Here is a 54814-nt window from a genome sequence, read left to right on the forward strand (position 1 = left end):
CCATGTTTATTGACTCCATTCCCTGGGCAATTTGCTCAGTTTACATGTAATGAATAAATGCTCTTCTTGGCTGCTGCCCAGCCCGATGGGTCTGAAAGCCAAGCTTTGTCAGCTTTCTGCCAGGGCATTATCACCAAAACTAAAGGTTGCCCCAGAGAAACCTCATGACTTGTAGACTAGGAATGTCTTTTTCCTGTCACATTTGCATTTGGATGATTTGCTGTAAACCCCTTTATCAGCATCCCCTATTTCTTCCTGTTTTCAGCTGCCAATGAACTCCACCACTCCTTGTATCTGAGTTAGATTTTGGTGCCATTTTGCCCCAGTATCAATTTTCACGTGCAGCATAGCTCCTAACTTAGCTGTGATGGTTCAGACCTGTCTCTACAACTGACTATTGTGTCTGCTTAAGGCAATCAGGAGAGGGAAATGGGTTTTGTCATGTTAGACAGTGTATCAGCTTTGTACATGGCTGCAATCTGTAGGGTTAATTTAGTTTAATTAATTTAGTTTAGGATGGGCAGCCGACTCCCCATGGGCTGAACAAGTGACTTAACCTGGTAAAGAGGCAGGACTGTTACAGCAGAATGGCTTCTGATGCTTTTGCTGGCTGACCTATAGTTGGATCATGGACCTCACAGCAATGCAGTGTGAACATAACTGCTTTCCAGATCTAGGGCTGGAAAGGATCATTCTAATCTTGAGGCTGAATGGTGCAGATGGGGTTTCTGCAGCAATCCTGAACCTAGGGAGTATTGTAAACTCTGGAGAAGAGCTATGCTGTACCTACACAGAGAAGCAGTCATGTCAGCCACTGAGGAACTGAGAGTCCAAAGTGTGGTCTGTTTGACCTGATAGCCTTCGAGTCTCAATGGGGCATGCAACCATCACTGCAAGGGAAACTTCATGAGTCATGGTAGGGCTTTAATTAGATTGCAATTTGAGTGAATATGAGTGCATTTTTTTTCAGAAAGAAATCCTCTGTTTTCCTCTGCTTTGAGCAACCTGGTCTAGTGGAAGGTGTGCCTGTCCATGGCAGGGGGTTGGAACTATATGGTCTTTAAGGTCCCTTCCAGCCATTCTGTGATTCTATGATTCAAAGACTTCTGAGTATTTGGGTTTGTGCTGTTTGGAGCTTCTATGCACAGTGATGGACCTTCCAGGACAGACACCCCCATGTTGCTTCTGTGCTGGCTTCAGTGGTTGGACACCTTCATGGCTGATGACTCAGCTCTTGTTCCTCCAGGTTTCCAGCTGAGAGAAGAAGAGCAATCAGCAGGCATAGGTGAGAGGCAATCCAGCACAGACACTATGATTAAGTGCTCACCCTCAATACACTAAGGACATAATGCATGCAGAAAAGTTTTTTCAACATGACTTCTCAGTGTACGCATAACCACCAGTTGACATATGTCAGTCCTGCATAACAGGTGATGGGGCCGGTGAGTTTGCCATAACCCATAGCCTGGCTGTCAACATCAGCTGGTACAGATGTACGCTGCTGGAGGGCCCAGGTTTAATCTCTGCCAGTTTTCAATGCAGGAGTTATCACACACAGTCGCTGTACAATAGCAACAACAATTACAGGCTGTCAGGAATGCAGCCAGTCCTCCTCGGACCTGGGGCTGTCCCTGTCTTCTGCCAATCCATCAGAGAAGTGGTATGGAGGCTTACTCAGAGGAGGCTGGATAAATCTTGGCAGCTCTCACGTTGGTCACACCATTCAGTGGACATTTATACTCTTTTTTTGCAGTCCTGGTTAAGTATTTCTTCTAAACTCTGGAAGTGGCAGTGCAGGGCCTGTGACACGCCAAAGTTCAACCCTCTCCGCCTGCTGGAAATCCTATTCCAAGGACACATGTCAGAAGAAACTGCTGCCCAGAGCCAACAGCAATACATTCCTGCTTTACTCAGGACTCTCCTAGCTATTTGGGGTTTTTTTAGTTCAGTATTTCTTTGAGTATTAAGGGTAGCCCTGACACTGCCACTCCTGGATATCTTCTTCCACACCTCAATTAGGGAAAAGCACTGGCATCACATGAAGCTGATTTTGAGTAATGATCCCTTTCAGTATCAGCTGTTACTTTTGAAGATGTTATCAGTCCTAAAAGGCCTCACTGCATTATTATTTTATGTTAGTATATTATATGATTATTCATTTATACTTCTGTAGTTCCCAGAGACCTTTCTGTGGATCAGGACCCTACTGTGGAAGGTGCAGTAGCACCTAGCCATATTTTGTAGCCTACTGTCATTGTCAGAAACCAGAGAGGAACTGCGTCCTGAAATAGGAGCTGTCTGATGGAGATATGAATAGACCTTATGTTTCTGTTCAAGATCCTGTTCTAATTCTCAAAGCTAAGGGAGGGACTCACATCGGTTTTGGCTGCTGTTGAGCTGAACATCTCCAGAACTGGTGGCATCCAGTTGCATGGTCTAGCCATTTGCCAGAGTTTATTAGGAGAGACCCAAACTAATCCCTGCAGGTATATCTAGTGCCCCTGCTGTGCAAGGCAGAGACAAAGATGTCAGGTTTGCCTGCATCCCTCCTATGCACCCACACTGATGAGCCTCGCAGAGCCTTACGGGAGCATTGCTGTCTTGTGCCCTAAAACCGTCTTGGTCTAAAAGTCAATATTAGTAGATTTTTAAAGAACAGTCTTAAGGACATCAAAGTCTTCTAGCCAGCTGCCTGATAGCTGTTACCTTCAACAGTTGAAGCAGGGATTATAACTTGAAGAAAGTGTCTACATGCATTGTGCTTGTGACTGGTTTCACTCTGAATAAGTCCACAGAGTCTGCTGGCCAGACAGTCCAGTCTGAAAAGAAAGATCCATTCCAGACTTGTTTCATACATGACAGTGTTTGCTTTTCTTTTTTAAGTGGTCTTTCTTAGCAGAGAAAGGAAGAATATATGAGTTTCTCTTGAACCCAAGCCAATAAGGCCTGACTGGCAGTGAAATGACTCTTGCTATGCAGACATCCAGTCTGTGGCTATAAGGAAAGTGCATTTAAGATCACCAGAAACCTCTGCCCCAAATCTCATGTTTGCATTTGAATAAGTTTATTTCTTTGTCTAAAAGCTCTGATTTTTCAGCCTGCACCGTATGGATGTTGAAGCAGTTCATCACTGTTGCCATGAAAGTTCAAAGCCATTTATCTTCAATAAGGTTATTTGATGCAATTTCTAGCAGCAAGAACCCCTCAGTCTTGGGGCTCTTTACAAGATTAAGTGATGTATTCAGATAGGCAATGTCTCAGGAGAATTTTCAGTACCTGAAAGATAGAAAGCTCGTTCTAGTCGAAGGGCAGCAGGCTTTGTAATTGGTGTTTCTGATTTGCCTCCCACTAAGGTTTGTTAGGCTTTTTTTTTTTGAGCCTGGGATTCCTTTGTGAAAGTACTGCAAGAACAGCCATCTTTGCAACGAATGTTAGTCCTCATCCTTCTCTTGAAGATGATGACTGCCTGCTAATCCTTCACATGCATGTTCTGGAGGGGCAGAGCCCAAAGAGGGATAAAAAAAGCTATGAATTAGTCTATTGCCTTTATGGAAAGAGAAAAAATGAGTGATCATGGTCCTAACCAAGGATAAGAGGTATAGGTTTAGTTTGATGTTCTGCCAAAGATTTTTTTGGTGGTTTTCAGCAAATACTTTCCTACTTTGGTGGGAGCTATGCAGGCGAATGACAACAAAACTGTTAGGTGCCTGGGCTAGCAGCTGCAGGTAGCTGGGTACCCACAAAAAGCAGAGAAGCTGTGGGACAGGACTGGGACTGGGTGTCAGCGCTAACTATGCAGCATCAGAGCCATCTGCATGCAGACCCACAGCGCCAAGGGCTGATCCTCTCATCTGTACTGCTTTAAAGACAAGGGTACCAGCAGGCCAGAGACCTTTTTGCTGGGTGGAAGGTGCTGATACGAAGAGACACGTCTCTGCATGGACCTTCTGCTCTCCGCTGGTTTGCTAGTCTCAGGATGTCCCAATCATTTTCCTGACAGCCCGTGCTGTGACCTTATTTTGAGTGGTTGCTGTTGAGTAATGATTCTCTCTGGAGGTTTTGCTCTGCCCTCAGTTGTATGTGTTTGCCTCCAGAGCCTGGGGGCACTGTCCTGTGCTACCCTGCTGCCCTTGTTTTCTGCAGGCTCATCTCTGCAGAAGATGAATCACCTTTTTGTGTGAATGGTTCTGGTGATGATGTGGCAAACTTTATTTTTCACCCTCCACTCAGATGGTGTAGGGGTGCAGAGTTATTTGGATTTTTTTAATGAAAAAAGGATTAAAAACTATGCTTGCATCTGAACAGTTCAGAAGCTGTAGCTCCTCCATGTGAAAACATTTTTTCTGTAGGATTGTGTCTCTGGGTCTGTTCTGACAGACTCTTCTCTGATTGAAGTGCTTTTCAGGTGTGTTATGAGCTAGAAAAGCAAGATAAATCACTTATACTACAGTACTGTCAACTGGGTTTCATTCCTCTGATGCCCAAAAGAGAGAGCCATTCAGCAGTATCTAGCAATTTATTGTAAACATTCATTTTGTTATAACCATTTCATTGTCCAGAATTTACCATCCCTCCTTTCTTCAGTAGCTTACTGGATTGTATTCACAGAGGATAGTATGAAAAGTATGTGATATCAGAGTCCAGTGGGAAGAGGACTACTGCCCTACTTCTCAGCAAGCCCTTCAGCCAGCACTGCCACAGCAAGATCCTTTGTCATCTTCAAGATGAGGCTCAGGATGCTTCAGCTGATTTATAACGAGTCATGGATATATGATGTGAGCTTAATTCATAATGGGATTGAGCTGAAAGCACTAATGCTGTTTTACTGCAGATCTGACATTAACATTCACACTGTGTCTGATGGATAGTGCAGAAGAACCAAAGTAGGTTTTCTAGTGGGTCTGGTAGCAATCCATCTGGCTCAGCCTGATGAAAATAGTGTTGCACTTTGCTAATCTAGGCACAAGAAAATCCATCCATGAACACAGATATGTGAAAACTCTAAAAAAAACCCCCAAAACCAAAAACATCCCACAACAGAAAGCCCCCTATGATTTTGTCTATGTAAAATAAATAAATAAATAAATAAACGAACGAACCAAAATAAAGAAGGAACACTGCGCTTAGGAAGGCAGGAAAATAGAATTCTACAACAGCTGCATAGCAATTTTGCAAGACATTTTCTCTTGCACCAAATGAAGGGTACTTGCTTACTTCAGAGATGTAAGGCTGCGTTCACAGGAAGGAAGGAATTTGGAGTGACTGGGTATAATACATTCTAAAGATGCAAAATATTAGAGTACAAAATGAATTCTAGAAGCCCCAATTTCAGCCCAAATTTTGGAAACCAAGCTACAACTGCCTTTCAGCCATGAGTACAGAGCTGTAAGAAGTGCTATATTATAGGCACTGAAAGACTGCACGTAAACTGAATTTCATTGTTGCTCCTACCTGCCAGCATTTTAGGATTTATGTCCCACCATGTAGAATATTTGCTTCGCCTTTGCTTTATGGCAGTGAAGAGTTGCTCATAGGCTTTAAATTATGACAGAATTAGAATGTCTTCCATGGTATTAAGTCCTTAAATATACCCTTAAACATTTGAGTTTTATACTGAGATGCTTACAAAGGCTGGATTTAGGCACCCATATCTCCTTTCTCCCCAAAATGTGTCCTTGCTTTCTGTACTGGGAGTCTTACTGAGCAGATTTTCATCAGTACTCCAACATAGCTGAATTTCTGAAATCCCTGCCACAGCTGGGGCTTTGCAGCTGTGGAGAAAGCCAAGCAAGAAGGTTACTCGAAGTAAAGCGAGTAGTTGGCTGCAAAGAGCAGCAAGAACAATTTAAACAATGGCACTCAAGAGGCAAAAGCCGGAGAAGGCAAGAAATGCCATGGGCTGTGCAAGCCGAAGGATGAAACGCAGGCTGAGAGCTTGAGAATATGCTGAGTGGCCACCAGATGGGAGGGAGGACTGGAGAGGAAATAGAAGGGCCAAACCGTTGGTGTGGTCATGAGAAAGCTCTGGGAGAAGGACATGGAGGATGTGAGGAGGTCTGTGTTAGGGAGGTCACTTTTCCACTGTGCCTCCTCCCCCATCAAAACCAGGATGCTAGTAACAGGTGGAGATGCCCATCCCAGAAAAATGTTGCTGTCACATTCTGTCAGAAATAAACTGGTCCTTTGGCAAGGAGCATACCCCAAAATACCAATCAGTGCATTCTTCATTTCAGTAGATATTTCAAGAACAAAAGGAGCCACCTAGTAAGAAGTAAATAGTCTGGAACAACCCAAGGAATATCCTTCTCCCTATAAATGGTTGTGATCAGGCAATGAAAGCAGCATTACATTAGGTCTCTACCACAGTGTTCAAAGAGCTCAGGAAGTGTAAGCCAGAAGAACTGTTTTTGTTGGGGTTTTATTGCTTTTGCTTTGTTTTAGTTCAGCAGCAGAATATTTGCCAGAGGAGCTGGAGAAGCCAGTTTCAGTCCACAAAAGTGCCAAAGATTGATTTATGGCCATCATTTAGGGAAAGGGCAGCAATTGCTGGTTCTGAATATTTAACATTGCAAGGAAAAGACAAGCCACTCTGAAGCCTGCATGTTCCAGTAAAGCACTGCACACCAGCATGCCCTCCTGGCCCCTAAATACAGATCTGGGAGAGCAGAGAAGGTATGCCTCAGCATACTCTTACAGGGACTGAGGCTTCTGTTTCAGACCTCAGCTTGCATGGTCATGATCAGCAAGACACCCTAGCTCCTCTCTGAGTATGAAAGCCCAGGTAAGGAGGCAAGGCACATCTGCAACTCGGAAGGCATTACCTGCATAGCATTCATCTCAGGAAAATTGCAATTGGTTCTGCTTCACGCATCAGTTATCATAATTCCCAGGAGAGCAGCAGGTGGGAGATTAGTATCAGTGGCTTTGCCTACCCAAAGCTAGCTACAGCAAGATGCCTTTTGAAAGGACTGAAGGACTGTTCTCAGCTTGCTTCCCCTCACTTACTTGGTTCATCAAGGGACTTACTTAGGTGATGACCCTCAGTCTCTCTAGCTACTAACTGACCCAATCCTCCAGATGTTTATTGAAAAAGCTTTCAGGAGCAGGCAGACCACAGCCACACACAGACAGAAGGGAAAACAGGAAAAGACAATTTCCCATGTTTCTCATGTGTCACACTCCCTGTAGAGCCCCATCCTTCAACACATCACTGTGGTGGGATTTCACTGTGGTTGTTGGCTGTGGGGGAAACACGCTTGACTGCAGATGGGACCAAGTGTCAGGAGATGGCCAACACCTCCCTTGGACTCCTCCCCAAGGAACCAGCCAAGGAAGAAATTCTTAGAGAAACCCATGTTTCTTCTTGTGACCATCACCATGTGTGAAACATCCTTAGTAGAAGAAAAGGGCCTAAATGTGTGGGAGAAAAGAAAAAAAAATAGTTGTCGTGTTTTGTTTTGTTTTGTTTTGTTTTGTTTTGTTTTGTTTTGTTTTTAAAAAAGAGAACATTTCAAATTTCATAGACAACTTACAGATACTTCAGCTGCATTATTTTAAGCCAATATTTAGCAGCACACACTGTGGGTCTAAAGGGCACAGCATTCGATAGCATGATCAGTACACAACTTAGAACTGTCCTGATACTGTATTTTATGAAATCTCTTTTAAATGCTAAGGAAACAGCAGCTAAAAAAGTGAAAGCCCCCGTGGTTGGCTATGGCTATATACATCCTGGAGCCAGACCATGCAGCAAGCCTCTCACTGCCCATTATGATACAAAAGTGAGATTTAACCATGCTTACAGGTTTTTTTCTTTTTCTTTTTATTTTTATTTTGAAGTTTTCATTGTTTGTGTGGTGAAGGTTGTTTTCTCAGACACTGAAGGGAGCTCTGAAACTGCAAGCTCCCTGGGACTTGGTTGTGACCACAATGTAAGAGTTAAATCACTATTGCTAGTATGGAAACCTGAGTCCTCTTAGTGGAATTCTTTAGTTCATTTCCTTAGTGGAATACTTTACCTTTTGCCAAGCACAGGGGCCTCTTTAATACCAGGCAATTAGGCAGACAATGAAGGAAACACATTTGCATAGAATGCTCAGACCAAAGTTTTCTATGAGTCACCCTGGGTGCACTTTCCAGGAGAAAGTGTTGTTTTCAGTGTTGTTGGAGGGCAGCAATAAATTGATTAGCCTCTTTAAAATTTCTCATAAAATTGTATTAACAAAATGGTAAATACATTACACGGAGACTGTAACCACAGGATGTTTAAATAATGCCCACTGTGGACAAGTACTGAATACCATAAAAGACCTGAGACCCCCCCGAAAAGTCTGCAAGTTGTGGCTCTTCCAAGGCAGCTAGAGCACCATTGTTACTCCTCCTCTTCTTCTTCCTCTTCCCTCTCACATTTCAGCTTCGGCGTTGTGAACTTTGCTGGTGGTTATTGCAATCCCTATCGCTAGGCTTCCGTTATCGGAAAAGAGTTGAGCCAGGGAAGTGTTCAGCACAAGACAATCCCCATCCGAAATGACAGAGTCAACACACTCCAGTACCGACCTGGGGGTTGCCTCCCACTTGAGGCGCCTCTGGTTCCTGTTGAGCTCAAGCCGGTAGGTGAAGTTGTCGGCTTGGGTCGGCGTGCCGATCAGCATCATCGTGGCAAAGAACTGGGGGTGGCCTTCATACTTCTCCTGCTTCCTGAGAACCAGCAAAAACTGGTGGCCAAGGCAAGAGTGCATGATGATCCAGTCTGTAGGTGCAGGCAGGTGCATGTCCGTGGCCAGGAAGACAATCTCTGCCCCATGAAGGATGTTGATATGATGGGTCTGCCTCAGGTGGGACACCACCACCTCCAGGTGCCCTTCCCATGGGCAGGAAAAGAGCGGGCATGTGCAGGGAACCAGCTGGGGGTCATGCACTGCTTCGTGGTGATGGCAGGCAGGAAGGATGCCTTGCTCTGTGGACGACTGTGCAGCTGCACAGCGAGTAGGTGCATACTACAAGAGAAGAGAAATTACATGTGATAGCAGGTGACCAGGAACCAGTGCAGATATGCAAGGGGCAGACACTGCAGACATCTGCCACCTCATACCCCTCAGAAAACAGCACTGGTGGGAATGCCAGGAACTCAAGCTCTCTGGAGATCAGGGCAATCCAGGCCCAGATCTGCACAGCAAGTGTGTTGGCAGTTGCCTTTTCTCCAGAAGAAGAGAGAAACTGTTTCAGCCATGATAGGTCACTGCATATGAAAGTGATATATGTGTTTAAAGAGAGATTTCATTAGTTTGGGGAGGGAAATCTGATTAAAAGGAAAAAAAGCCCAACAAAGCAAGGACAGCATGGTGCATTTTATATAGTTAAGGCTCTTGCAGCTCAGAACAAGGAAATGAAATATGTATGGCTTTATTATTCTTTAATGAAACACACTGGCAAGTACAGGCATTTCTCCTGAAACAATATGCTTTATAATACCCATAATTGGGGAAATAAAAGTCAGTTTTTATTGTATAAGATGCCTTTTTTTTTTTTTTTTTTTTTTGATCTATGTGTTTGGGCTTAATTGATGCGCTTACCTCCATAAATCTTAAATGGCTCTCAAAGGTGTATGGGTGGCAAATTTAGGGCATTTTTATACTGAAGTAAATTTAGATTAAGGTAGGACAGCTAGCTAAAAAGGCAGCAGCTCTTGCAGAAGGATTCCACATGAGAACTAGGAAGCAAACTGGTCTGCCTCTGTCAAGTGGATATTATTGAAGAGAAATGAGTAAGACTTACTCCACCAAAAGTGTATCCACATGTAATGCTATTCAGGAAGAGTAATGGCTTTCCACAATAACTTTGTGCATAGACAAACCCTAAGACACAGGCATGCCAGTCATGATTCATTGTACCCAATTTTAAGCATTTACTTCAGCCACGGAAGACAAAAACCTGGTTAGCTTGGACTGCCTCCGCTGTCAATAGAGGGATGCAGACATTCCTAGTGGTGGATTCAGATCTCAGCTGGAGAAATCCACCCCCTAAAGGAAGCACCGGCTGCCACCAGCATGACCGAGATCCGATCTGTCCAGTTGTACTTAAATTTTAGATGATTAAACATAGAAGGACATTGTTTCTTCCTGAACTCCTTTGGAGAGGTTTATAAGGGGTATAAGCATTAAGAGTACATACATATATAGGTACATTTTGCTTTTGCATATGTTTTAGGAATATTAATGTAATTCCCCGAATGCTGCCTCACATTTGCACATTTTAACATATATACTCAAAATTACAGGAACAATAGTGTGGTTCTAATATCTAACAGTTGTTCTCCTCCATGCCACATCCATGTCATAGCAGATTTGGACTTTTTTCTTCAGCTCTTTTTGAGAAGAGATTTATCTTAACCAGGAGCAAACATAATCCCATATAACAGGTGTCATATACATTGCAAATGGTGTGTTGTCTCATCTCTCTATGGATACTGTGATGCCCTTCATTAAGCCTTGACATGAGAGTAAACACTTTTACTGTATGCAGTTCTTCCCACCAGAATTTGCACTCTCACCTTCCAGGATGCTTTGGAAGGCAATCTCTTGGGTCAACTGTCCTAATTCTCAAATGACTAGGGCTTCCTTGCCTACCAGGATGACAAAGTCCTGGATCTTCATTTTCATTTTGTCATTAGCTGCCAAGGGATGTGATGGGCAGAGCAGGGTTGTGATTGCTGCTGCTGTGAAATTCATGGTTCTTCCCAAGGCACTGAGTGTCCAAGGGAGTTGTTTCTTCTTCCTCTGACATTTGATATAAAGAATAATTGCCTATTTAAGATCTGTTCTTGAACCTTGCAGCTTTTTCTTTAGAGAATTATTACTTCGATAGTACTGTTCTACTTTTCCCTTCCTCATATTTTATTTGTTTTGTTGTATAAAATTCAGAAATATAAACTTTCCAAGAAGATAATGAATTGAGGACAGATAAATTAGTATCATTGTCTGTGAAATAAAACAGGTCATTATAAACTAATCGAGGTTTGTGGCTTTAGCTGCCCGCTTATCACGGTGGGATTGCTGGTTCACACTTAATTCTACATTAATTTTTGCATCTCATTAGGATGAAAGTTACGGCTAATTTAAACTCTTTTTGGTGAAGGAGGTGACTGCAATAGCTGATCGTAAAAGCATTTTAAAAAAATCCCTGAAATGCTAATTGCCTCATAAAATGAATACTTATCTCCCAATCTAATACAGTGGGTGTGAGCAATTACTTTCTCTCACCAAACTGTTAGTGCAACATTAGTGATTATACTAATTAAAACTAATGAACTCATACTCACATGCTGATAAACCTCTCAACCACTCGACAAGTTCCAACCTTCTATCAGTTTTATTTAACTCCTCCTTAGGAAGATGAATCGTAAATTAACCTCCTGAATAACATTCAAAATTAGGTTTTTGAAATGTGAAGCTTTATAGACTGTGTATAATTCTTCTCCAAAGATTACCAGAGTCAGAGAAAATGTTTCCACTGAGGATATAATTGAATTTAAAAATGCATTCTCCTAATCTGATAAGCATGGAGAGCAATGGTAGCTCATCCATCCATATCCAAGGTAAGAAAATGCAAATATCTCCAAAAAACACTTTATGACAAGCACGTTTCTATGGCTTAGGAACTAGGAAAATAAATTACAATGAGCAATTTATTCAATGTATCTTTCTTCTTTCCTTAATTTTTGATTATTTTTTGCATGTATGTGTGTGCAAATAATTGAGAATTCCCTTTCACATCTCACATTTTTGAAAAATTTCCATGAATCACTTCAGCAAAAGATTTTTGGTCTGACTTTGGTCAGTTCAGGTTTATTGAAAATTCAGGAAATCCAGCAGAAACCACATGATCCATTTTTATTCTCTGACTTGGTAAGAATCATCTTCAAAATCTGTTTTCTGAATTATTCAACATTCCTATTTCTAAAATACAGATTTTGTAATACTCTAAAAAAAAAGTTTCCAAAATCCTGATCTCTGTGAAAAAAGTCTCACAAAAACCTATTATTTTACTTTCAAGGTATGAGTGTAACTATTGGGGTTCCTGTGCCCTTGTTGGTGTTTCATATGGCTGTGAATTGAGCCTCTAAAATTTAAACACAAAAAGGGCATAAAATGGTCACCTTGAGTGCATTTAAAAGCTTGAATAAATATTTATGAACATTTTTTCCCATGTTTAATTTGCTCCAGTATTTACTTTCCATCATTTATTACCCAAATACCTAATAAAATTAGGTTTATTACATTGTGCTAGTCCAGTATTATTCTCAATTATCTTTTAGCCAATTTCAGTCAATTTTAACTGTGTGATAGAAGTCTCAAAGGCTTTAATTGTAAACCGATTCTGTGAGAAGAGGCTGCAGGGTAGAGAAATATGACCCCTTTGTGTCTCCAGGAAGGAACAGCTTGCCACATGGGCAATATTGCATTTCCAGATAGGAGAGAACCTAAACAACAGCAGTTTTATCCCAAAAGTATTATAGACACCTGAGAACCTATGTGAGACAGTGTCTTTACGAACAGGAGAAAAGGCTTCAGCCACAATGCTCCTCATTAGGCACGAGATAACCCCACCACGAGACTCCGAACCGCAGGAAACCAGGCTCTGCCACTCACAGAAAAATGTCTTTTTAATGATGCATCTTATTACAGTGTAATTCTTTTTAAGAACAAGTCATTTGGCAAAGAGCAATTTATAAACACAGGGTGCTTTTCTTATTAAAAAAATAAAGGTTATATTTGAACTGGGACACAGGGCTTCTGGGTCCTGCCCCAGCCTTTCTACAGGCTTTCTGCTAAAAATGCATCAAACTGCTCTAGGTGTGACTCCTCTGTTCAAACTTTGGTGCCTGAGGCTAACTCTGTAGCTAACTCTGAAGCACACCAGTTCATTTTACAGCCCATGCATGGCACCAGAGTGTAATTCATCCCAAGAGATGCCAAAGGAACATCCCCCTGGACACTGCTCTCTACATGCAGCCAGGACTAAACCCATCCTTTGGGCAGACCCACAGATGTTTTACTGGTTTCTAGACAAGGAGCGGAAAGGCACCCCTATTTTGGTCAGGAGACAGTTGTACGACTGTGGGCTTCTCCTGCTGCACTAGAGACAACACAGTCCATGGAGAAAGAAATGGATGCCTGTTCACATGGGGCTCCCCTTACACCTCCAGTCACAGTAAGTTGATAGACAACTCAGGGGAAGGTCAAAGTGTAGATCCAAGAGGTGGAGAGCTCAAAGATCACCAAGAGGTAGAGAAGATGTATCTGAATCAGCAGCTGCAAAGCCGAGACACCCACCCAGGAGAGAGGAATTTGGTATTGTTCCTCATGCTTAGAGAGACCTTTTGTATTCTAACTTGCAAACTTTAGGTCAGTTATGGTAAAAAAAGTGGAAACAGAGGCAGCAACCCACACTACAGCCCTGCTAGCTGAGCTCCCAGCCCCGTGGAGTGCAAGCACTGGCTACACTATGACCCCTTAAGCTCTGATTCTCTGTGCACCTTGGCACAGCTTCAAATGTGAGAGCAAAGGTGGCTGCTGCCCAAGCAGCCAAATGCCTCGCATTGGCTTACATTCCCCATTTGCAAGTCAGCAATTTGCTTGCTGCAAATGGGGTATTTTCTCACTGCAAACCCCTCAGGATGAGGGAGGGTTGAACCCAGTTCTCCCACCCCAAGGGAGAGGACCCAGGCCCCGATGACCTGGAGTATAAGGAGGGAGAGTAGCACTGCTGCATTGTGGAAGAATAAATGCTGTGCAGGTCTTCAGAGCGAAGGTTAAATGTCACTTTCTGTGCTTTCCAGTGTTTCCTAGTGTTATACTGGGAGTCTGGATACCTCATTCATACTTTTACTTACAGTAACACACATAATGTGCAAAAAATCAGCCTTTTACATGCCTGTGAACAGTGCCAGTGCATGCCAAGAGCATCCCAAGGAGTGAGGACAAGGTCTGGTTCACTGCCCAGTAAATGAGGGTTTCTGACAGCAAAGCAGGAGCTGAGAATAGTCACCCTTTTCCAGACACTTCACACCTATGCAATTGCATTTTATCCAGTGATTAAGCACAACTTTGCAAACACTCATTAATTCACCCATGGGCTAGGCTATTTGCTCGGGGAAGTCAATCGTGTAGTCTGAAGGCCAAGGCCAGGCTGGATGGGGCTTTGAGCAACCAGGTCTAGCAGAAGGTGTCCTTGCCCATGGCAGTGGGGTTGGAACTAGATGATCTTAAGGTCCTATCTAATCCTAACCATTTTATGATTCTATGATGGGGCTTCTGAACAGGGTCATGCAAAAAATAGGAGAGATGAAAATAAAGCCATTGGGCATGCCAGCCAACCCAAACCAGCAGACAGTGCTCCTCCTCCACCCAGGTCCAGCTTTAGCACACCATGAGACATTGCAACTTTATCCTTCTGTGGAGAGGGAACCCATATCTTCTCCCTCTGTGGATCCAAAGTCTTCTTATCCTCAGCCACAGCTTTTTTGGCTGGATTACAGGGGAGTTGGTGGGAGCCGTTTACATTCACAGCAGCTGTGATCTTTGGTGGGAGCCAGGGGTTGAAAAGGGCTGTGCTCATCCCCGCTGTTACCAACCCACCACCTGTGCTAACACTGCCCTGTGCTAACTACTGCTACTGCTGACCCCACTCTGAGATCCAGTTTCCTATTGTGCACAACTTTGTAAAGCTTACACTGTTTGTGATAACACCTGACTTTAAAATACATATTAAACTATAGATACACTTGTGTAAACACACATACATGTGTTTATGTATAGACTCGTGACATTTACAGGTCTGCTTTAAATGTTTCTGGGAATAATGAAGATGAGAAACTCACTGTTTTTTCCAGATTAAATCATTCTGGCACCTTTTGTATTTAAAAAATAGTGGGACCTTGGGGGATGGAGGCCCATGCATTTTGATGATGAGCTTATTTTAGCTGTCCTTGGGAAAATAGTCCCAAATTTGAGACTGTGTATTTTTTCCCAAACTGCCTCTGAGTTCATTTAGATATTTTTTCTTTTATGAGTCTCATTGCTGTGGCTGTCTGTGCATCACAGGCATCTGTCAGCTAATACATATGATGTTGAGCTAAAGTACAATGGCAGTATTATTTCTCTATTTAGGGTCAAGGAATCTAGGCACAAAGAGATTAAATATCTAAGCGTATTGGCCGTATTTTGTTGTCCAGCTTATATCACACAGTCCTGGGTTTTTCACGGTAGAATTGCCTCCTAGAGCACTTGATATTTTCAAAATACAACCTCTATTAACCTCAGTTGCAGCTACAAGTGATTAAACTATCCACAAATCAGGCCTAAGACTTCAGGTTGAACAACTCGGGAGCAGAGATCAGCTGACTGAAGCCATCCGTGAACAGCTTGCTGTAAGTGACTCTCCAGTGCCATACAGGGCTTTCCAGGCAGAGACATGAGTGGAATCCAGCACTGCAAGGCAGCATGGTCTTCCTCTCAGCTATAGGACCTTCTTGCTAACGTGCCATCACTCATCTCATCTCCACCACCCTATGTATGACAAGGGACAGAGAGGGATGCAGTTACCCTGCAGGTAGGTGAACAACCTGGAAATGTGCCCTGAGAACCTGATGGATTTTTGGCTTTGACAGAAAGATTTCTGCAGACAAGGAGGGACCAGGCCTGCAGCTGCGGGATGCTTAGAGTGAGAGCTCCATGGCAACTTTCATGGTTTCTGTTGAAACAAATTGGCATTTTCTTTGCTAGTGAAATGTGCCATTTATTCAGTTTTCTTACTGTCTTCCTCTCTTCCTTGGCTTCTCAGGGTCTGATTACTTCTCATCTGTATGGAAACTACTTCCAATAATTTTCTAATTCTCAGCTTCTTTCTGCCTCATAAAAGCTTTGCCACCCACTAACATCCACCTCCATGTTACTTACACCCACCACAGGGACAGATGCTCAAAAGAACTATAAAGGTGACATGAAGAAAGTAGTGAGTCTTTTAATCCTGGTCTTCATTTCATTTCTCTCCCGTTATTTTTTAGTATGCTAATGAGATTTCGTATATCTCTCAGATGAAAGAAAAGAGAAGGAAAAAAACCCCAAACCCTCAATGTATTTTGTCAAAAGCTGTACTTCCACATCTGAAATTAAGAAGTCCAAGCCAGGGCTCATGTTGGGGATTTATTTAAAATTTTAATTATACAAAATCCTGTTCATTATGAATGCATCAGTTGAATTTCTTAAGCACTGAATATTAGTTGCAGCTTTGGCAGTGGAAAGATTTGTTTTCCCTACTATCAAATGGCAGAGAGGACAACTTCAAGCTCATTTTGCTAATCTCACTTTGCAACATAATCAGGCATGACTTGGTTACACAGCGCATGGGATGTGTTAATGGCTGTCCTCATGCTAATTACACACCTCGGAGTATGTAGAGAAAATGCTGCTTTAATACATGTCCACACTTCTCTCTATCAGAGGACCCTGAATTTTAGATGAGGCCATATATTTTTAGAAGTATTTTGGAAGAAAAATAAATTCTTTTCGTGGTAGATGTAGCAAAAATGTTGCAGCATTTTAAATACATCCCAGGTGGAAAGACATTATTCTCAAATTAAAATCCCTTGCTTTTCAAAAATCAACACAAACTGTCATTCAGACTTGAAGTGCAAGCAAAAAAAAAAATCAAGAAACTTGACATTCTTCAATATATTGAAAACTATGTAATTATAATGAAATATAAACAGGATCTATACTAAAGTGTTTCAGGCTCATAGATACTTTCGGAGAGGGACCCAGGTGTAGACACTGGCAGGCCATGCTCTTCAGCTCTCCTGCTTTAAATACAACTTTGATGGACCATTCCCATTTCCCATTCAGGACACTGAAACTTCCAGTGTTTCAGTCTGAAGGGAGGTGCACCATCTTGCTGACCCTCAGCCATAGCTGCAGATGGGTCATGGACACCCTGACAAATCTTGGTTTAGCTGCTGTGTTTGCTGGATCACTTTCTTTTCTTTCTTTGAGAAATAAAATACTATGAGTAGATACAAACAAAACCATGCACATGGGCAATTCCTGTGGAGCATCTGGCACAGTTATTTGCTAGCCAAAACAAATGAAAAGCATAGAGATGAAATGGATGAAATGGAAGCATCTGGACCTGTGGAGGTCTGGCAGGTTGACAAGTTGATATACATCGCGTGCTCTGCAGTAATTGCCTTGTGCCTGGTCCGAGGACTTAACCAAGTATGAATATCCAAGCAGCTATGGATCAGGTTAGGAAAGCTAAAGCCCTGGTAGAATTAAATCTGGCCAGGGACATCAAGGGCAACAAGAAAAGCTTCTATAGGTATGTCAGTGATAAAAGGAAAACTAGAGAAAATGTTGGCCCTTTCCATAAGGAAATCGGTGATCTGGTTACCCAGGATATGGAGAAGGTTGAGGTAGTCAATTACGTTTTTGCTTCAGTGTTCACCGGAGAGTGCTCCCGCCCCGCCACCCAAGTTGCAGAAGGCAAAGGCAAGGACTGGAAGAATGAAGAAGCACCTGCTTTAGGAGAAGATCAGGTTTGAGAGCATCTAAGTATCCTGAAGGTGCACAAGTCCATGGAACCTCATGAGGTGCGTTCATAGGTCCCAAGGTAACCGGCAGATAAAGTTGCTAAGCCACTGTCCATCATATTTGAGAAGTTGTGGCAGTCCAGTGAAGTTCCCACTGACTGAAAAAGGGGAAACACAACCCTTATTTTTAGAAAGGAGAAAAAGGAAGACCTGGGGAATTAGAGACCAGTCAGTTTCACCTTGGTGCCCTGCAAGATTATGGAGCAGATCCTCCTGGAAACCATACTCAGGCACATGGAAAATAAGGTCATTGGTGAGAGCCAACATGGTTTCACTAAGGGCAAATTGTGCCTCACAAATTCGGTGGCCTTTTATGAAAATACAGGGTACAGTGTTGGTGGACAAGGGAAGAGAGTCTGACATCTCTGGTTCAGTTCTGGGAGAGCCTGAGCCTCCTCCTGACAGACTGCCCAGCCTCACAGAAGGGCTAGAGCTGTTACAGATGTGGAATAAGCTGGGATGAAGGGTGGGACATGCTCCTGGGGCCTAATTTGCAACTTGAATTCTCTTTGCTGCATTTTGGGACTGGGCACAATACAGTGACAACAAACCATAGTGCAAAATACCTGATGTTGCATTGCAGTTGCTGACGCAGTGGGGCATGGAGTCATTTACCCTCTTCTCTTTGGCCTAGAAGAAGATTTTATACCTTGTTCTAAGCAAGGGTAATGCCTCTAAGTGCCATCCTCTTTGGCCACACAAGGCAAGTATCAGAAGCTAAGGCACATGCTTATCGGATTTTGCTCCAGAAGGGCAGGGTGTAACCACTGTTTATTACCAGGTCACTCATGAGGCAATGCTGGTTGTGGAGCTGGGTGATGTAGTGAATGGTCTGCACATGTAAAAAGAGAGAATCCAAAATGTAGTGTTATCTGAAGATTCACTGCATCTTTTATCCACTTTGTATTTTGTATAACGCCTGTTAACAAAGTGCAAAACCATTATGGGCTTTAATTAAAAACAAAGTGATAAAGTAGTTTCAAGCTGCATCTGCTCTGTCTGATAGGGAAGGCAGAGTTCACTAGAGCCCTATATCTGCCCCGTTGATTTTGTGTTTCACATTCATGTTGAAAAGGAAATTAATATGGAAAAGCATTTAAAAAAGAAAGAAGAAATGATTGCCCACTGTGCTCATAAACTTACCAGTTCAGGCTGCCTCTAATAACTCATCATCCAATATTCATTTACAAGTTACTACAGTAACAGCATGTCTCCAAGAGGAACTGATTTGCTGGTGTCATCTGAGATAATTAGACCAAATCCACCCTGAGACAATCAAAATGCTTCCTTTCCATCAGGCAACCTCCAGCTATCACAATTGTATGACATTTAAATCCACTAACTGCTCTTTCAGAAATCCACCCTGGGAGTGCCAAAGGACAGCACAAACATTACTGGTCCATTGGAAGGAGAGAAGGGATGAGATGGTGGTTGTTGAGCAAGCCTGTGACTTCTCTTGGTGTGACCAGTGTCTCCAATCCCATCCACACACACTTCCTGGCCAAGGATTTGCTCTGTGTCACATTGCTCTTGCAACTGTCACAGGGTAATGTGCAATGAAGCCTATGTCAGCTTAGTTCAGACCTGGGGCTGGGGCCAGATAGGTGGAACAGGGAGAGAGCACAGGGCATGCAATGTTCTGTGTCTTATAGGCTGTGCCTGTGCCTATATCTTAGTAGCAGTCACTGAGTAATGTATGAGCAGTAAGACACTCCTCATTTTTGGTTAAGACCTTCTCCTGAGAGCTGTGTCCATGGCAGTGTTCAAGGCCAGCCTGGACGGGGCTTTGAGAAACCTGGTCTAATAGAAGGTGTCCCTGCCCATGGCAGGGGGTTGGAATTAGATGATCCTTGAGGTCCCTTCCAACCCTTTGGGTTGGAACTTCTGTGATTCTATAATTATGATGATTCTATGAAATGCAAGACTGGCTTAAAATCACGCCTGTCTCCCTCCTGCTGAGGCATCAGTGGTACCAGCAAGCAACGGGCATCTCAAACACATCCACAATGGCCTGGTGTGGTGGAGGTCATGCTCAGGTTTCAGGAGCATTAGAAAGAGAAGAAGGGAAAATAAATTGTGCTAGGCTCAGAGTAACTCTCCTTTCCCCAACATGTCCCTGCCCCTTCTCCACTCATGACCTAGCCCTGAGCTTTCAGCTTGCCCTTGCTCTGGGTACCTGCAACGTGAGCGAGGCACTGGATGAAAACAGTCTCCCTGTTACAAGACAACCCAAAATTCATCCTTATTCCACTGCCACCTGAAAGTGTGTGCCAGTTTGTGCAGTCAGTCTTGAGAAACAGGAAAAAGTGCAAAACAATCCAGAAAACCTATGCAAACCATTAGCTTTGGGCAGGAAAAACAAACTGCAAGTCTGGGGAAATGTTCTTAGTTTGTATAATGTATGCTGATGCTTCATTGATATATTCTTTGCACTATGGAAAAGGACATTTTAGTGGGAACATTTGGCTTGTGTCACAAATACTTCTTCTAATTTTGTGCAAATCATAGCCTGTTCCTTCTTCCTCCCCCTCAAATTCTCAAAGAATAGTTCTTCTCGAAATTTTCTTCACATGGAGAGGATGCAGGTAGAAAGAAAGAACAGAAAGGGAGGCTCTGCTTGGCCAGAGAAGACAATGTTCCATATCTATTAATAGAGTGAAACTTCAAAGGGTTTTGTTGAAGAAAAAAACCCAACAACTCTCTAAGTTAACATTCATGCTTATGGAAAGTTATTGTATTGACAACCTCTGAGTTTGCAGTGCTCTGCCTGCTGTACAATACTCCATACTCTGCACATCATAAAAGTGAATAATTGTACAATTCTGATACACTTATGGGTTTTGAGGATTTGAAAGTGGGGTGGATTGTGGTTTTTTGTATTTTCAGCTTTCTATAGAATTTCTGTGTGACGTGTTATTGAACAAGATGACAGACCCTTCATTTCATCACATCAAAGGCATTTCACCTTTCTTTCCCAGGACAAACCTCTCTCCTGCTTCCCAAAGGGCTGCCAGGGCTGCAGGGAGGAAGAGTAGCAGCTCAGGGATAGGGTACTAAGGGAAGATCTGCACTCTCTATCTCACACTGCAGTGCTGCCTATGTGTTCCCAGCTGCAGGCCCTGCTCCCTGTGGGGATGTGACCCTGGGGTGAAGAGTCACGTGTGTAGTTACTGCAAGAGAGACACCACACTCCCAGGAGGAGCCACTCAAGTGTTTCTGTGACTTCACCAGCAGCTACTTGCTCAGTGAAGGCTGTTAGGCACCTTCATGCCCCTGCCAACATAGCTTCCACCTGTCTTTAAAATCCTTCATTTCCTTTCTTTCCACACCATGAACATGCAGTGATGGCTTACCCTCAATTTCCAAAGTGTCAGCAAGTCCATGCTAACCCTGAATAGCACCTTTTAGACCCACAGGGCTTGCAAAGACTTCAAGGATAAGGATAGATGAGGGTAAAGCAGTGGATGATGTCTACCTTGACTTCAGCAAAGCTTTTGACACTGTCTCCTGTAATACCCTCATAAGTAAGCTCAGGAATTGCAGGTTAGGTAAGTGGACAGTGAGGTGGATTAAGAACTGGTTGAATGGCAGATCTCAGAGGGTTGTAATCAGTGGTGCAGAGTCTAGTTGAAGGCAGGTAGCTAGTGCTGTTCCCCAGGGGTCAGTACTGTGTCTACTCTTTGTTCAAATTTTTCAACAATGACCTGGATGAAGGGACAGAGTGCACCTTCAGCAAGTTCATTGATGATACAATATTGGGGGGAGTGGATGATACACCTGAAGGTTGTGCTGCCATTCAAGAGGGACCTTGATAGGCTGGAGAATTGGGTGGAGAGGAACCTAAAAGTTCAACAAAGACAGACAAGTGTAGGGTCCTACACCTGGGGAAGAATAACCCCATGTACCAGTACAGGTCGGTGGCTGACCTGCTGGAAAGCAGCTCTGCAGAGAAGGGCCTGGGAGTCCTGGTGGACAGCAAGCTAACCATGAGCCAGCAATGTGCCCTTGTGGCCAAGAAGGCCAATGGTATCCTGGGCTGCATTAGGATGAGTGTGGCCACCAGGTCGAGTGAGATGATCCTCCCCCTCTGCACAGCCCTGGTGAGGCCACACTGGGAATACTGTGCCCAGTTCTCGGCTCCTCAGTTCAAGAAAGACAAGGAATTACTGGGCAGGGTCCAGTGGAAGGCTACAAAGCTGATTAGGGGACTGAAGTATCTCTCATGAGTAAAGACTGAGAAAGCTGGGACTGTTTAGCCAAGAGAAGACTGAGAGGGGATCTTATCAGTGCATACAAGTATCTTAAGGGTTGGGTGTCAAGAGGATGGGGCCAGACTCTTTTCATTGGTGCCCAGCAACAGGATAAGGGACAATGGGCACAAACTGAAACAGGAATTTCCATCTCATATATAAGGAAGAACTTCTTTCCTTTGAGGGTGAGAGAGCACTGGAACAGGGTGTCCAGAGAGGTTGTAGAGTCTCCTCTGGAGATACTCAAAACCTGCCTGGACACTATCCTTGCAGCCTGCTCTGGGTGAACCTGCTTTAGCAAGGAAAGAACGTCTCCACAGGTTCTTTCCGACCTCAACCATTCTGTGATAGCATTACTTAGCAGAAGAAACAACTGTGACGAACAACTGGATAAATTTTGGGTGTGATTTGTCTCACCTAAATGTATATGTCTAAAAGATAGACATGTTCAAATCTGAGCTACACACACGAAGCTCTGCTATGTGGAGCTACATCTTATCTCCGTTATTTTAATATAGTTAAAATAACTTAAGTTAAAATAACTTCGGATAGTTATTTTAATAATGGAGATAAGATGTAGCTCCACATAGCAATTCATTATCGGAGGTGGAACTAGATGATCTTAAGGTCCTTTCCAACCCTAACCATTCTATGATTCTATTTTGAACATGCCAGTCTTCAGGAAAAGATGAAATCCCTGTCCAGCACCTGCAGGAGATACTAAGTTCTCTTCTTTGACTAGAAGTGGAACTGGGGTCGCTGGCCCAGGATTAGACATTAGACTTGAAAAGTTTCACCATGTTCAGTGCAGCAGGAGAGCCACAACTTGGAGCAGCAAAAGGTGTCAGGAGACAGCCACTGTGACTATTTAATGGGTGATTATGAGCTGGTTATTTGCCTAATGCAGAAAATCCTTTGAGCTGACACATTTTCTTCCCAGCTAAGAGCTGGTCATCCTAATTTTCAGCCTCTAGATTTAGCAGTGAAATAAAACTAATTTACAGCTCTTGCCATTAGGAACAAAAATTTTCATCTTCATCCTTCGGGTGAGAAGCACTATCACAAATGAATGATCACTGACCCAGGATTCCTGTTAGAGATTGCAGCTGGGTCACCTCATTTGTTGTTGTAACACCAGAAATTAAGAACCCTAGCAGGGTTATCACAAAAATTGAATGGTTAATGAGATGAAAACTGCCTTTACCAGAGGCTCTTTCTAGATTTACATATGGTAAAAGCTCAGTGACAACAGGACCTTAAGCCATGGGCCTGAATCTCAGAGCCCAACAGGACTTTGCGCTTGCACTGGATTCCTCCCATTGCTACCTGGAAGTGCTATCTAGCTGCTGCACGTTGCACTTCATACAAAGGAGCAGTTAGCCATGTATCTGCTTGGCCCTTTTCCCTCCATCACTGCCCGCAGCCTGATTGCCTACCAAAGAGGTTTTGAATCAAAAGGGATTGAGTGAATAGGACAGTTCCCTCTCAACAGCAGCTGCCGCATCAGGCTCCTATACACTTGGCCTGAAGCTGATTGCAGACCAGTCCCTGCTGCCAGGTAACAAAGCTGGTCTTCTTCAAAAGCATCCTCAATGCTGGGAAACAAATAGCTTTCAAAGTTTTATGAGAAATACTGAAGAATGTCATGGATAACCTGACTCTGAGCTGTGTGAAGGCAGAATTAGCAGTCCTGCAGAATCTCAACCTGAAGACATACATATTTGGCTTCTTCTCAGACCCTCCTGCCCCTAGACTGTGGGGGCTATATATCATGCACGTGTAGCTCAGCACCGCAGTGCCTGTGCTGGTCTGAGCCTATGCTCTGTCTGCACCCTGGATCCTCAAATGTAATTGAGCAGCCCTGCTCCTCCCTGCAACCCACCCTGAGCCACCAGGCTTTTCCCATTGTGTGACACACTGCCCGGGCATCACGTGTATTCATGTATTGAAGGAAAGAGAATTGTAAGAATCAACTGCCACTTAATCAACTACTAGCGAGTCATTAGTTGACTAGCTGTTCCTTTTTCTGATCTAACGTAAGATGGAAAACCATCCTATTGCCCTTAGTTCATAGAGATATGTTTAGTGCATCCACAGGCAGAGAAAGTACACACAGCAGTATCCTACCCTTACTTTGTGGAGTTGGCTTATATCTTCCCTCTACACACTGGGGTTTCAGCTTAGCGTGGAAGGAAATCAGAGCTATAACTTTCCTTCAGCAGAGCTGGCTGCCCTGTTTTCATGGGCTCAAGAAAGCACAAACAGGAGGCTCTGCAAGATTGTCGTGTGAAGTGATATGTCAAGACCTGATGCAGATTTAGACTACAGCCCAGAAGTCAAATGATCAATGAAGGTCTTAATATTTTCACTGCTTTCCTCCATCCACAGCCACTTAGGCCAGTGCACTCCAGCACAGAACAGGGCTGTATGAACACAGCTCCTCCACCACTGCAAATCAGAGCAGACCCAGTACTCACCATCTTAGGATGCAGATCATTAACCTCATCCCTGCTTGAGGTCTTGTCAGCACTGATGACAGCAGCTAATTTGAGGGCCGGCAGTGGAAAACCTGTTTCCACAGAAAGTGCTGATGCAGTTACAGTTGGAAACCTACCACTCCCTTTCTATCGCTGCAGTCCCTACTCTTGCATCACAAATGTTCTTTTCCCATAGATGCTTTGTCTTTCTGGTGGACCTGAGGTTGTAAGGTCATTGCAATTTGGACCTGCAAGTCACATATCCATTTTGCTTCCCACGTGAACTTTCTCCTCATTTACTCCTGCTGCCTGTTTTACACAAAGATGTGCTTTAGTTTTTGGGTTTGCTCCAGCACCATTTGCTAAAATTATATCAAGTATTGATTGGTAACATATATATTACAGGGCAATGCTATGGAGGATACATTAAGTAAATGGAAGAGCAGGCCCATGCTGCTTTCTTTCTTTCATCCTGTTGCTGTTTATCAGAATGGCAATCAACAGCAGCAGAGATGTACAGGATCTGAATCAGCTGTGACTTAAACTAGCCAGAGATCATCCGCATTAATAGGTTATGGAGAAGACTCAGTGACTAAGATACGGTACAAGGTAAGCTGTAACTCTTTCTTACCAGTCAAATGTGAAAATGAGCATCAGTGGCAGTTCCTTGCTACTGGCCTTAGACAGCTGAATGCAGTTAAAGGAATGCAGGCTGAAAACTTAGTCTGTGCATGAAATAACATCAGGATTAAGTTAAACAATCTGAAGCTGTAGAGCAGCAGAGTTATAGTTGAATTCTCTTCCCAGTTTAGTCTGGCATTGTCCTGATTCTAGCATCGCTTGTAATTGTACCACTGCCTGTAAGGGAAGTTGAGGGCAATTAAGATGAGCTCAGATGCAGACATCTGGTTTTCACCTCCTACACTCAGGTGAGACTAATCCCACCATGCTCCTACCTTTGCTCCTGAGCTTCCTGGTCACCTTCAAGCCCTTTGATTCTGTCTCTTGATGATCCATCTGACTGGGCCTGCACTGGCTTGTCCCTGTGTTGCCTCAAACATGGTTTCATTTTTGTCTCATGTCCTTCAGGTTAGTTCTTTTATGAATTTAGGCTCTCCTAATAACATCTCTGCTCTTCCCTGAACTCTGCCTTAACTGAGCCATGAGATGGGGCTGTCAACATCCCACTCTAAACTTGGACTGCCTTCAGGGTCTCAGCTAGTCAGCTGGAGTGCCTCCATACCCTCTTTTTGCTATGTGAAATGTGTCTTGACACTGACCATCTAGCTGATAAACTATCCCACCTTGTCCCTTGTGTGAAAAACTCCATGTGACAAAGCAAGCATCCTTGTTTTCGCCATGACTTGCAGCCTTTAACGGACAATAACACAGGTATTATATGTGAGGCTTAAACGGCCAAATAAAGGAGTTCTAGGGACAGATCTTTTGTCCCAAGCCCAGGATGGCGCAACCTCGCCTACAGACACACTTTCGTTGAGGGGAGACAGGGTGGTCTGAAACTATGCCAAGGAAGAAGTAGTGCAGGTGGTAAAGGTTCAGACCTCAAACTCAAACCTCATTTCTAATTTACTAGCCTGGACTACCTTTATACAGGTTAATAAAATAGGCCGGGAGCCATTCCCTCAGAGTGATTGGCACATCTTGTGTCCATGTGGTTCAACTTGCCTCTCACATAGGGTGGCCTCCTCAATGTGCCTGATGGGAACAGCCTGGTCTCTGAGACCATCAAGGAGACTGCTTGCTGGCACAGGACAAATCCAGAGATGTGGCCATCACACAGCATGGATGATTGCAAGTTCGTGCTGTGTCCTTGTCCTGCTGTGGCTTGGTGGATATAGATGTACCAGAATTTCCCACACCCAGGGGTGGCTCAGGTTGTGTAGGCGAGAGGCAGAAATTCTTATCAGGGGAGTTCCTGTGCTGCTTCCCAAGCTCTTGAAGGTTAACGGCTGCACAGAGATTGTCAGCCTTCAGGGGCATCTTTTGGCACCTTTCCTATGCACTTGGTCATTTGGAAGGGAAAATAGTAAGCGCTTTCCCGTGGAAGGCTTTTTCTTTTGGCATCTTATGTTATGCCAAGTTACGTGTCAGGTACGTCTTTGTTTTCATAAAGCACTATGTAAAAAACATCTCTTCCTTCAAGTGCATATTGTGTCAGCAGCTCTTTTGGACGGATTTCAACCCCTCAGCTGTACTGCAGCTCTTCTATGGCTAGAAGAGGGCATTCAGGCTTTACCTTCCCTGTCATTTGAAGAGTCACATCACTTTGCAAACTGCCCTTGAAATCAATGTGGTTGCTATATTAGAAATACTTAGCACATAAATTGTAGGACATGGAGGCAGTGTGTATTACAAGGCATGATAAGCATGCAGTGAACTCGCTATACAAGCTCATTTCAAAATCTAGCACAGACTCCTTGCTCTCCTTCCTTCCTGGTTCAGAGCTTTAAGGGAGGGAGTGCTTGTGAGGGTATGTGTCTAACCCCATCCAAACTCCAATCACTCAGAAATGGGGCTGAGCTTTCTTGTATTTTATTATTTTTTTTTAATGCTGATATGCCCACACTGCAGGTTTGATGGTAAAATGAGCTTTCCCACCTAATTTGTGCACTTTCACCTGAATCTGAGTCTATTATTGGGTGGACAGTGGCTAAAGAACAATACAACAGGAATGGAAATGGCATACCCACATTTCAGAAGGTGCCTTCACAGGGCTTGATCATGCACATACTGATAAATAATTATAAACAGGCACCTTACCCTGGAGTAGTGAGACAGCAAAGGTAAGAATGGGAATTATCTGTGCAAGTTTTCAAGTGCCCGGGCATTTGACTTAGGAGACCAAGGTAAGGATACATTCAGAAAGTGTTTTTATTTCCAAGTCCACCAAGGACTGTGTAACTATCAAAGGCATATCGTATTCACAGACCTGAGCCTATAAAAAGGCAAGCTCGTTTACCACAGAAAGCCTTTCTCTGTGAAAAACCTAAAGGCTCTTTAGAGGTGCCAAATTGATTTTTTTGTCTTCAAGAACAAATACCAATTAAGTTGAGGTTATGTCCTACCTTAAAAGCAGGGTGAGATTTATGTGAACGATCAGTTTCAGTTACAGGGAATTAATTTTAAGTGTAGAGTGCGGGCACAGGAGTGCACTACTTTCCTTCTATGTCATTTGTTTCCTGGTACTGGCACTCTGGAGCAAGGGTATCTCAAGTAAATTTGGCTTCTCATTATACATCCAAATCCCATCAGCACAACTAAAGTCACCTGGTAAAGGGTCACGTTCAGTTGAACGTGCTCAGTTGTGTGCAGGTGACATCATGTTTCAATGGAGGCACCTCAAGGTTTCATAGACGTTCATAGAGGAGCCGCAGCTCCAAGGAGAAGAGCAGATGCTGAGAAGCCAGAACAAGCCTCATTTGTGCTGGAGTGGTGGATTTCTCACTTGGCTGCTTTGCTGTTGTGCCGCCCTCTTTATTTCTGCTGTTGCTATTTCTCCAGCACAGAGCATAACAAGTACTTTGAAAAAGGACTACAGCAAGGGTGAACCAATATTGACATGAATTCTTGGCTGAACAAAGCCAGCACAGCTCCACTGCATCTCTGCTATGGAGCTGCACTGCTGGGAGCAGGGAGACACAGGGATGGCAGAGGCTTTCACAGTTTGCATCCTGACATGAGACAGGATAAATTTAGGACCCAGTCCTAGTTTCCATGTGGTTTAAGCTGAACCCAGGACACCATGGATTGTGTTTTACAGGAGACAGGAGCTAAAGGAATTTAGAGAAGAAATACAATCTAATTGTATTTTAGGAGCTGGATCTTGCCCTGCGTCCCCAACAGGTCATGTTGGACAGGTCAAAAAAATACCACAATTTGCCCTGACATCATCTACCACAGAAACTTATCCATCCCTTGTATACTGGGGGACCACTGAAAAGCTTGGGTATCTCAGTCTATTACTACAGAAGAGTTACTCTGCTCTGTGTCACCACACTCAAGCTTGCACCAAATGGGTCTCATACTACTAGCTGAGAAAAAGGGGACACTTTAAATGAAGATATTGGGAAAATGCATTTAAAAGGAGGCACCAGGTGTGGGAGGGCTCTGCTCTGCCAATGGGACCTGAGCCTGGTGGTGGTTGTGGCTGCAGAATAGGGCAGGAAAAATTAAACTGAGCTCAGCGAGATTAGGGATTCAGTCTGGAATGCTTGCATGGGGTTCCCTACATGTACGCACACAATATTGGTGGCGTGCCAGGACCTATCAGTCATAATATGTTGTCGTGGTTTAAGCCCAGCCAGTAACTCAGAACCACGCAGCCGCTTGCTCACTCCCCGCCTTCTTCCTCCCCGCTCCTGGAGGGATGGGGAGGAGAATTGAAAGAATGTAACTCCCACGGGTTGAGATAAGAGCAGTCCCGCAACTAAGGTATAATACAAAACCACTACTGCTACCACCAATGATAATAACGATAAGGGAAATAACAAGGGGAGAGGATATAAAACTAAAAGGGGAAAAGGGAAAGAAAACAATAAACACAAGTGATGCACAATGCAATCACTCACCACCCGCTGACTGATACCCAGCCCGACCTGAGCAGTGAGCTGCCCTTCTGGGTAATTCCCACCAGTTTATACACTGGGCATGATGTGCTGTGGTACGGAATACCCCTTTGGCTGGTTTGAGTCAGGTGTCCTGTCTCTGATTCCTGCCGGCTTCTTGTGCCTCTCCTCACTGGCAGAGCATGAGGCTGAAATTCCTTGATCGGGGTAAGTGCTACTTAACAACAACTAAAAACATTGGCAAGTTATCAGCATTGTTCTCAGGCTAAAGCCAAAACCACAGCACTGCACCAGCTACTAAGATGGAGAAAAATAACTGCTACAGCTGAACCCAGGACATATGCATATCCTCACCAGCACTGCTAATGTGGTGCCTGGCAAAAAAGTCACTTTCTCTCTGTGCATCCATAAATCACTTATGTCCTGACACACTTGCAACCTTCTCTCTTCCTAGAGATGTATCTCTCTGTGATCCAGGAATCCAGTGTCTGGGTCTGCTTCAACCCAGCTACATAGCCTCATCTCACACCACTGAGGAAGAGTGGGAGAAAGTCTGTCTTTGTGTCAGCTCAAAGGATTTTCTGCATTAGGCAAATAACCAGCTCATGAGATGGGAAAGACTCATGAGATGGGAAAGATGAAAAGGCAAACAGAGGTAGGATTGCTGAGATGGGGAGAGGGAACGACTTAAGGATTCAAGAAGAAAAACACCAGCATGGGAAGATATAAAATCCTAGGATAGCAGTACAGAGAGTTGAAAACTGGAGACTCAGCAGCACTGCAGACCTGTCACAAATGCCAACCCTTTCCTACCTGCTGGCTGACTGCCTGGCCAGCAAGGGCTCTTCACATGTCTTCCTGGGGACACTGAGCATACTAATGCTTAGCCTGGTAGCACATAAAATCCAGATATCTCTTGTCTGTGTCAACTAATAAACAACTGTGTTATACTTCAAAGTTGTGTACACCCTGCTTATAGAATCTCTTTGTGCATAGCAAAAGGTGCCTGAACAAAGTGACCTAGAAAAGGAAGGTTACAGTTTCCTCTTTCCAGCATAGAAAGCCAGCAAGCCCAATTGAAGAAAATCCGGCTTCTTTGTTCTTGTTCTCCCTTTTAATCTTCACCATCCCTCCAGCTAATGAAAATGAAACACTTTCATTGTGAGTTGTTGGTGTTGATGTTTACCACAAAGGCATAGGAGTGAAAAATGCAGCCAGAGTTGTATTTCCACTTGTACACCAGTGGAAAGTGATGTATGTAGTATGTCATGGTGTCGACTCTTTTTTAAGGTCAAAAATTCAGATTTTAATAAGAATCACAGAACAAAATACCTTTGAAGATGTGGACCATTTAGGTAGTGGAAGGTGACAGTCTGCTGGGCTATAGTATCTACAATCTCAAAAAGAGAAATCTGGTTAAAGTTTTATGCTCTGTGTTTCAAAGTTTTGAGATCACTGAAAGGTTTCAAAAGTGTGATTCATCTTACCTAACATCACAGGTTCACAAGTATCTGCATATGAAAGCAGTATAGGCTTTCCTAACCGTCAAAATAAATAGCATAGTCCTCTGGGCTCATCTCCTGGTCTGCTTTTGCATCTACTCTAAGCATGCCTATTTACCTCCACTGGGTAAAATGGGACCCTCCATTTAGTCAGGTATCTTTTATATTTGGCACCACAGAAGAGCAGTGTGCAAGAAGGGAAGAGTCACTGAGCGTGTGGAGTGAAATCAAAAACAGGAGCACTGGATCTGGCTGGGATGGAGTTAACTTTCTTCACAGCAGCCCATATGGTGCTGGACCTTGAATCTGTGACCAGAACAGTGTTGATAATACACGGATATTTTAGCTATTTCTAAGAAGTATTTGCACAGCATCAAGGTCTCTGTTTCACACTCTGCCCCCCAGCAAGTTAACTGGGGCTGGGTGAGAAGTTTGGAGGGGACACTGCAGGACAAATGACCCCAACTGATCAAAGTTGTATTCCATAACATTATGGTCAGCAGTAAGTACAGGAGGTTCTCTTTCCAAAGTAGTCTTTGCTTGGAGACCAGCTGGTGGGAGGTGGCAAATGCATCTGATCGCTTGTTCTTTGTTTTCTCTCTTTTCTTCACTTATTAAACTGTCTTTAACTTGACTTCTGAGATTTTCTCACTATTGTTCCTCCAATTCTTTCCTCCATGCTGCTGGTGGGGAATGAGTGAGCGGGTGGTGGGTGCTTAGTGGTTGAACAGGGTTGTTCACTGCCACAAAGAGCAAAAGGGCAAGAAAAATTAGTGAAGATCAAAAGAAAGGAAAACAGAAAATTGACATTTGCATGAAATAAACCCATCTCTGTAGTGCCCTGGCAGCGTTGCTGAAACATGAAGGAAATGGGAACAGCACATCTAGGGCTCTGGTGCTCTAGAACAGTCAAGAAGCCCCAGCCTGAAAGTAGCCATTTTACTAGAAGTTTATAATATGTTTGCATTAGACATGAAAGAAAACAAAAACTTCTCACTTTGTATACGGTCTTAGCAGTATTACTATTGTAATGCTGAAAATCCTGTTTGAACAATGCCAGATGCAGGGATACCCACACTTCATGAACGAGCAGTTTGGCACACAAAGCTGAAACATAACCCAAAGACAAGACTGAGAATGCAGAAAGTGAAAAATTTTGAAATACTGAGAATGACACATTTGGAGACAAACTTGTGTTTGTGCCATTTATGGAAAAGATAACCCACAGTGCTGAGCAATCTCTGAGCTTAATCCAGTAGTGGGGAAAGACTTTGCAATACAATGTTGTGATAAGGCAGACGGGACAAACAACAAATGAGCTGGTCCATGGCATCCACCACCATGATGGGAGCACATCCCACATGATGGGAAAACACAGGGAGCACAAACAGCCCAAATGGCAGACCCTAGACCTGCACTGGAAACACCTATAGGGAAAAGATAGCAGGAAACATCACACCAGCTGTCTGCAGTGGAGGAACCACATGGACAGCAAGCAGTGCGGAGCACCAGCAGCTGGAATTACCAGGGTAATTTTGGGATTTCCATCAGGATGACCAGAAAATCAGTGCATAAAAAATGAGATCAGAGAAGCATGTTAGCATGAGGCCAAGAGCGGCATGTTAGCTCCATCAGAGGTGTCCCCGAAGAAAATGGGCTGAGCTGGTAGTGAAGACCGGACACATGGTCTTCAGCCCGTACAGATGGAGGTTAACCTGTGCTGTGGTAGCCTGCTCATGTTTCGGGCATGATGGTGAAGGCAGGGGCTGAGTAGAAATAAGGTAACACCATGTTTTGCCTAACTACAGGCACATTCAACATCATTTATATCACATCTCTCCTCTGACGGGCTTCATCCTACAGCTCTGCCCTTCCTTCCCTGCTGCTTCTGCCCTAATCTAGTGGCACATAGCTCTGAAACAACCATGACTCCCACAGCCCACTTGTGCTGGTTTTAGCTGGGATAAAATAAATTTTCTTCACAGTAGCTGGTATGAGGCTGTGTTTTGGATTTGTGCTGAAAACTGCGTTGATAATTCAGGGATGTTTTCATTACTGCTCAGCAGCACTTACACAGAGCCAAGGCCTTTTCTGCTCCTCATACCACCCCACCAGTGAGTAGGCTAGGGGTGCACAAGGAGTTGGGAGAGGACACAGCTGGGACAGCTTCAACTGACCAAAGGGATGTTCCACACCATATGGCGTCATGTTCAGCATGTAAAGCTGGGGGAAGAAGAAGGAAGCGAGGACATTTGGCATGATAGTGTTTGTCTTCCCAAGTAACTGTTATGTGGGATGGAGCCCTGCTTTCCTGGGGATGGCTGAACTCCTGACTGACCATGGGAAGTGGTGAATGAATTCCTTGTTTTGCTTTGCTTGTGTGTGTGGCATTTGCTTTGTCTGTTAAACTGCCTTTATCTTAACCCATGAAATTTGTCACTTATCCAATTTTCTTCCCGTCCCACTGGAGATGAGTGAGCGAGGGGTTGCATGGTGCTTAGTTGTCAGCTGGGGTTAAGCTACACCACCACCTCAACTCTCCAGTCTACAACTTGCTGCCTGATGCAGCAAGTACCTGGTGCACTGGATTTCTTGTGGTCCTCCACTGCACTGAGATGAAGCTATGTGATAAATCAAATGTGAGGAACGCAGTTTAACCTGGTGCAACCACAGAGACCAGGTTTGGCAGCCTCTTTTTGTATAAAGTGCACTTACAGAATCATAGGATCATATATAATGGTTAGGGTTGGAAAGGATCTTAAGATCATCAGCACTTGAGGAAACGTGTCAGCTTGTTGCTTCCAGATAAATGCAAATAAAGAAGGAATGACTAAAGTGGGTCGCTCTCCCTTGCCTTTTTATGTGATGAAGGACATTGCATTAAGAATGCTGCCACGTTAACATTTCTGAGCATGAAGCCAGCACTGGCACCCTCAGTGTCTCCTTTCCCTACCTCCACTGAGACAAATTGGCTCTGCCTAAGTAAGAAAGGACTTTCCTAATCACATTAGGATCAGCTTAGATGGCAGAGAGAGTAACAAAATTAGAGCTTTTAAACCATTATCTCTTCTTCATGAACATCTGCATTGGTACAAGCCTGCGGAGAGTTAAGGAAAGCTGAGCTATGGCTGATCTCATTAAAGCTCTAAAAACAAAATATGTGATGGAGAGCTGGTCTGTGACTGTCAGAAAACCATCAGGCTTTTTGTAAGAGGCAAAAAAGGGCTCTGCTCAGGCCCAGGGCAGTTATATCCTAAGTCTTGATTTAAAAAAAATCTCCAGTTCCTCAAATCTTTCACTAGGTCCCATATGCAAACTAATACACACACATATACCTATGTGTAGTGCACATATACCTACTATAGGTAGTGCCTATAATTTCATATTACATGTGTCATGTCATAGTGTTTTGATCCTGCTGTCGGCATCCTGTTTGATGTAGCAATTTATTGTAATATTTTACATAACCAGAGTTGAATACTGTATGGAGAAACCAGGGACCATGCCTGATCTCCTTGCTATGACAGCAAGAACTGCAGTGATACGGTTAATGTACTCAGAGAGAAACATGGATGCTGCAGAAAAGCTGGACTGGATGAAATACGGGATAGGACTGGATTTTGACTAATGCAAAGTAGACACCTGTATGCCAGATAATACAATGGTCAGGAGTTTTACTGTGCAACATGCTTTTCTTAAAACCACTAAATAGGAACTGTTCACATGTTTCTTAGAATCACAGAATCCTTTAGGTTGGAAAAGACCTTTTAAGATCATCAAATCCAACTGTTACCCCAGCACTGCCAACTCCACCAGTAAACCATGTCCCTAAGCACAACATCTACACTTCTTTTAAATACCTCCGGGGATGGTGACTCGACCACTTCCCTGGGCAGCCTGTTCCAATGCTTGACAGCACCAGAGTCTTGACGGTCCACATGCTCAAATTATTAGTTCACTCCCTGGCACTGTTTGCACCACTCCAGCTACACCTCTCCAAGGTGAAATTGCTATAGGGAGAGCTAACTCTAACCAGCTGAAGAAATAATTGACATTTAGCTTCAGGCAAGAGGTTGCTTCCTGTCCCTCTTTAATTTAGCAGCATGGACATAACCTGCCAATCCTGGAGTTTGATACTGTACTTTCTCTATGCAAACATCATTTCCTCAATGCACTTATGCTGATGTGTCTAAATGCACATATGTATGCATGCACATACAGACATCATCTTTGTTGCTCCAATTCAGCAGAAACCTGAGCCTAAATTTGAAATGTCACAGCTCAAATATAATCCCCTGAAAGAGTTTGAAATGCAGATCACCTCAGCAATCAGGTTCACAACATAACCCCTAAAACAGTAATTTGGTAACAAACTGAGATGAGAGAGCAAAAACATCTTAAACCAGCCTCACCACTGAAGCCTATTATGAAACTACCCTCTCCATCTCCAGACATTTAATTGCTACCTGGCTTTTGGCCACATTAAATTCCAGATAATTAATCCCCAAGCACCAGATTTTCACTCTGCCCTGAGACACTTCAACAGGTTTTCTTAGCGGTGGGCCCGAAATGATCATTTCCTGCTCTCAGTGCTGAACATGCAGTGCCAAGAAGTTTAATGCATAATGGTTTATAGCAGACCATTTGGCTATATTAAAGGGAAGAAAAAGACAGGAGAAAAGTACAAGCCCTGCACTGTCATCAGTTTCGCAGTGAATTTGAGTGATCACAAAAATGTAGATTTGAACACTTGCAGGACAATTACCCTGTTGCTCTCCACAGAGATTGGTTTGCAGAATAGCAAAATGCCATGCTGAGCTTCAGAGCTGCTGCCCACCAGTGTGCCGCCATGCACCCTGGGGTTGTTGCCTGCCCCACGGGGATATGACCAAACACATTCAAAGGGAAGGGACCAAAACACAGTCCCACTTTTTGGTACTGAAACCACCTCCCATTTCTGCTTTTCATTCTCCAGTTCTGGTTCAAAGGTGGATAAAATTTCAAAGAAATGAGCACGATGCAGTCCCTGTTGTGAAATAGGGACATGAAACTTAGCCGCAGTTTAGTCCTGAGTGCATCCTACCACAGCTTTAAGTCAATCTAAACCTCCTATTCCTCTTAATCATCAGAAGACATTGCTGTAGGTCTCCCCTCCACGACCATTGCTAGAGGAGGCATAGCTGGAAGAGAGCACTCCATGGGCAATGTCCAGGCACTGACCTCAGGGACAAACAAAAGGCATCTTGCATGAAATTATCGCTTTTGCCCCTGGAGACTCAACGGCATCTTCATTTTTATTATGATTTGGATAACAAGTTTAATGTAATATTGAGACAATGCAACACAGGTTTGAAAGTAAGTTTCTTAATTTATTATCTAGACTGTTGGGGCTGAGACAACAGTCAGGAGCTGAAATGTCCCCACACAGGTCCTGGTTTATGTACTTTGAGGTGAGATAGGGAAGAGTGTCTATCCTTCAGCGGGCGTCTTTTCTGGACTAAAACTGCTATCAGCTTACATTTATTTTTCTCTTTTTTAGCAATGTATTTCTGTTTGTTGTATGTGGAAGGTGCCTGGACTGATTATCTCCAAAACTAGCATAATTTCTGTAACTTCAAAATCCAATCTATTTTGATCAACTTCAAAAAAAGCCCCTTCTTTCTGCTGATGGGAAGGTGTGAACCTGTAAGTGCTGAGCTCCTGAGACTTCCCCTGACTTCAGAAGAGGTTTCATCTCTTGTTCTGCAGAATTGCTGTGAACACTTTCTTAATGAAAAGAGAGGAGACTGGGGCTTTCTCCTTTCTGTGTCATAGACCTTGCTTTAATCTCAGAAAGGCCTTGGTTTTTCCAGCTCTAAAACGTAGGTGACAGTATTTATAAACGGATGGGGAGTTTCCACTTGAGGAACATTTTATGAAAGCCTGGCTGTCTGCCAAAGGCAAGCATGATATTTTCCAGACCAATGAGCCATGGACTCTCTACTGCAGGAAAAGAAAGCACAAGAAGATCCAGTCCCCCGAAACAGGAGTTTCGATATTTAATTAGAACAGAATTGAAGTATTAAGGCACTGTAACACCGCCAGGCTGCTACCCCCCAGGCTGGAGGAGCAGAAAGCCCATGGCTGATCTCCCTGATGTGGGATGAGCAGGGCTTCTTCAGGAGCCCACAAGAGCAGGGAAGGTGCTCTCTGCCTGCTACTGGATTGAGAAACCAGCTGGGTGGGTCAGGATGTGACTTGGAATAGCTAAAGGGGCAATCTGGGAAAATGGGGCTTGGGGAGGATGCTGCAGCTACTGTGGGAAAGCAGAAGAGAGAGCCTGGACTCAGCTGTGAGGGGTAAGTGGTGTGCGCAGACAGAGTGCTGAAGCACCAGTCAGTGGTTTTGCAAGCTGGGGTGACTTTCACAAAGCCTCAGAGGGCAAAAAGTGCTGATCCAGCAGTTGAGATGAGCTGTAACTGCACCTGCAAAAGCTGGTAGAGAGAGGAGCACAGGGAAAAGACACCTTGAAGGGAACAGGTGAGCACCGAGGGAATGTAAGACTATTGCAAACCTATCCTGAGGAAGGGGAATGTCACCAAATCAATACAAACCTCTGTTACCCACCAGCTGTAATTGATTTTTCTGGGTTATTTCATTGCCTCCCCTCTAACTCCTTCTCAAAGTTACTGTGTTTTTTACAACGGACCCAGTGTTTCTGTGGGGATGTTGACGTTCTCCTGAGCAGGAGGGAGGGGATCCTTAATTTCCAGGCTTTTGGTTGCTATCTCAAGATACTGCTATTTCATCAACATTCAGGAAAAAAAAACCCGCTGAACAATGTCTTCCCAGCTTCCCCTAAGCCTTCCAAGGTAATCAAATGTAGCCTCTTTTTCCTGCTGACAGTACCATTTCTAAAAATATCATATTCTGCCCATGGACATGTGATCTCTGTCAATTAAAGTCATTGTGTGTGTGTGTCCAAACTAGACGTCTTTCTAAAAGACATCAGGGAGCTGAAGTTAGGGCCTTATGCTCCTGAGAAAGGATCTTGTGCAACTGGCCTGGTTAGATTACCATGAGAGCTGCTTCTAGCTTTAAATGATGTGAATTTATCTCTAGGAGGCAAGAAAATTCCACTGTACCCTCACCAAAGCTTCACACTGTGTTATGTCAGGGGGGTTTCAAAATGGGATTCCCCTTTTTGCCTGCCCCTGTCGCCAGCTTCTCAGGCTCCCTCCAGATGCTTGTCCTCAGTGATGGATGAACATGTTGTGAGTACACATCTTGTCCAGGGAGCTACACATTGAAGCACCACATTGTTACTAGGCCCTGAGAGACACAAATTCCCTTCCCAATTAATATTCATTAGTGTGCATATATCTTAACCCAGATCCGATGCACAGAAATGTGTTGTTCATGCTAAAAGTCTCCTCTCCCTTGACCATGACACGCCAGGAGCTTTACGAAAGTCCTTGGTACCTGCTGTGTCTACAGAAGGGTTGATTTATGGCTTGCTTAATGAACATTGTTTTATTGTATATTGATTTTCTGTGTGGTTAATAGTTTAACTTAAAAATTATGTGAAGGCCACAACTACGTTAAGCCTGTATGAACAGCAAAACACCCTGACATAATAGAGAAAAGATTGTTACTGGCCTGCAGCTGGTGCATTCTCTCTCTGAGAACCTGCTTAAGCATCATAGCTAACATGTCCTCTGAAATAATTTTTCTCAGAGGTGAGCTCATAAGCAAGCTTATTAAATACCAAATTGGTTATTGCAGGTGCATTTACTGGGCATGAAAATGTGATGCATCTCTGACATTTCCCTCTGAAAATACGTTTTAAATAAGTCGTTGGTAGTTAATTACCATACTGTAAAATTATGGCAAATAGATGTACTTTGGATGCTATAATGCAGCTGCTTTATGGTAATTAAATAACATCAATGGATTATGCTTAGATAAATATTCTGAAAAATCAGGAGCATCACATAATGGTATGGCATTTATAGCTTCTGGATTAAAGGAGGTGCAGAGGATATGCCCACATTAGCAAAAGGGGCAGCGCAGAGCATGTAGGAAGCGGCTGATTTGCAGCAAGCTATTATATTTTAAGAATGACCCACTCACACTCCTTGTTTCCTGGCCATGAAGTTTGGGGTGGCTGCCAGTGCTGAGCATACGCTACAGCTTCCTACCAGGATAGCACCCATGCATGAGCCACAGGGCACAGCTGCAGGCTTGGACTCTACACCCCTGCCACTCTTATCCAGAGAAGGATTTACCCCCTTGAGCACATACATTTCTTTCCTTCTTCAGCTTTGGGACTGGGTTTGAGAGGCAAGCCCACGAGAAGGGCAGGCTTCCTGCTCTTGCTCCTCTCTTTCTTTACAACTAAGAACAGCCACCCCAGGTTGATGGGGTTTGTGCTTTTTTGGACATTTGGCCACGACACTGTATTGCATCCAGATGCAGTTCAGCAGGTCACAAAGACCTGAGGTCACAAGCGCATGAGTGGCCTTAACCTTAAGTCACACATTGGAAGTGAAGATAGTACACACACAAAAATCCTTTGGAACCATCATTACTCATTTCCTATGGTGGCAGGCACCTGGAATATTAAGTTCCCCAGCAGGATAAAGGAAGATCTTGTCTTTAACCACATAGTACATGTACATCTATTAGTGCATGACATACCATTTTCATTTTACCCTGTCCTAAGGCAGTGCATGGTACCTCCTTGGATTTTCTGCCAGTTAAAACCTCCTGAAGATCACTGAGCTGACAAGTTTTTTTATTTGCCATGTGCCACTAGGACATTTTCTATGAGTATTTATGCCCCCTTGGAATTAAAGCCCAGAGACTGTACGGCTGTACTGCAGACACTGTGATTTCTGCTTCTGCTTCACAGCTGGGAAGTCATCATGGACTGAATGAGGCACAGTCTAATAGCTGTTGTGTGCAGGGAAACCAAGAAAACCCAAAGTGATGAAGAGCATTTTTGTTTATCAGTGAAGATAAGTGACATTTATATGCAGTGAAGCCTAAATGATTTATGATTGACCTCCCAAAGGTTTTGCCTTTGCGAGAGAAAAGCACAGAGGCTGCTGCACTGACACCCACTTTTCTGAAGAACCGCCTTCGACCTAGGTGACCGAATTTCGCTCTGGTTAGAAAGTAAAAGGTGCCAACTTTGCTGTCTTTGTTAGGGAAGAAGTCAAGGTGTTGGCACAGATCTGCCCCAAGCCTCAATGCACAATGACAAGGGAAGTTAGGAGGCTGAGCATGTCTCATGGTGTCTACCTCAGATCACCATTTTCTGTCCCCCTCCTGCAGCAGTCCCAGGTAGAGCAGACATTCCCCACTTGCCTCCTAAAGGCAGGGGGGGATGGCGTGCTGCGTAATGCTGAGGCAGCATGATTGCTTCATTCCATCTCAGTAGTGGCTGCATATTAACTGTGGATTAATGAGCCTCCTAAGTATTACTTAGTGCTGCTAAAATGCTTTAGTTTTCTACTCACAGTATAATCATCATTAAGGGATTAAGGTAAAAATATTATAAACTTAGGTGGCTACAATTAAGCTTCAGCATCCTCATTTTGAGCCTTACATATTTACAGCATGACTGTGATGTTGGAAGACCGTATCCCCCCAGCCTTATAGACACCAAAAGGATCATCAAATTCACAGTATTTATGGCAACAGGACCAGTTTTGTCCTCACACACATACAGCAGCTTAACCTACTACAGGAGATTTGACTACTTTGGCCTCCATCCCAAACCTCCTAACCAATGTCAAAGAACATTGTTCCCCACCTCATTTACAGAGGGAGAACCAAAGGTGTAGGTGCCTGCAGGGCACCCAGCTAGCTGATCCCTCCTGCAGCTCCGGCTGCACAGTGGACCACTGCAGCATGTGGATGTGCCCATCAGGTTTGGAGGCAGATAAATCACAGTGTCTTGTCAGGGTGCTGCAGTGAACAGATCCTGCCTCCTGCATGGCTTATTAGTTCAGGCACAGCACCCACCTAATGCAGCTATTTATCTGCTAGGCTCAGACTGGCTTGTATCCAACCTCTGCTGCATCTGTTCTCTGTCCTTTCTCACGCTCCAGCTCCTGGGGCAAGCAGGGCAGGACATGGGCAGCCTTATAGTGCTGTTGGTGAGCTCAAAGGCTCTGTTTGTAAAAGCAGTTTTGGGTACAGAGGTAAGCACAGCAAACTCTGTCACTGTTAGCTGTAGCTGGGTCCAGAGCATTGGGTCAGCCATCAATGAGTGCTCTCCAGGGAGCTCAGGCTGATTTTGGCCATGAACTTAGGAACAGATGCTCACTGGATGGCTCTTGGGGAAGCCTAGTGATACCTGCCAAGAGGTGAGATTGTTCATCACCAGGGAAACAAATTATCCTCAAAACTGCGCTTAGGCTGTGGGACTTCTCAACTGCAGTGGCTGGGCTAGGTTCTTGCTCATCTTTCAACCCTTGGCTATTTGCAAACACCAGGTGGCACTGGTCTTACTGGAGTGCCTGAGCTGTAATTACTGGTCGGCCAGGACTGGAGCTGGCTGCAACCCACTGCGTAACTTACCTGTAGAGAACATCCAGGTCCTTTTCCATGGAAAACAACTCAGAAGCTACTTGAGCTGAAAGTTTCTTCTATATTGTGAAAGTCAAGACGCAAATGTTACTATTACAAAAAAAACACTGAATGTCTACTTTTGGCATCAATTTATTTTCCTTATGAGTAAAGAAAAGGTCTTCCCTTCCCCAACATCTGCTTCATCAGACTGAGTTCTCATGCTATATGCTGTCGATTGGCCTCTGGCAAATTAAAGTTGCTTTAGTTAAAGCAGCAGATAGGCAAAACACCCAGATGCAGCCTGGATTTATCTGTGAACTGGGATGTGGTTTTCTAATCACTAGCTTACTATTAAGAGAATTATTAAGAAATACCTCACCAGTATGCTCGTGTTTAGCTGCAACACCAAATTATGTGTTGCCTTGTGAAGCTCCTGGAGATTAAGCTGGCTTCAGATCTGTTTTCTAATAGTGCCTTTGTCTTTTACCAACAGCCTGAAAGAAAATTCAGTCTTTATAATCAGTTATTTACAAACCAGTGGTTATGTTTGTGCAACATTGCATGACCTTACTGTTTTTAAGTCTCTTTTTTGAAATATTTTCTATGGCAGAAGAAACTCAGTGAAGGTTTTGTTTTATTTTTAAAGCTGTATTATTTCCCATATGATTTAGACCTTTGAGATTCCAGGGCTGGAATTATAAGTGCATGAAATATTCCAGTTGGACTATAAGAGGGAAACAAGATGAAATGACACTGAATAACTGCCAGCATTTGTGTCTGTTTTCCTGCCACACTTTAAATCTTGACCTGTGAATAACCATGAATTATCTGCAAGTAAACACACCCCTATTTGTAAGGAACATGCTCCTGCTTCATTGCTGCCGCCTTTAAGTTTACATTCTGCCATGGTTGGCATGTGGCTGTGGAAAACATGTCTTTTCAGCCACTCCTGAAAACACAGATAATGAGACATCTAAAGCTGGCTACATGCCTTGAGGTAAGTATTTATATAGGATACTACTTGACTCAACAGGGATAAAGAGGTTCCCTAAAAACATTTGTCACAATGATGGCAGAGAGAAAACTAAACAAGTCACACAAGCCCCTGACTGCATCACAACTACTCTGTAGGAATGAGAGGAGAGAAAAAGAAATGCAACCATCTCTCCCAAGGCAACAAACCTTAGACACCAGCAAAATATTTTTCAAGGACTGATGCCTCAGCATTCTGTCAGATATCCTCTAGTAAAGCTTGCTGTGGTGGCCTAGGACATTCCTGTTCCCAGTGCCTGCATGGCCACTGCCAGGACTCACATACCTACAGACAGCAGCAAAGGGAAACATGCCTGCGTTTCAGCTGCCTTGTCAGTCGGACATACTAGTGCAAACTCTTTTAATAAACCCAAAAAGGCCTACGAAATGGGTTAGGAGTGGCATGAGGACCAAGCTTTATCTCCGTCTCTGCTGTCCCTGCACCAGGGCAATGACAGCTTTTAAGGGACCAACAAAGTCATGTGGGATGGCGATACTTTAAACTGCCCCAAGAAAATACAGGTCACCTACAGACTTCCATACTGCAAACCATGAGCTGGCCTAAAAAGGCTGGGTAAAACAGCATTACCTCACCTCTAGTGACGCTATCTCATCCTGAGTCACCAAAATCTGTGTAACACCTCTGGATTTCACTGATCAAAGATAAACAGAAACAGACTTCATCGAGCCTGAGAGCAGAAGCAGAATCCAGGCAGGGAACAGAAGCAATGTTACCTAAGTAGAATCTCTGCTTTGTACCTCTTTGCATAGCTAATTAACACAGCTTGCATGCCAAAAAGTGGATCTGAAGCATTAGAGATCCTGCCTTTGAGGGAAAGTAATCATGAAGCAGTTAATTGAATAAGCGCAGGGAAAGTTCGTTCAGCTGGCAGCCATCCCATAAGGAGAATGAAAGGCAGATTTATCCAAGTGGATTATTTGCTCCATGTGACCTGTTCCATGTTATTTGCTCCACTCAGGGCTCTTTAGGAACATGTTTACTCTTGTGCCACAGTGTAGTCTTTTCCAATAGACGTTGAGCAACCTGTCCTCTCCCCTTCAGAGTTTATTTTGTATTGATTGTAATTACCAATATGGATGCTTATTCCAAAGCATATTTTGAAATATATCTTGCTCTCTTTGCCATCCCTCGTCTGACACAGTGGCCTCCTTTTCAATCCACACTGATTTCACTAGCTGGTAATATCCCTGGGCTTTGGGCTACCACCAGGATTTGCAGTTCTGATGAGTTTAAATTACCAGATACTTGTGTAGCTGGTATAGCTCCGTAATTTTTCTCTGATGTTGGGATCCCGTGTTGATTCTTGGAATCCTGAGTGTGTCCCGTATGTCCATCTTGATTCTTTTCAGATATGTCTTTCAAATATTTGTCCCTGCCCATGGCAGAGGGGTTGGAACTAGATGATCTTCAAGGTCCTTTCCAACCCAAACCATTCTGTGATTCTATATGACTTTGGCTTGGTTGCTAATGCAACCATTTGATGATTACCCTTGAAACCCTAACACTGCTGCACCCTTCCTTGCACACCAAGATATGTTTTTATACAGGATTGCAGGGTCAGAGCAATTCAGGTGGGAAAGGAGCTCTGGGCATCATATTTTCCAACCTCTGCTCAAAGGATAGTCAACTGCAAAGACAGGTCATGTTGTTCAGGGTCCCATCAAGTTTTTAAAATCTCCAAGGATGCAGATCACAGAGCTTCTCTGGGCAGCCTGTGCTAGTGCCTCACCATTTCTATGAGAAGGACTTTTTGCCTCATATGTACTAAAAATATCCCTTGTTTCAGCTTACGTCTGGTCCTTGTTCTCCTTGGTGAAAGCATCAGTGATTTCTTTACATGCTTTGCATGAAATTCTCTGTTGTCAGTCCAAAAAGTTACTCCCTTTTTTTTTTCTCTGTGAGAAGTTTCTTCTAGCAGAAATAAACTGAAAGCTCTCACCCTGTAGTCGTGTTGCCACACCTTTTTTTGCTATATCTGAAATCTCCCTCAAAGCTTGCTTTTGGGAAGTGGAAAGAAGGTTGTCAGATTATCTTACCTGAACCTGTGTAAAATAGTAGTGAATCTAATACTCAGTATTACTGTGCCCAAACTTCTGTATTTATCTTAAGGAGACAATTATCCCGATTGGGTTTTCTTTTGCATAAGTCAAAGGAACTGTATGGTAACGGCGGGGTTCATTTCATCTAACTTTAGCTAGACAAAAATGACCTATCCATTCCAAGCTAGTTTTCTGGCTTCCTAGATTGTCAGTGGCAAGAAAGACAGCCTTCCTTTGAGGACAATTCTTCTCATTGATGCTAGACTCCAAAAGATGTTGCACCACATAGATGTCCTCAGCTCTCAGGTAATACAAGTAGTGAACTCACAGTACTGCCCCATAAGCAAAGCACTGGCCCCGCTGGTCTGTAGCATGCCTTTTCATACTAAGGGGGTCCAACCAGCAGAAATAACACATCCCCATGTGCAAACATGTCTCGTCTGGGCAGATGACGCAATGCAGCAGTGAGACATCTAGTATTACTTCCCTATTGAAGAAGGTGTCTTCAATCCGCCCTGTGCTCTTCATAAAAGACAGATAAGTTTGCTATTCTCCAGCAGGTTTTTCATATGGTCTTTTGCTGGATCAAGTTTTTTAGAAGTATGTCTGAATAAGGGTCTGATTCTGAAAAACATACATATATTTGAATCTGTGCACATGCTTGACACTGAGCCTCTGAGTGGTTTTGCTGGCTCTACCAGGGCACTACCATGATCAACCCACCTGCCACCATCCTGCTGCTTCCATTTCAGCCTTTCATTTCCACAAAGCCTGAAGGTGACCATAATCGTCCCCTTACCCTAGCTGCTCTATGTAATCCTCGTGTGGTGGTTATTTACTACATTTTCACACCTATTACTTTGCTTATTTTCCACATGTCAGTTCCAAAGTGTGGGCAAATGTTTTCATCCTCTGCTGATGTGGTTTTCTGCTCCGTAGCATCCACCTCCTTGCTCATCTATAGTATTTGTTTTCTGCATAAGGGGATGTTACTGATTTAATCTTTTTCTGTCTCATTTATGATCCATTTCTCTATTTCTCTTTCTATTTCAGCTGACACTTGATATGAGTGTGCTATCTTTTGTTTAAGATATTCACAAGGACCTGTGTTTCTCTTCTGACACATTTCCCCAGGGTTGATGGGCAATTCGCCAGCCAATCAGGAGCTTAATATTTGGATGTTTAAAATACCAGTAATATCACTAAAGCTGTGCAAATGATCTATTTTTTACCGAGGAGGACAACCTGGAAGGAAGTTTAGGTTAGATATAAAGAAGAAGTTCTTTACAGTGAGGGTGGTGAAACACTGGAATGAGTTGCCCAAGGAAGTTGTGAATGCTCCATCCCTGGCAGTGTTCAAGGCCAGGTTGGATGGAGTCTTGGGCGACATGGTTTAGTGCAAGGTGTCCCTGCCCATGGCAGAGGGGTTGGAACTAGATGACCTTAAGGTCCTTTCCAACCCAAACCATTCCATGATTCTATGATTCTAAGAGTGGTTTCAATCTGGATCAGCTCAGAACAGAATTGCTCTGGAAGAAAAGACTAGGACTGAAAGTACTGCATCTGGTCTGGAAATAACTGGTTAATCCCTTTCCAAAGTTGTTTCAAACATTTCTACCTGTTAAAAAAAGCACACCAAAAAAACCCATGCCAACTACTCAGAGGTCTCTGCCATTCTCCCCCAGCGGCACTTCTGTGTTGTTGCTGAGACTGAAGGGGAGAGCTAAAGATAAACCTATTAATGTTATATAAGACACTCAGAAATGCCTCTAATTAGATAAAAGTGCTTCAAATTGTACACTGCATATGTGTCAGGCAATTTATCCAGTTCCAGCAGTGCCAGGACACTCTTCCCTCTTTGGAGGAGAACAGTGTGGGAGAGCTGAGCAGGAGTATTGCAGGTGGCTATTAGCAGCAGGTTACCCAGAGCAATTTTCAGGACATCTCCATGCACAACTGAAATGTTGCCATTCAGCACAGCCCTCAATAATCCTCAGGGGTAAGAGCTTCGTAGGAGGTTGTGAGAACTAGCTGAGGCCACTGCTCTTTCCAGCTGCTTGCTCCTGTGGCATGGAAGCAGAAGGGACTTGTGCCTACTTTGGAACTGCACACACCAGATCGCCAGTTTAAACCCCTGCTGAAAGTGGATTTGCTTCACCACACCAAAGCAGAGGGAAGATATTCTCTTTTGCCAGGACTGGTGAAGGGATCATGATCGTGGATCACTGGGCTGGGTGGACAACAGGTAGTCGTGACACCTCCAGCTGGATCTGCCTGCCTGAGCCCCATCCAGTGCACAATGGAAATTAGCTTTTGCTTTTGCAAGCATGTGAGGCACTTTGCTTCTTTGCCAGCTGCATCCACAGCAACATTTAGTTGGGTTTTGCAGCTCTCCTCATCTTGTTGGTAATCATTTTAAAGCTGGACTTAATCTGTCACTGGGAAATTGGTGGCACCAAACAAGCTGAGGATTGAATGATTGTGATTTCTTCTGAAAGAGCTAAGAGAAAAATAAGAACTCCAAAGTTGCAGTGAAGTTAGTGATGCTTTCCTTTCAGCAGGAGTAAAAAAGGCCCAAAATTATGTTATTGAGCAATAGATGAAGACAATCTTTTGCTTTAAGACTTTGATATAGCAGAGAACGGGCAGGATGAGGACAACAGCACATTAAAAAAGGTACTGAATAAAGAGACAAGGTATGGAAAGAAAGAAAGAAAAATAACACAATCTGATAAGATATTTAGTGTCTCAGCATCTGTGTTTTTAATTTCCAAATACAGCACATGCATACAGAGGTGGGCTGGGAAGTTGCCTCCGTGTTCAGCCAGACCTAAGCAGAGACTTCAGGCCCAGGATCTCTCCAGCTCCATCAGAAGCTGTGCCCAGATCAGCTGAACTTGATGGTGGCTCAGCTCTGCTTGCTTCTGTTGCAAAAATCACACCAAAACCAGGCCTAGCATGTTACCTGAATTTTGTTCAGCTCTCCACAGGAATTCTCTCCTTTTTGATGGCCCTAGTGCCTCCCGGCACCCACCTCCAGCGGCTCCAAGGAGGACCATGCCTCTGCACCATGCTGTGCCCTGCCCAGCCATGTGTGCCTGTGGCAACACCACTGAGAGGTGTTGAGAGTCACAGTCATCTCTCCCATGCTCACTCAGCCCTTAGTAAAGCTGGGTAAAGACTGCTCTCCTCCCGCCACTCTGTGAAATTATTGCAGGATTCACACTTTTTCCCACTTTTGCACCTGGCTGAGGGACACTGGTTGCCCATTGTGACAGGAAGGTTTTGGGGGTGCCAGGAGGGACATAAAGTTCCAACTCTGAGCCAGGCAGGACAAGGATTGTCGGCTTTCTATGGCGAAGGAAGTGTCAAAGCCCAGGAGAGACAGAGCACAACCACAGCAGCTCCCTTCCCTTGCTTTAAAGGAGCTCTTAGGATCAGCTGTGCTTTAAACTTGATTTTTAGGATTAATTAAGAACCTCAGATTGTCTCTGAGAAAAAAGTGGAAGTTGCTGCATGCCCCCCAGCTAAGTGTGCTGGGAGGTCTTTGATACCAGCAGAGACTCTTCATGGTTAAACAAAAATCTATGCTCTGTCAACTGTGATTTTGAGGCAAAATTCATGATGCTTGGGAACCTGGCCTGGGACTTTTTAACATCTGGGGCTTGCAGGACCATATTCGTATTCTACTGAGGCAACCAACAATGTGTGTTGATTAATGCCAGTAGTGGTAATGTCCGCGGATGACTTACATCTGCTGGGAAGCAGACTGACATGTCTCCACTCCTTTCATGTAATCAAGGCTTATATTAAAACATCCCTCTTTCCTCTGCACCCTGTGTGTTAGCCACTGCAATTTCTTTGGGGCAGTATTTCTCTTGAGGGATGTATCTGGGCTGTTATATCTAACCCAAAGCGCTGCACTGAGGAATTCTGGATATGCCTAGCCGTAGCAGAGTGGGTGGATTACAAAGCAATATGTGGTGGTGTTTGATGGCCACTCCTTACCCTGCTGTCAAACACCCTGTCGAGGGGAGAGGCATTTCTCTAATATTAAAATAACAGCACCATATTCCATTGATAGCCTCTGACTTGAAATGTCCTGCAACTAGATCAGGTTTGTTATTGAAATTCCCCCCCCAAATCAAGCATGAGCAGGAAAAGACTGAATGCTTACCCACTCTTTCCCATCTCCAGAGCTGTAGCATGACAGGCAGAGCCAGTTAACAGCAGTAAGTAATTAGGGGTAGGAGGTGGGGAGAAGGAAACTGGAGCATATTAACAAAGAATCTCCTGACATGGCAGCTTTTTCCCTCCCTCTCCTTCCACCAAGGAGACACTATAACTGTTATTCTGGGAGACCACGCTGGAGCTTGGAGTTGCTCTGCTTTGCAGCATGCTTGGAGTAAAGCCCATGCCACCCTGCACTATAGTGCAACCTACCGTGGGTTGCACATACACAGAGTCTGTGGGCTCAAGGTTAATGGGTTACAATAGAGGGGAGCTCAAAGCAGTGGCGTTGGTGGATGGAGAGCCCTCAGGGAGAGCTGCTGGAGCATGCAGCTCTGCAGGTGGCTGCGGACGCATGCACAGAGGCTCCCACGGTGCTCGTGGTCATCTTGGTTTCCAGTTTTGCCCACTGAAACCCCTTCAAACAGAGGCAGGGCTGAAAGAGGGGTGGTAGAGCAGCGCTGCTTGCTGCCATCCACACCCCTACACAAGGATTTGAATATCTGAGGTGCGAAGTGCCCACACAGCCCTGGCCCACAGCTGGGATGGGACCCAGGTGCCTTGCCAGGAGCCTGGGTTTGCAGGCAGCAGGGGATTTTGCAGCCCCTCTCATCATGGCTGTCACCATCCTGCTGGTCACTGGGGCCAAACACCACTTGGGCTCCCCAAATCACAGCCCTGCATGGGAGATTTGAGGTTGTCCGGGATGAGATGGTGTCAGAGGGTGTCTGGGGGTTGTTAGCAGCAGGTTTCAGAGTCTCTCTCCTTGTTTCCACCACATAAATAAATAAATCTCATGGGGTTATAATGCACTATAGTACTGTAATCCTGCTGGAGATAAAGTGGATTACAATGCTATTTGGCTGGCCATTGTGTGCAGAGCCAAACTGTTCTAACAGGATTCAAACCCCTTCCCTAACTTAGAGCAGATTTGCTTGTTGCTTTAAAAAATAGCTAGGCGACAGCTTGGCCCCATAAACCATGCTACAACCCTTTTTGAATATAAGATTGTTAACTATTTATGCCCTCCTTTAAATATGCTTCTTTTTATAATTCAGTGAGTTCCTTAAAGTCCTACAGAGACAGAGATGGGTGTTTTTTACAAGCAGAACATAACCACACTTTTTTACTCTTTACAAGAACATTTTTCACACTCCCCAAAGAGTTAAAGTTGCGTGTAAAAAGCTAGTAAGTCCTTGAACAGAGAAAATCTCTTTTACCCAGCTGTACACAGCACCTCGCAAAGCATTGGTACCAGCTGGGCTGTGGTTGCACAGCAGTCCCCTGCCATGTGCAATGGCTGGTTTTTGGGGCAGGGACCGATGCCAGCTAAAGAGCAAGGACACGCCACCCACCTTTGGCTTCTCCCCAGGTTGCAATTAGCAGTGCTGGGGACAATTGTTATTAGAGGTGAAAATGCACAGGAACTCACTGAGCCTCATCTCCACAGGACCATGAAACACTCCTCATTTCTTCCATGCACACAGAGTATCTTAAAACTTTCCCTGCATGCTGGGGCCTGCAGCCAGCAGCAGAAGTGGTGCTCCTGTAATTAACACTGCCTTGGAGGGAGGAGCCACTTGGCTGGGGAGCTCTGTTGCCTGGCAGTGCCTCTCCAAGGGGAGATGTCATGGTGACCATATGCTTGAAGGAAGGCAGGTTACAAGGTAATGCACATAATATGGTAGAGAAAGAAGGTGACCTATAGAAGTGCAGTAAATATGTGGTTTTCTCTGCTTGGCAAGTGAATTTTGATCCCAGCATAACACTGCTTCATAAGATGCTGCTGCCATGCCTGCCTGGGGAATATTGTGGGTGGACAAAGAGCAGAAAGCAGCCAGAAGACAAAGTGGCTCTGAAACAACCCTCCCACCCCATTCATACCCCGGCCAAACAAGTGAAACAGAGGGAGATGGTTGCAAAGCTGTCTTTCCTTGTTTAAAGCCGACTGCATCAGCCTGTCGTGCACAGGGAAAATAGCAGCAGATCAATAGAGGTGTCTGTGCTGACACTCTTGCCATCTTGTCCTTTAAGATACACTGAAGCACTCATCAGCCTTCTCAGTTAATGAGCCTTTCAGTGGGAAGGAAGACATGGGTTTCTAAGTGTGTGCTTCTCTGCCAACCTCCGGACCTCTCCTAAAGAAAGAAGTGATGGATGGGCTCTGGTCACGGTCAGAGGTCCTGCTGTGACTGCAGTGACGGTGTGCTGACATAACTTTACTGGAGGCCCCCTTTGGTCTCGCTGTGGGCCTGTGACAGCACAAGCTGGTGTTAGTTTTCCCTGGAGGGTACCAGGGCTTCCCTGCCCTCTGCTGCTCACTGAGAGGTTTACATGATACAAATCTCTGACACACATATGTGATCACCAGCCATGGGTCCTCGGGATGGCTGGATCCCACCACCATCCCCGAGCACCCCCCTGGGTGGAAGGAGGTCCTGCTGCAATTTGACTTTAATGAAGTTATGCGTGTTGGCACTGATTGAGGACCTGACCTATGTGAGGGATGTCAGTGTGCATAATCACATCAGAATACGATGCCTGTCATTTATCATTTGCACCGGTGAGCCAGGAGCCCCCTCACCTGGGTGCTGTGGAGATATAGGATAAAATAATCCTTTTGCAAAGAGCTTACAATTCTGGAGTAAGCACAAACATTTAAACTTTGAAGGGAAGGGAGAGAAATTATATTGCTTCTAGCCCTTGTTTCCTAGCAGGCATGTATTCATCGACCACAAACCTTAATACAGTTTTCACTCCACTTGTCAATTGTTCAGATAGATTTGGGGACTGTCAGCAAAATGTTACAGTTGAAATGACCCAGCTAGAAATAGTAGACTGTGAAGCATCAAAGTAGTCATAATACTGTAAACCACCTCAGAAGAATATGTTTGTGCCTTTCATTTTTAATGTTCCCTCAGGTGTCGTTTGGCATAGAGGACAGGCTTGGGGGTAGGATTTCCCTGTCCCAGCTTCAGAAGTCCCTCTGCCATTTTGCTGGAGGGAGAAATCACAACCTCCCTGTGCATCCCCAGGGGAGAAACTGGTACCCCAAGAAGGAGGTTCATGTGGCTTGTCTCTGACATCAGATTTTGGGCAAGGTGCCTTGCTGGCTGGAGGTGACCACCTCTCCACCACCAGGCAAGAGCTGGTGCCATGCTCAGGGGCAGCTGGTGTTCTTGGAGGGGGCAGTGCTGTGCTGGGCACAAAGGGGTCTAACTCACTCTGCCACTGAGCGGTGATGGGTTCCTTACAGAGATGATGGGCCAAACTGAGCACCTTAAAAGCAGATCAGAGCTAAAGCCCACCATATCTACCCAGCTGTATGTGAGCTGGGTAACTCAGGAGCACCTTCAAAGCATATTTCACTTTACAGTCAGGGTTTGCTTTTTTCAGAGCAGAGACGTTTCTTGTCAGCCTGTCCATCTGTCTGGTGTCTCAACAGGCCTTTGTGGGGAAACGTGCCACAGGGTTCCCACTGCAATCTTATCAGGGGAGCAATTCCCACCCAGGTCAAGACAATTCTCACTGGAGCTTCACTGAGGTGTTGGACCTTTTCCTAGAGGCTCCCATTTGTTTCCAGGAGAGTTTTGCATCCTAATATCAAGAGCTGTCAAGACAGTACCAAGACGGTATCTCTACCGGGCTTTGGGTCTGAGCAGTGAAGAGCTTGGTCATGGGGGATTTTAATAAGCTGAAATGCCCGATGTGTTTAACAGAGACGAACAGAATCATTAACATTTTCTGGTATGCTCAAAGGTAAAATTTTGCAGCTCACACAGTAACAAATCTGCAATTCGAGAGGACCTGAGCTGATAAATTCAGGTCTAGTCCTAGATACCAGTGGAGCAGTCAGCAGACACCCCTCTGTGTGCTTATGGGACCTCATCAGACAGTGCCACAGGCACTGAAATTGCGTTGTGACCTTCAATAACCTTTTTTCTGCTCTTTTTTTTTTTTAATTAAAATTATAGATGAAAGTAGCAGGAGACAGCCCCTTAAAAGGGGTCAGCACAGAAACATTCACTTACAGAATCTCTCCATGCACTTAGGAACGCGGCTGCTTCTTTTATCCATTCGGATCCTTTCAGATAACGACAGGGCTGCATGTTTTTAAACAGCTTGTGTCATTACAGGAGGAATGCCAGGAGAGGCGAGCCCGCACCCGAGCAGTGTGTCCCTTGGGAATGCCTGCCCCAGCCGGCAGCACTCATCAGGCTGAGCACAGTGCTTGCAGTGAAATCCTTTCCTTGCAGTGAAATCCTCTCCTTGCAGTGAAATCCTCCTGGAGCTGGTGCCCTGCTAGGAACAACCTCTCCCTGCCTGAGCACAGCCTGAGGCTGAAAATGCAACTCTGGGAAATCTGCTCTGAAGAGGGATTCAACCCATCAATGGACCTCCCAGGGACCCACAGTTCAGGAAGCATGCTCCCCGCAACCCCTCCGAGTTCCTTGCAGGGGCACCGGTAGATCCAGAGATAAGTTGTCCTGAATTAAACTCATTTCAGAGCTTGTGTTGGACTAGCGGAGCAGCATCACAGGTCAGGTCCGCAAGGACTTCCCGCAAAACAGGAGACACTTTGTTAAAGTTGGTCATTCACTACCATGATAAAGTAATTTAAGCCTCCCAGGTGCTTTCTCCCCCTGCTGTTCCTTCTCTATGTACAAACATCAGCGCTCTGGCATAGACAGAGCTGATGCCACTTTCTCAGTGAAAATCCAGAACTGAGCGTGTAAGAGAAATGTTTTACGGGGACTATAAATAGTTTTGCATTAAGGCAAATGTATTCTCCTGCCTAAAATAGATTCACCTTGCAAACAGCTTAAGGACAGTTCCAGTGCCAGAGGAACGCCTTCAGACTCCCTTCAGGAGACAGGAACAGACTTTTTCCTCCAAAAAGCAAGCAAGACCGGCAGCTGGAGACCCCTCTGCTGCCACCCGCCCTCTCGCTGCTCCCCACTGCCTGGCAGAATCCCGCTGTGCTTGGGCATCAGCCTGGGAGACCCCCCAGCATCCTTCTACCAAAAAGGAATGTGAATTCATCCAACTAACTTCTCCATTCGTTTTTTCCGGACGCTTGCAACATGCCTTTCACATGGGTGAAAGGGATGAGGAAACTTTGGGGAGGGGGAGAAGCAACTTCCCACGATCGCTTGGAGCAGAGGGTTGCTACTCCTTCACTCCAAAGGGAATCATGCAGCAAGACAATGCAAACATCCTCTCTGCCAGGGCTGCAGTGTGTTAATGGCACTCTCCCTTGCTGCCAGAGCATCATTTCATTCCCTGCAGAGAAACGCAGTTGGGGGGGGGGGGGGGGGGGGGTGTGGGAAGCCAAGAAGATGTCAGAAGAGGAAAAATATTTGTAACTCACCTTTAGGCTGTGCGTTGGGTTGACAACGCAGACAAGTTGCCCGGCAGCTGAGAAAACCCTCTTTGCCTTGTAGTGCTGAAACCGCAGATGAATAAGATCTAACACAGCCCCAAAGCACTGGGTGAAGAAAAGCATCACAACTTTTGGCGTTGCTGCCGCTGCTGGTGCTGCTGCTGCTGCTGGCGGTGGGCAGAGGAAGCAGAGAGGGAGCCCCTGAGTCCTTGAGCCCGGGGAGGGAGTGCAGGCGGTGTGAGCTACGCTCCGGCACAGCTTAGCATGCCTTCATATTCATCATCAAAATAAGACGGGAAGAGGCTTGCAGCAGCAGGGCGGCCAATGGAAAGGACAGAAATGTTATCCTTGAGGTCCGGAGACAGCCAATAACGAATGCCTCCCCTCCAGAAACTCCCTGATGAATTGAGCCTGGTGGAGAATGTATTATTGAACATTACCATACATCAGCACATTGAATTTATCTTGTGATTACAGCCAGTCATACATAAGGCTGTGGAGATATGCAGACAAAATTGATTGCTTAACGTCTCCATTTATTAATTGCCTTAATTTAATGAAAGAGCATTCAGATACCTAAGCTAAATGTAAGACATAGGGAAGCAGCCCACCAGTGAAACTGTTAGAAAGTAGCAAAAACAGGTTAAGTAGACTGTGTTTTGCTGAAGGAGAGAAATCAAATATTCAAAGAGAGTTACAATTCCTTGCAGGGGTTAAGCAGAAATAGAGCTCGTTATATAAATAGATTCACATTTGTGCATTTGCAGGCTTTGATTTGGATCTTCACCACTCTGAAGTTTTCTAAATCTTATGTTCTGCTACTTCAGAAGGGTCCCAGCACACAGATAATGCTTCCCTCACCACTAAAAATAAGGGAGGTCAGGTCTCAGGTCTGGTGTAAGTTGGGATAACTTCATTTAAAGTCAGCAATGTTTTCCTGATTTACAGTTGCTGGTGGATCAGGTCCATTGCACACAAAACATGGTAATTACTGTATGTTGGAACTAAGAGAGCATAAAAAGGCACAGAGCATGCTTCTAAATATAATGAAATACAAGATGCATGAGAGCACACACAGAGAGAAACTTG

General features: G+C 44.4%; 1 protein-coding gene across 1 annotated transcript; it reads right to left on the reverse strand.

The window, feature by feature from the left end:
* Positions 1-8154: 8154 nt before the first annotated feature.
* SIAH3 (siah E3 ubiquitin protein ligase family member 3) lies at positions 8155-54003 on the reverse strand. The gene is made up of 2 exons (XM_030476413.1): positions 53714-54003; positions 8155-8996 (listed from the first exon to the last, which is right to left on the reverse strand). The coding sequence occupies exons 1-2, from the start codon at positions 53846-53848 to the stop codon at positions 8403-8405; spliced, it is 729 nt and encodes a 242-aa protein (XP_030332273.1). The 5' UTR covers positions 53849-54003; the 3' UTR covers positions 8155-8402.
* Positions 54004-54814: the final 811 nt, after the last annotated feature.

This window comes from Strigops habroptila, chromosome 2 (assembly GCF_004027225.2).
Source record: "Strigops habroptila isolate Jane chromosome 2, bStrHab1.2.pri, whole genome shotgun sequence".
Classification (NCBI taxonomy): domain Eukaryota; kingdom Metazoa; phylum Chordata; class Aves; order Psittaciformes; family Psittacidae; genus Strigops; species Strigops habroptila.

Bases quoted from the DNA above. Each gene is read 5' to 3' on its own strand.
- SIAH3 (XM_030476413.1), bottom strand. From the start codon at position 53,848: ATGCTTTTCTTCACCCAGTGCTTTGGGGCTGTGTTAGATCTTATTCAT. The intron at 8,997-53,713 runs GTGAGTTACAAA...CTTCTCTTGTAG, and splicing joins ACCCAACGCACAGCCTAAAG to TATGCACCTACTCGCTGTGC.